We start from the raw sequence: 60,948 nt of genomic DNA, 5'->3' as shown, positions 1-60,948 counted from the left end.
GCAAGACGAATCGTGACACTCCTTTTTGAAATACTAGACTGGGTCCGATACACAAAGGGAAGTAAGCGCTCGTGGATTTGCACGCGGAGTAGTTGAAGCAGTTGGCGCGGAGATTTTGACTGGAAGGTGGTCGCGCAATTTAGTGCTCTGTTGAGTTTTGCATACCTCGGGTGACATTTTCTTCTGGCGAAGTGGTAGAGTCTTCAGTCGGAAGACCATGCTAGTCCGCCGTTGTTTGCAGAAGCACTAGAAACGTTAAATCGGCATTAAGGCTCTCCGGAAAAGAGATCGTGCGGGAGTGAACTCTGCCTGCAGCAGTTTAGCAGATTTTCAGTCAGTGAAGCTGAGGTTGCAGAGAAGGATTTTCTCCAGCAACAAGACACCAAGGTTCGTCGGAAAAAGAAGATGGAACAACGAGGATTTTAATGAAGTGGTCCCCAGTGTCGAGAGCTCTGTTGTTTTAACCCCCACAAGCTCGATCTTCTGATGAAAAAATCCCACTCAAGTTTGAAAAGCGCCAATTCTTTCTAAAGGCCGGCCATGTAATCGTGAGTAAAAAGGTTAATTTTGTTATTTTTATAAATATATGTGAGAGTGATTTTTTCTTATATTTCTTTTACCAAGATAATGTAAAGTACTGGTGTCAACTCTTGTATTGGGTTTACTCAAGAACCACCAGTGAATCAGTGTGAACTTTTAATTTTTTTTTTTTGTGAAGTTTTTCCTTAGTTTTCTTCTGTAATAAAAGAAATAAATAAAATCACGTTTTATCGTTATACCTTTTCTTTAAGGGTTAAAAGTTTGTATAGTTCAACTACAGATGTTGTTCCGTCTACATTTGGCCAATTTTGACTTACCCAAAAATTTAGACGAATCCATGGCACCAGGTCCGTAAGTGCTCGATGTGTGTCCCTTGGTTCCTAACAATAGCCCCACAGCATAATTTCCACTGTAATAGGCTTCTCTGAAGAACTGGGAGGGGAATCTTGTCCCATTCACTTTGCACAGCTTTCCAAAGTCCTTCCACAGTTGTCACACGCCGTTTTCCCAAAGCCCGCTTCAGCAAGCCAAATAGTCCATAGGACTTGCGTCTGGAGATTTAACAGGTACCTCATTGAAAGGTATCACCTGTATACCACTTGCCTCCTCCATCTCCCTGTAGAATGCGAGGGACGATCGTGAAGCATGTGATGAGGCCTTGTCCATGTGAATGCGCACCAGGTTGGCATCATTTCCGTACATTGTTGGAATCTCATGCTCGTAGATCGGTCGCATGATCTGCTCCTGATAATACTGAAGAGTTTATTTTGCAGTTCTTCGCCACCCTACGAATCTTCAGTTTACCTCGGTAACAGTAGCCAGTAATGACCATGAACCCTTTTGGGAAGGATTCTTTACATACACGGACCCACCTTCTGAAGTTCTTTGCGCCTTTCTCTCGGTACATGATGGCTCTCGGTTTACCGTAGTCGGAAAGGTAAATCCATGCTTCATCGAGCGTTACGACGTGCTTCCACCTGTTTTGCCAGATGCCGTTCGTACAGCTTCCGGGCGTTACACTTTCGTTCCTTTTGGTGGGCATCCGTGAGAAGATGGCAGCGAGCTTTCATGACGTTTTCCAACTTGAGTTGATGGTGTAAGGTCCGGCTCACAGTCCCCAAAGACACGTCAAGACGATTAGCCATACACCTTTGTGTTGGCGGATTTTCTTGTATTGCCATTTTGCGCAGTTTCCTCTGCATGGTAGGGGTGGCCTCGGTGCATTCCCGCTTCCTAGGCAACTTCGCTGGTGATCCAAATGGTGGAACTTCGTTGCTCTTGTACTTTTTAATAACATGTTTTATTCCACTTAAAGTGATGTTGCAACCATTCTTCTTGCATTGTTTTCTAATGACAGAAACACTAAACTGGGCGTCATAAAGAGCCGCAACATAGCCTTCCCAAAACTGGCTTAGTTTGGGTGGCATGTTGGTCACAGAGCGGAAACCCGCACACAACACTCAACAATGTTCCTGTTTTGTGCGTTATTTTCGTCCGCGCAGATAAACAACTCCGTTCCCAGACAGTCACTGCACAACACTGCAGGATGCCACGCGCCAGTTCGGGTGAGTCCAATCTGCCCGGGAGGGGGGAGGAACGAAATTGGCCAAACGTAGACGGAACAACCTCTGTATATAGAGGTGCCCAAATATGAATATATATCTGTATCTGAGAAACTATAAGTTGGATTTATAAAACTACTGTACAAGGGTCTAAGTTCCTTTCTTGCTTAAGTTTGTGAAGAAATAAACCTTCATATGTTTTAGTTAATTTTGAGTTGTCAAAGAACTTAACTGGTCAAGTACGTCATAGCCCACTAAGTGCTTGTTCATTTTCCCGAACTCTGAGTAAAATGGAGTCTCATGCCACCGATGGAGAAAAGGTTAGCATTATGGGTAGACTTGAAACACTTAGCTAACTAAGCTATTGGCCATTCTTCTCCGAAGGATGTTTCAAAAGATTAGATGTACATAATATACTACCACAGATCTTAACTATACTTTTTTTTGTTAGTATCTAGGTTTTTTAAAAAAATGTCAATATTTTGACCAATTACATGAGAGATACAGTATTCTATCCTCAATACAAAATCTACATGACAGATGCATATAACCTGCATCTAAATGAAAAAGAAAATACAGAGTAACCTGTGACCAATTTAATCGAGAGTTTGCATCCTTATTTCCAGTTATCAAAATGTTACATTTGCCAAAAAGTTCCCCTCTACTCTTGTTCACTACTTTTACATTTAAAAAATAAACAACCATTTGATATTCAAGAGAAGCCCTTAGCAATTGTATTTACTAGATAATAGATTCAGTTTTTTTAAGATGAGAGCCAATTTTTACAATAGTGTTTGAGAATGATAATCTGTTTGTTCCGGCATAACTCTCGAATGCCTGGAGCAGTTTTAACCAAACTTGGTTAAAACTTACAATCTGGAAAGAAATACTGTGGGGGTAACGCACCCCTAGGGGAGGGGACATGTAAAACTAATCGAAAACTACAGATTTTAGCATTGAATCCATAGTCTTTGGGGTAAGAAGGTAAAGGTGAAGTGCTCCCCTGTGCATAGCACCATGCCATGAAGGTGTATAGGGGGTGTGTGGGTAGTCTTTGGGGTCTCTAAGCTAATTGGTGACATTCACAATGACATTTAAGCTATACTTAGAATTCATTATTTTCCTGTCTAATAGAAGATTGAGATAAATAAATACCCGGGCAATGCTGGGTAATCAGTTAGTGCTCCTATATAAGTGGCATATCTATTCAAATTTTATATTGCGAGTATTGCAATAAGGATGCTACAAAATATAATTTGGTAAAAGTATGTAAGTTTGTGTAACAACATGCTTTTATTGAGAATAATAATTTCCTTTTTAATAGACTAATATGAAGACAGTCTATTTTATTCAGATATATGTAAATGAAATAAATTTTGTGGGTATCACTAATCTATTGGATTATCCACATTGTCATTATCTTATAATAGCCTTGCTCATTATGAACATCCTACGCAAATAAGCATCATTGTTGACAATCTTTTGACACACAAAATTTACCTCAAAACTCGGGGTGGCAGCGCTGGCTCGGTCGGTAACGCGTCTGACTACCATGCTAAAAGGTACCGGGTTCGATCCCCAGCTGGTTGAAATACGGGAACTTTTCTAACGTTGGAAGTGGCCCCGGCACCCACCAAGTGTGGCGCATTACCCCCACACCCCTGCATGGTGTGGTGCTAAGCACAGGGGAGCACTTTACCTTTTACTCTGGGAAGAAACGTAGCTGTAGCCATCTATAGTAGCAACGCTACTAGAAAATACGCTCAGTAGTGCACTACTTCAAACCACTATTTTTTTCTACTTCACCCAACAATCAATAGTGAGAAATATAAATAAAATACAGAAAGTATCACTGTACAACACTAACACAGCATGTACGGAATGTCTAGATATTGCTTGTAGAGGGTTTGCTCCAATTGTGTGTGGCATCGAAAAACTGAATTTTACATTTTGTATAATATACATAGAACAAAACATATTCACGGATGCCTGTTATTTATTTTTGTTGCATAACACTTACAAAGCAATAAGTACACTCACATGTTAAGTATGAAGTTATGGAGATTACTTTTTATTACAATCGAACATAATTTGATTTTTGTTATTTTGTGTTGCTTTTCTGACCCTCATCTAATCACGATGATGCAGATGAATTATGACATGATGAAATTTATGAAGGGACACCTATGCCCAACTGGGATTTGAACCCAGTACCCCTGGCATTGTATCACAATGTGCTAACCAATCCACCATAGAGTTCAGCATATATTACACATGCAACATACATTATGTTGCCTACTTTATATGATACTTTTGCATTGTACATAGAATTTGCAAGTTTTGTTATTAACACCCCCTTGGTTGATTACACTGCACACAAGATTTTTCATTATCTGACCCTCCCCAAAATGGCAAATGTGAATCCATCAGATATGGTTTGCATATGCAAAAATAGTAGACAAAATGCAGATTTACATGATTTTGTAGCATCAAAACAATAACAAAAGCTGTTCACAGGCTGAGATGGTTGTGTTGTACAATACCCTGCATATTATCTAAACTTGCTGTTAAACCTAAATGCCATTATTGACAGACTAAACTGTTCCTATGAACAGTTGTAGTGAAATTCAAAATTTTCAAAAAACATTTGCTCACCCACAAATTACAATGGTGAATAATACAAAACACAATTTTGTAGGTTGAGAAATGGACGATCTTTATTAACATAAAGACAATGAACATTTATCAAAATATATATTTCAATCAATTCACGGTTACAGTTACAGGAAGGAGTTTTGTTACACTTAATCTGTTTTGTGTTTTTTGCCAATGGTACTCAGGCAAGCAAGTTTTTAGTTGCATCGGCATTTTTGCAAGATGACATAACAAAAAAAGTTTCTATATATTTAACGTTTTTTAAATCTTTCGATCCTGTTGTAGCTTTCCACACAGTACGTTATGAGAACTTCATGCAACTAAAAGTGAATTACGTTCAGGTACGTACTTGCTATAGCTTAATAAAATGCAGGAAAAAAAAAAACATTTTTGCTTTGACGATTCTCGTACTGATAATGGTATGATTGCAACATTGGCTTTGAAATAAAAAATAACAGTTCTATTTTTTCAGTCGTATCAGTAAACTATAAAAAAAATGGAAATGAATACATATTCTAAAATTAATACAAAAGTCTGGTCACTAATTCGTGCAGAATGGTTTCTTGTCCCATTCTGTAAAAGTTCCATCACTTGCACTTCACACCAACAGCTTTTCTATTTCCTGCTGAATAGCTTGGATCTGCGGCTTCAGCTGAGAGCCCTCGTTCACAGTCACCGAACAGGATATCACTGGCCTCGATACTCCACAAGCACGGCCCAATGCTTAAAAGAAAAGTAAAAGATCTTGTAAATGTATGGATCAAGTTTAATCATCTCGATAAATAAACAAGAAAGAACATTTTTGTATGCGAGAATTCAAACAGGGTGGCTACTCACCGGAAATTGCATGAATTTTTCTCCGTAGATGTTAAAAATTGCAACTTTCATACTCCAAATTCTGTTGAATTAGAAATGCACTGAGGCAAGTTTTTCCCAGTTTAGCTTTTATTTTTATCGAGAATCAATCCCTTTACTTTGTTAGTGCTCTTTGTAGAACAATCTAACAGGCGGAAGATTATCGCAAGATATCTTGAAGTAGATTGGGTAAATTTGAGTTCAAAATTCTTATACAATTAACCATTTTTCGTAGATTGTAATATATCCCGTAACACTTGTGACTTGTGCTTGTAGATGTATTTAGAGTCTGAGTATGTGGAATGGCAAATGTAAATTCCGAGACTTAAATTAAATATTTTAAATAAATATACCATTTAATGAAGAGAATTAGAATTTTTAGATACTAGGTAAATCAAAAAACTAAAGACAATTTTGTGTTTTCGCAAGAATAAACGAAGACTGGGTGTGTCTGACGTCACCACGTGTATACTTGGAGTGACGTGGAAGTAGGAGTATCCATCACTGCCCCATTCAGTCGAGTGTCGCGGAGCAAAAAGGTCACATGTATGGACGCACCACTCCACGAATGCACCATCGAGAACAGTGTGCCATAGTACGCTTTCTGTGGACAGATGTAGTCAAACAGGCAGACATCCACCGTCGGCTGTTAGCGCAGTATGGAGCAAGCACCATGACTCAACGAAAGGTGTACGAGTAGGTGGACCACTTTAAAGCTGCGTGGTCGTCGGTTCAGGTCAGATGACGAGGTCCAGCAGGCGGTGCAGACGTGGTTTCGTGACCAACCAAAAACCTTCTTCGCGGACGGGATACAGAAGCTGATTGCACGATACCAAAAAGTGCATTGCCGTTCAGGGGGCATATGTGGAAAAGTGATATTTGTAGTTCTTCTTCTTGTGTGGAAATAAAGATGTTATGTGTAAATTGCCTTTACTTTTTGATTTACCCTAATACATTGTAATATTTATATTTTTAATATATTTGTGTGTGTATGCGTGTGGGTGGTGAGAGGCGGTAATGTGTAAGGTTGAAATAGAGAAAACATCAGCTTGTACCCTTGGAAGGTTCGCTTCAAAAACCGGGAATTATACTTGAATTTTATCATGGTCCTAGAGTAGCCACCTTGTAAAAGTGAAATGTTTTAATTTTCCAATCCTGTCAAGCAAACAAAGCACCCTAACTTTTCCAGGACAGTTGAAACCCTTGATCGTTATGAAATACAAAAGTTAGTTTTAACCCATCGCCTTATCTAGTTGTCAAATCAGCGGCCTTCTATATTTGTCCTTGTAGTTCTTCTTTTTGTCAACAGATGGCAGAAGCTGACAGTTACGTTATGCTCGACTTCTTGTTGAATGTATTGCTAACTTTTTCATACTACTGAGCTGTTTTGTTTCTCATATAAACAAAAGGTTGATTGTCCTTTGTTGGAAACATATCGCGCAAGAGGCTTGTGGATGATCAAGTTATCGAAAACCTGCTTTTGGAGATGATTTTTTTTTGATGATGATGGATCGTGAAGGAAGTGGAGTTCTTCATGTTCTCCGAATGATTTACCTAGGAAAATAGCATTTTCAGGTACTCCTGGGTTTGATAATATTGTTATACGATCATTAGGGGTTAGTCCTACAGCTTGTGAAGTTTTCACCAAATTTCTAAAACACGATTTCTGGGAAAATATTTCCAACGAGACAAATTCTTATGCAAAGAGCAAAATAGAAACTCAAGTACACACAGAAACGCAGTCACGTAACAGTAATGAAACAAAATGGTTAGACACAACTCCCGATGAAATTAAAACTTTTATTTGTCTGTGTGTCCTCCAGTCACAAGTGAAAAAAGAAAGTTTGCAGAGTTATTGGAGCACAAGGAAAATAACAGAAACTCCTTTCTTGGCAACTGTTATGCCCTCCATGAGATTTCTTCTCATTATGCGATGTCTGCATTTTGTAAACAATGAGGACATTGACCCCCAAGATAAATTAGGCAACCTTTAGATTACATAAACAAAAAAAAATCTCATGTACACTCCAGAGCAAGACATTGCCATTGATGAGAGCCTTGTAAAATGCAGAGGGAGACTCATTTGTGCAGTTCAACCCAATTAAAAGAGCAAGGTTTGGAATAAAGTATAAATTATGTGAATCTTCTAGTGGATATTGTTACAAATTCAGAATTTATACAGGGGCAAAGGTTAGTGCAGAAAATGTACCTGAACATGAGTGTGTTGTGCTTGAACTGATTGATTCTCTTCTCCACAAAGGATATACATTATATATAGACAATTGGTATACATCCCCAACACTGTGCAATAAACTTCTAAATGCCAACAACAATGTTTTAGGCACAGTCAGAATGTCCAGAAAACAAATGCCTGTCGAACTGAAAGATGTGAAATTGATAAAACCTCTAATAGTACAAACAATAATATTTAATTATTATCATCATGGTTATGATTGTTATACAATATGATTGTTATACAATAACAACTACTCTAAACTAATTTGCATTAATTCGTAGAACATGAGAACATATCCTGGTTCCTGTATTTACATTAACATTTATTTTTATCTTTAGATCCCAGCCAACTTTGGTTATTATGTTTGAATACTGTGTGAACTTTATGTTAATAAAAAAAAATAAACTTTCTGCTTTTTGTAACTTTAAAATACAAATGACAATTTTCAGAGGGTGGTTGAACCCATTCAATATCGGTTTGGCCCTAGTGTCTAAAATTACAAGAAAACTATGACAGGAAGAAAAGGGTCTGATGAAACATTAACGATGTGCATCTGAAATTAGTACTTACCTTGCTTGGAGCGAATAAACACATAAGGAACATTCTTGTCCTCGCAAAGAAGTGGCAAATGCAACAAGATCTCCAGGGGTTCAGCATCGGCCGCCATCACTATGAACTCTGCCAACCCTCTGTTCAGCGTCTTTGTGGCTGCAAGAAAATAGATATCGTCTAATCACCACAGACACAAAATGACATTTAAATATAATAAGATGGAAGTAAATGACTTCTTCAGTACTTGCACCACATTTCTCTTTATCAAAATTATTTCCAAAATCTTAGATCAGCGATTCTCAAAATGGGCTTCGCAGAGCCCTGGGCCTTCACAACAGCTCCGTAGGGGTTCTGAGACACTTTCTGTGAGAAATCAAACTTGCATATTTAACGGACATATTCATAAGAATGGATTTAACCTGTCTGCAAGGAAAGCATGCTACTGTTTTCACAGCATTTGTGCTTTCAAGATAAAGGTGCAGTTTTGGGCTGAATGTTTTCGAAACCGTGAATTTGGCAGCTTTCCTACAGTCAAGAACCTCATGGAAAAGCTCAAAGGGAACATCAGCGAATCTCACCACCTTTTTGTGAAGAATTCACTTTGCATTTGCAAGAAATAATCGATGAACTCTTGAAGTACTTTCCAAATGCAATGCATGAGAATATTGCCAATTATGCATGAGTAAAAGATCTGTTTGTAGTTAAAGTCAAGCCTCGCAGCCTATGTGAATCTGACATCCCACACTTCTGAGAAGAGCATGTTTCATAAACTACCGTTGGGTGAATTTTGGTGCAGTGACATGAGACTGCAACTCTCCTCCATAGGGACTGATTTGAAAGAACTTTGTAACGAGAAGAAACAAGCACATAACATTGAGCTCAGTAATTAAAACACTTTTTCTTACGAATGCTTACCATGCAGTTGTGAGAGCATTTTCCTTGATACCATATCATGAAATAATTGGGTTCTTTTACTAGATGCTAGAACATAAGAAACACTACAGGTGCATGTATAGTATTAGAAACTTCCCGAATGAATCAGAGATCACGATAATCAAGGAACGGCTGTTGGCTGGGAAGAATGGAAGCTGCATAAACTACTTATATTAATTTCACTGGGTAAATAATACTGAGTAAAGCTCTGCTAACTGCTTTCTACAAGCTTCAAACTTACTTCCATAATAATCTCCAGTATTCTAAAACACTTTCTAATACTCTTCTGTAAAACTTACACAAATCATTGACTTTTGAGGACTCCCACTTGCATGACCTTACTTTAAAACTCGCAGGAGGTAACTTTTTATGCCCCAATTATTTTCATTTGAAGGCTCACTACTTGGGTCATCGTGAATAAGTTTTATTGAAAAATATGCACTACACACTTTGGCACATTTATCCCGATATGAATGTAGAATATAGAGAATGTCTCCAATTCCTTCCCTTCGTACTTCTTATACTCACTAAATATGCAGTCCTGGTAACATATCTGGAGTTAAGATTTGGGGGTCATGTGTAGAAATTGTACACTTACATATATGTTACAAAATTACGTTCTTCATTACCACAATCATTCTCCATACATAAACATAGGAACCATGTTTGATATGAACAAGTGACGTTCGGCATTCGTTGCGCTATCTACAGTGTTGCCATACTGTTCCTTTGTTACTTGCAGAGCATTAGTTGTTGCTTTGTTAGGTAGAAGAGCATGTGGAATGCGGACTTTGATTAGAGGTAGGTTTGGCAGGTGTTCGAGTGTTCTTCTAGAAAAATGGGAGTCTTGTGCAGTGCTACGAAACATATATTTTGTTACAAAAAGTGCTCATTGGGAAAAGATTCAACTGATATCGCCACAAAACTTTTTCCAGTAAGGTCAGGGTAAGAAAGCATCTTGAATTTTGTTAATATTTGGTAGATTAACTAATTTTGGCCTTCTGATCAGTACATTATGAACGGGTAGCCACACGAACCATGCACAGGTAGCTCCACGAACTATTTCCGGTAAGGTTAAGTCAGGTTAAGCAAGCTTAATTAAAATTTTGTTCGTAAAACAATGCGATACAGCTTTAAAAAAAAAAATTCAACTTACATCAGCTTTTTTCACGATTTCCAGACGTGACCCCTGCATTTTAACAACAGATTTGTGATTAGAAGGCCAAATTTAGTTAGTATACCAAATATTAACGAAATTGGACATATTCTCTATATTCTACATTCTCTCCTTTATCCCATCGAGAAACTATCTGGATAATACTCCATTACACATGACGCGATGCATATTTTCACTCCACTGAAAATCAGTATGAACACTCGCACCTACGTTAGGACTTGCGCAGAGTAATTTTTTACCATTAAATTATTTTCATGCAGTTTTTATTTAGACACGTTCCTCTTCGGACATGATATTATCTTTATCATTTTCTGTGCTTTGTATTGAGTTGAGAGATCACTCTTTTACGTGTTCCTCTTCTGACGAAGATGTATCTCCGCCAACAATTTCATTGTCTGAAGCTTCGAGACAAGCCTCAATTTCTTGATTCGCCAGCTTTCTTCCTCTGTTCATTTTAACATTCAACAATATGAGAATAAAACAAAAATTACAATTACTGGTGATAGACAAGACTGAGTAAAAACTTTCCACAGTAACAGTTCGTTATATCGGAGACACATGAAAATCAGATATTTTCTGTTTCGCATGGTTCGTACTTACCAATTCAGGGTAGCTACGATTTTTTGATTATGATATTCCCTGACTTTTCCAGGTTTTCCAGACTTGAAATGAAATTTTTCCAGACATATTGGTCGTAATGATTTTTGCTTTTTAACCTCATGTTTTTCAATTAAATATGCAGGCACGTTAATTATTATGAATATGAATATACACAGTTATTAGCTGAAAATTTACCAAGTGATTAATATAATGCTATTCAATGAAAAAATAAATAACTATTGTACTTCCCCATTTACTAATGGCCGTGTGCACGAACGAAGATCAAATTTTAAACTCGGATCGGGAAAGGATCACTGGAAAATTCCATTGCACGAAGACGGTTCAACACTTGATCGCGATCTAGGAACATCAAAACGATATTATCTTCTGATCGGCCATTCGCGACCGTTTTAGTGTCTGATCCTGGTTCACGATACTGACGCTTCGACTGCACGCAGTTGTTTTGTAATATAAAAACAGCGGAAAGTCATTTCGAGGGCGTGCAAACGTTAGAGATGTTGGATGTACAATGCTGATAATTCGAGAAGTCAACTAAAAACTACCAAAATAATAATAATAATTTGTGGTTCTCTGGTGCAAAGTCGTAATGTTTATAAATACTGTACTTTCTATCCCAGAACACAAAACATATATAAATGTCATATATTACGTGCAAGGTAAATTATAACACAGCAATGTTTACGATATTGCTACATGGTGTTGGAAATATGATTGTATAAATTTACGAAAATACTTGTTACTGGCTATTTACACCAGTTTACACGACACGACAATATAAATACATAAGAATTAAGAAATGAAAAATTCAAATACTTACCACAGTACAGTAATAATAGAAATAATAATAACATATCTTTATTTAGCGGGCGAGGTTCAGCATACGCTGTTCTCTCAAAATCGAATGCATTTGGTATGGCATTAAAGTCCCGTAGAAGAAGGTTCCATGCTTTCTCCTTCTCCTTTTGTGTTGTACCGTCAGTTCTTTTTTAATATTATTCTTTTTTTACACTCCACTACATCCTTGTACATATTGAGAAGGTTGATTAGTACATCTCTCAAATTCATAGAAGTTTGCAGCCCGAATTATTTTCTTCTCCTACATGTTGATACTTTAACACATCACATTACTCTATTGGATTCTTGATTGTCATTTGTTTTAGCCAACCAATCAGGTATAGCCTTACAAATTAATCTCGGATCAGTTGAACGGAATCTCCTGAACGTCGTTTTTCGTTGGTGCAATGCAAATCTTTAAACCACGTTCATTTAGAGTGGATTACAATTTATCTCGTTCATCTGAACTTCGAAATAATCGGCGTTGGTGCACGCGGCCATAAGTCATTACAATTAAGGTGGTGTAAAAAATCAATAAAAAATGTGGCATATATCAAAGCTTTACAATGTAACTTGTATACAAGCTCAATTATATCAATACAAATGAGAAACAACACAAAATTAGGTCGTGTACCTTTAGAAAATATGAAATAAGTTCAATGATTATATTTTTTAATTTATTGAAAATAGTACATATTTCGGAAATTCAGAACGTAAATGGGGCCGGTGACCAACCATACACCTAAAAGAAATATATATGCAGGCCATACTTTGGAATCAAATATCTCCATTATTTGAGTTTTCCACATGCTGGAACCAATTTTATATTACGGGAAAATATCGAAATCTGGTAACAGTTCCGAATATTTTTTTTTTTTTCAAAGTTTCCTAGCAGGAAGACTAATTATCATAGAATTTTGGCATTCATTGTGACACGAAATTTGAACCTTCCTTAAAATAATGAGCACTATTTGAATTGGAAAAAAGTTATTTATGTTGAAAAAAACAACTTCAAAATGACCTTACGCAATCATACACGCTTCCCACGGAAAGGTATTCTCCGGTTGACAAGCGACAGTAAGTATCGTAAACTAGTGGGATTGAATGTAAAAATAAATCGGAACCTTAGTACAGGGTCTTTATTTTAATTGTAAGACAACCAAACCTGACCTTCCTAACCTAACCACAAAAGTGTATTTGACAAAATCTTAAGTAATCGCTAAAACTCTGCAGTACGCGTTAACAGACATAAATCGAAATCGAACCATGTAAAAGTTGCATTTGAGGCATGATGAAATCATAATAAAACAAAAGGAACTTGGGCCCATTTTCACCACTTTTCAGCAAAATTTCATTCTACACGCAAAAAATACGTAAAATTACTATCGGCATCAAACCAACGGTAACAGTAGTATAAGCCGGAGACGGATTTCTTAAAATTTACAGGAGAAAAGACGAGAAAGTACTTACGGAATTGCGTTCCTGAGGACTTTCTGAAGCCGGGGAAATAGTTTTTTAGAATCGTGCAACGTATTTTGCCTGTAAATAAGGTATTTTTCGTCAATCATGCATCTCCGTTGTACGATAGCTCGTGCCGCCATTACCGTCTACTACGTGAATCAAATGTTCCGTGCGTTCGGTTATGTAACCCCCTCACAGTGTAGCAACCACGCGGAAGTTTCACAAGATGACGTGTGAGCGTTTTTTTTTTTTCAATGTAAGGTAAGACTCTAGTTTACGTCCTTTTCCTAAGGAATACGTGTCATATATCATTGGAAAGCTTATTTTATAAGGAATTCAACAACGTAAATCCCAAAGCGAGCAAAAATTTCCTGAAGGAGTCAATCGAGAAAAATCGATGTTGTCCGGATATGCGCAATTGAACGTACTGAGGAATTTTTAAGATGATGAAGCACATATTTAGGGGTGAAATGAGTGCTAATGGAACCTAACCTAACAGGCCTAACCTAACCTCGTAGGCATACCTCGACCCCGTGAATGAATAGTGGGGCTATCGTGAACAGAAAGTGTAAAAAGAAAACGGTACTTACCCGAAGAGATGCCGGGTGCCGCACCACGATCGCGCACCGCGAACGCAAAGAAGCAATCACCATGCAGATAAGGACATAGAGTCTAGCCTCAATTTTCGCTTAAAAACCTTTTGTGAATAGTTTGTGAGGCATTTATCGGTTCATAAGTTTTGAAATACTGCACATCAGCTGACGATAGACAACGTGAGTCAAAATTTGCCCGCTGAATTAGCAACGAGCAATAAATGATTATAATGTTAAAAATAACGCTTTTTTAATGGAAAAAAAGTTATCCCCAGCTTGAAAAATCTTCCGCTATGCATATGAGATAAGTAGCAATAACTTTATTTGAAAACAAACGAGTTTAATCTGTCTCCGGCTTATACTACTGTTACCAAACCAACATTCCTAACCTAACAACGATGTGTGACCAGCGTACGTTTAATTCCTCTATTTCGCACCAGTTTTTTAAAAATAAATTCGTTCTACATGCACAAAACACGTGCATATTCGAATAATGACGTCACAGATACTGCATAAAATCACTAATTTATCGGGTGTAACACATCTCTGCAATGTAAAAATTGCGACAACGAGCAAATGAATCAGTTGATCAGGTTGCTTCTGAACGGGTCGCAAACGAAGGACTCAAATTCACAGAACGGGTTCATGGGGGTAACGAAGTACTGAGTCCCTTTGTTTTTACTCGGCATCCGCACCCGTCCAGTGTGATGTCAACCAGAGCCAGTTACGTGAAATTCTGCTCTTCAAGCTTTATTGCAGATCCAAAACCAATGAACTGTACGAACCCCAACCTGCTCCGCTTCACGTATCAAAAGAGAACGGGTTCCGAACGGGTGTGTTCTTGAAGAAAGAAAATTTCCTCACCACACACAAAGCTAAAGCAACATTTTTCCTTAAGAAATTCTGAGGATGGCTGGTGCGTAGGTTTCGTCTTGAGTAGCTTGTTCTCTAAGGAAAAATCTCACGCCTCTCCAAATTCCGGTCTTGAACAGGTTCAGAAGAACGAGTCGCAACATGAACGGATCCAAGATCCGAGAGTGAATAAATATAGAATCGAAATGCGAAGGAACCATAATTTTGTACGTAACAGACTAGAAGTTATAATGACGAGAGGAACAAGTTTCTGAACTGAATCTTTTTGGGGGACTGGAATCACAACAACCGAATTCGGAACTGCAAATGAACCGTTCGTTCATTTTGTAACTGGTTCTCCTGCAACTCCAAAATGCTCGTAAATTCCAGAAAATATGCAAAATTCCCTGACTATTCCCTGACTTTTCCCTGACCAACCAAATTCCCTGACTTTTCCCTGTTTTCCAGGTTTTCCAGTCGCGTAGCAACCCTGCAATTGTGTATTGCGGAACATAGTTCAAGGTGCCATTATGCTTTTTACATGAAAAGAAACACAATTTTTCACATAGAGTAAATTTTTTTTATTCCTTTTTTCGCTTCCGTAACACACAATATGGCGGGCACAGGTTGACTACCGTTGTAGGTATGAAGGGTTTCCAACCTCCTTCACCGATAAATACCTACTATCGTGTTCCTCATGTGTTCAAATTTGTACATTATGCACAGGTAGCTGACCGATAGCCCCACAAACCATTCACGGATAGCCCCACAAACCATTTCCGATAAGGTTAGGTTAGGTTAGGAAAGCACAGTTAAAAAAAGGGGTTGGAAACACAGACAGGGGGTTACGTCATCGAACATATGCAGCATCTGGTTCACGTAGCGAAAGCAATGGCACTTGTGTGTCTGTGAGATATTGCTCTTGAATAATACATGATTTCCCGGTCAAATAGATTACACGATGAAAGAAAATACCTCGACGAACGTTGGAAACCTTACAGAAACTCATTTCTGTAAGTAGTTTCTTCTGTAAAAATGAAGAAACATGTCTCCGATATACCGAACTGTTACCCTTTCCACATATCAACAATGCTATCAAACAACTGTTACTGCTACATATCGTTGGAGGGAAATGAATCACAAGAGAAATCAAATTCAGTGGAGACAATGGTGTCAATAACCACCAACATATGAAAGTGGGTAGGGTAGCAGATCACGCACTCAAGAAATCTCTGGTAATTCCATTAAACAATTTACAATGCTCCATTTTAATTTTCATTATGTGATTGTACAGGGTCACCTTCACACTGATGCTCATCTAGAACAACAACACTGAACAAAGTAAATCAAGATGACACTCATCATTTTCCAGAATCCTGCATACAACACACTTTACAATAGGATACTGCATCGTAACATTCAACTGCCGCTATCCCTTCTTACTGACCCCACTCCTCATGTCACACGGCTTCTTAACAGCTTTGCCTGAGATGTAATATCATAATCTAAATGTATTGTACCCTCTCCTATATTATTTCAGTGTGACGTCCGTAGAAACTACAAAACAGTACCATTGACCAAAACTGACAACAGTCGATAAGATCAAGCAGAAAATTGTAGGATGAGTTCACTTGAAAATAGGAGAGTTTCCACCAGGAGCGTATATTCTAGGCTAGTTAGGCTATCTGCGAAGCCTGGAGTCTACATAATAAAATACAGGAAAAAAATCGATCACAAATTGTAAATAAAATTATTCATATCAGTGAGATGATTCTGGAGTTGGCCACCTGATTTCCTAGAAGTTGGCAACCCAATTTCCTAGGAGTTGGCAACCCGATTTCCTAGGAGTTGGCAACCCGATTTCCTAGGAGTTGGCAACCCGATTTCCTAGGAGTTGGCAACCCGATTTCCTAGGAGTTGGCAACCCGATTTCTTAGGAGTTGGCAACCCGATTTCTTAGGAGTTGGCAACCCGATTTCTTAGGAGTTGGCAACCTGATTTCTTAGGAGTTGGCAACCCGATTTCTTAGGAGTTGGCAACCCGATTTCTTAGGAGTTGGCAACCCAATTTCTTAGGAGTTGGCAACCCAATTTCTTAGGAGTTGACAACCTGATTTCTTAGGAGTTGGCAACCCGATTTCTTAGGAGTTGGCAACCTGATTTCCTAGGAGTTGGTAAACTTATTTCTATTCAAAGCCTAGGACCTTGCGACAGTGAGATAGCACAGACCTTTGACCAGGGACGTAGCTAGGTTGATCAGTTCGGGAGTGCCCAAAACTTAAAATTTTTTTAATATCAAACCATCAAACCATTATAAACTAACAAACTATTAATATACCATATAGACCTACATAAGTATATATAATCTTGTTCGAAGAGAACATTATTTTCTCCTGTAGCCCCAATAAATTTACGGATATAGACTCGCGAAATCCACGGCCATTATTCGGGAATCTAAATGCAGAATGAACTTATTAACTTAATGGAATCTAGACAGTCTTTAAAAATCCATGTATTTTCTCTTATGTCAGATTTTTGAGACACCAAGAACAATGTCATTAGTACTTACTTCTTAGATTTGTAAATTTGCTCGAAGAAAATTGAGAAGTAGAGAAAACCCTCTTCAGTCAGTTTAGATATAAAAAAGTGCTGGTATTAGGTGTACGTACAAGTATGACAACGGTGCGAAAATGAAATGTTTGTGTAATGAGTTCAAGATAGGCATCCCATGTATATTGTTTATACCAGAATCGAATCCGGCGGCCTTTAGTGCAAGGCGACACCCTTAAACACTATTCTATGGGACATGCACGAGTCTTTTGTGGCGTCGTACTGTACACATTGGAGAATGATGACGATATATATCAAATTGTATGCACACATCTAGTTTCTTAAAACAAACAAAATTCCTGCGCACTCAAATTATTGCGCTCTAGTGTTTCAAGGTTTGATCCCTGGTAGAAACTCCAAAATTTCTGTGATGGCCTAACATCGTGAGGACAATTGGGAAGCTACTTGAAATCAATATGTAAGCGAATTCCACTCTCAAAACTAGATGGGACTCGATGTGATGACCACGCGTCACCGAATGGAAAAACACTTCGGAGGCTTTGTCCTTCAAAATTAATTTTACTGAATAACTGTAGTTTTCTTTAGAGGACCTAAACATGGCTTTTTTGCACAGTACAATGTTGTTTTCTTTCAACCTACTTTTATAGTTTTTCATTCAAAGGATTCCACTCCCGAAGCATGAGCATGACGCACTACTAAACAAGAGGTCCAAGGTTCGGACCTTGGACAGGTGTGGTTGCATCATGTCTCGCATTGCTATTTCTTCGGATCATCATTCAGTCTCATCGTCGCATTTAACACAAGAGGTAGAAAAGTGGCGTAAAATAACGAAATAGAAACTATTGATTGATTTGGTTCATTTTACTTTACTTTTCTGACACTTTTGGCTAATCGTGAAGATGAGAATAAGTTAAGATTAATGTGATGAAAGGGCCATCACAAAGAAGACACATATCCAGGCCGGGATTCGAACACAGGACATTCTGCTTCGTAGCGTAACCTGATAACCACTCCACCACAGAGTTGTCGGCCCAAATAGAAATGTAAATTAGAAAATGCCGTCTTGAATTTGCAGGAACCGAGTTCATCAGCAAGGGCAAAAGATGTTCGCTCTCACTAGGATAGGCAAATAACAGAAAATGCTTGATAAATAATTTGGCTCTCCATATTTCATGATGTTATTATGTAAGTAACTATTATTCGCTATATAACTTTGGATTAATTTTATTTGTACGTGTAGTCAACTTTTCCTCCTAAGCAGCAGCCACAGCGTCTGCATTTGCGGGTGGAGGCCAGGGTTGTTAAAGGTCCAGGAATTTTAAATAAATTTAATTCCGGTCCAGGAGAGAAAATCAGCAAGCGTAAATGGGTTCTGGACCGTAATGGAGCTTTTCATTTGTAAAGTTTTCAATTCGGTCCAGGAATATTCTTCCCAGATGAATTTCAATTCGGTCCAGGACCCTTATTTCTTGATGAATTTAAATTACGGTCAACGAACATTTTTTTCCGGATCAGTTTAAATAGGGTCAAAGTTCCGTATTGAAATGAAACAATTCGCAACTTGGTACGAATTTAGATTGTGCGAGAGAAAAGGTTCCAGTCCTATAACGGAATCCTATAGAACAAATTAGGATGTATGCGTTCCCTAATCTTTAACAATCCCAGGGTTGTTAATGGTCCAGGTATTGTAAATAAATTCATTTCCCATCCGGGAGAGAAAATCAGAAAGTGTAAGTGGGTTCTAGGCCTCAATTCGGTCCAGGAACATTCTTTCCGTATGAATTTAAATACGGTGAAGGAACTCTTTTTTTGGTAAAATTTAAACACTGTCCAAGAACCTTTTTTCCCCGGATCAATTAAAATTCGGTGCAGGAATATTTTCCGGATCAATTTAAATACGACCCAGTAACCTTTTTTTAATGGAACAATACACTACTAGGACCGAATTTAAATTGTGCAAGAAGAAAGGTTCCGGTCCTGCAACGGAACCCAATAAAACCCATAAAAGTTATGGGTAGATGGACCTTTGACAACCCTGGCGGAGGCTAAATGAAGAAAAATCACAAAATATGCAGAATTTTGAAACGTATTATTTCTAGAGCATGCACACTACTATAAAATGTTGACTACATACCTCGTTTCCTTTCTTAATTGAAATGTTACTTATTCTTCATCAAATGTGAGATCAACCGCCCTGGGAGTCAAACCCGGTCTTCTGTGTGGTAGTCGGACACCAATTTAGAAAGTCAGTGGTAGTCGGACACCAATTTAGAAAGTCAATGTGTTGGACATTTGGTCAATCAGTCGATCCTACTTCAACTTTTTCGAGAGGAAAACAAGCTGGCAGCTTCACACTCGAAATTTCACTTCGCCTACTCCCGTGGCGGAGTGGTTAGCACATCGTGCTACGATGCCAGGTGTGCCGGGTTTGATTCCGGACTGAGCATGGGTGTTTGTGAGTGTCCATTGATCAATTTAATCATATCATCACTCATCTCCATCTTCGCAATTAGCCAAATGTGGCAGAAGAGCAAAGTAAAATTAACCAAATCAATCGAAATTTCACTCGCAAAGCATGAAAATGAGATCTCAATCACTCCGTGATCCTACCGGAATCTCACGTTTACAGAAGCTAACTATGAAACCACACTTCTTGGATCAAACTGTTCTTCGAACTACCTGACAGTCATCAATTGTCGACCAATCAACATAGTAGGGCGAAAAGAAGCAGATGTTTCTTGAAAATTAGTGGAAAGTTACCAAGGGAGAACATAAAGTTGGTACATTACAAAGGCTTATTATGGCCTTTCCCACGTATATTTAGACAGCCCCCCCACCTTCTCCGATTTGCACCAAAATGGTGCCAAACGTTAGTGCATCGTTTGTGCACGAATGTGCACGCAAAAATTTCGTTTGTGCACAAACGGAAAACACCAATATTAGCAAATCAATTTGGGGGGGCTGTCTAAATGCCAGCCCCCCCACCGTCTCTGATTTTCACTAAAATGGTGCCAAACGTTAGTGCATCGTTTGTGCACGAATGTGCATGCAAAAATTTCGTTTGTGCACAACGGGAAATCCGAGATATTAACACCTTAACTTTTGGGGTCAGCCCCCCCCCCCTTCTCCGATTTTCACCAAAATGGTGCCAAACGTTAGTGCATCGTTTGTGCACGAATGTGCACGCAAAAATTTCGTTTGTGCACAACGGGAAATCCGAGATATTAACACCTTAACTTTTGGGGTCAGCCCCCCCACCTTCTCCGATTTGCACCAAAATGGTGCCAAACGTTAGTGCATCGTTTGTGCACGAATGTGCACGCAAAAATTTCGTTTGTGCACAAACGGAAAACACCAATATTAGCAAATCAATTTGGGGGGGCTGTCTAAATGCCAGCCCCCCCACCATCTCTGATTTTCACTAAAATGGTGCCAAACGTTAGTGCATCGTTTGTGCACGAATGTGCACGCAAAAATTTCGTTTGTGCACAACGGGAAATCCGAGATATTAACACCTTAACTTTTGGGGTCAGCCCCCCCCCCCCTTCTCCGATTTTCACCAAAATGGTGCCAAACGTTAGTGCATCGTTTGTGCACGAATGTGCACGCAAAAATTTCGTTTGTGCACAAACGGAAAACACCAATATTAGCAAATCAATTTGGGGGGGCTGTCTAAATGCCAGCCCCCCCACCGTCTCTGATTTTCACTAAAATGGTGCCAAACGTTAGTGCATCGTTTGTGCACGAATGTGCACGCAAAAATTTCGTTTGTGCACAACGGGAAATCCGAGATATTAACACCTTAACTTTTGGGGTCAGCCCCCCCCCTTCTCCGATTTTCACCAAAATGGTGCCAAACGTTAGTGCATCGTTTGTGCACGAATGTGCACGCAAAAATTTTGTTTGTGCACAACGGGAAATCCGAGATATTAACACCTTAACTTTTGGGGTCAGCCCCCCCACCTTCTCCGATTTGCACCAAAATGGTGCCAAACGTTAGTGCATCGTTTGTGCACGAATGTGCACGCAAAAATTTCGTTTGTGCACAAACGGAAAACACCAATATTAGCAAATCAATTTGGGGGGGCTGTCTAAATGCCAGCCCCCCCACCGTCTCTGATTTTCACTAAAATGGTGCCAAACGTTAGTGCATCGTTTGTGCACAAATGTGCACGCAAAAATTTCGTTTGTGCACAACGGGAAATCCGAGATATTAACACCTTAACTTTTGGGGTCAGCCCCCCCCCCCCTTCTCCGATTTTCACCAAAATGGTGACAAACGTTAGTGCATCGTTTGTGCACGAATGTGCACGCGAAAATTTCGTTTGTGCACAACGGGAAATCCGAGATATTAACACCTTAACTTTTGGGGTCAGCCCCCCCACCTTCTCCGATTTGCACCAAAATGGTGCCAAACGTTAGTGCATCGTTTGTGCACGAATGTGCACGCAAAAATTTCGTTTGTGCACAACGGGAAATCCGAGATATTAACACCTTAACTTTTGGGGTGAGCCCCCCACCTTCTCCGATTTTCACCAAAATGGTGCCAAACGTTAGTGCATTGTTTGTGCACGAATGTGCACGCAAAAATTTCGTTTGTGCACAAACGGAAAACGCCAATATTAGCAAATCAATTTGGGGGGGCTGTCTAAATGCCAGCCCCCCCACCGTCTCTGATTTTCACTAAAATGGTGCCAAACGTTAGTGCATCGTTTGTGCACGAATGTGCACGCAAAAATTTTGTTTGTGCACAACGGGAAATCCGAGATATTAACACCTTAACTTTTGGGGTCAGCCCCCCCCACCTTCTCCGATTTTCACCAAAATGGTGCCAAACGTTAGTGCATCGTTTGTGCACGAATGTGCACGCAAAAATTTCGTTTGTGCACAACGGGAAATCTGAGATATTAACACCTTAACTTTTGGGGTGAGCCCCCCCCACCTTCTCCGATTTTCACCAAAATGGTGCCAAACGTTAGTGCATCGTTTGTGCACGAATGTGCACGCAAAAATTTCGTTTGTGCACAAGGGGAAATCCGAGATATTAACACCTTAACTTTTGGGGTCAGCCCCCCCACCTTCACCGATTTTCACCAAAATGGTGCCAAACGTTAGTGCATCGTTTGTGCACGAATGTGCACGCAAAAATTTCGTTTGTGCACAACGGGAAATCCGAGATATTAACACCTTAACTTTTGGGATCAGCCCCCCCACCTTCTCCGATTTTCACTAAAATGGTGCCAAACGTTAGTGCATCGTTTGTGCACGAATGTGCACGCAAAAATTTCGTTTGTTCACAAGGGGAAATCCGAGATATTAACACCTTAACTTTTGGGGTCAGCCTCCCACCTTCTCCGATTTTCACCAAAATGGTGCCAAACGTTCGTGCATCGTTTGTGAATTTGCGTACATCTATTCTATCTCATGTGTGCGATATGGAATACATGTGCAATGGGATTCATATGTATTACCGTGAAAATTGTCCATCACCATTTTGGTTTAATTTATTCGAGGCAATAAGAGCTTCAAGAAGTTTAAAAAAAGTCCAAACAAACTGTTGACAACTTCTGCACGAGCACACACAATAATTCATTGCTTAAAATCACATAAGATATAAGATAAAAATTAATGAAGATGGTTATGGACAATTTGCACGGTTATATGTATTACCGTGAAAATTGTCCATCACCATTTTGGTTTAATTTATTCGAGGCAAAGGCGCGGCGGAGAATCGAAATTCGGATTCCGAAACCACCCCACTTCAACCAGACGTTGATGTCCATCAACCCCAAGACGCTGACGCTGCTCCACGACCAACATCCACTCCTCATGTGCCTAGAAGATCGACCAGGATTAAGGTACCCCCTGACAGATACGGGTACCCTTGTTAATTTTTTTTTTTGTAACTCTGGGAGGAATGTAGTGCTGCCTCCTAGAGGAAGAAGAAACAAGCTACTGTTGCTAGACAAGAGTGTGCAAACAGAACCTGGAATGGTGAACGTAGTTTCGTTATAATGTATAGTATTACTTTGTTTGTGAGTTTGTGTAATAAATGCAGTTAATCTTGTTAACATATGTGTTTCCATCGCACAACATTATGGCGCAGTAATGTTGTGCGATGGAAAACACATATAGTAACAAGATTAACTGAATTTATTAAGGAACTCACAAAACAACGTAACACTTTACATTATAACGAAACTACGTTCACCATCCCAGGTTCTGTTTGCACAGACTCATGTCTAGCAACAGTAGCTTGTTTCTTCTTCCTCTAGGAGGCAGCACTACATTCCTCCCAGAGTTACAAAAAAAATTAACAAGGGTACCCGTATCTGTCAGGGGGTACCTTAATCCTGGTCGATCTTCTAGGCACATGAGGAGTGGATATTGGTCGTGGAGCAGCGTCAGCGTCTTGGGGTTGATGGTCATCAACGTCTGGTTGAGGTGAGGTAATTTTGGAATCTGAATTTCGATTCTCCGCCGCGCCTTCTGGTCCGGGTGGACTATCATCATCCCAGGTTTCTGGATGGTTTTGTTGTCTGTGTGTCCTGTGACGAATCCAATGTACCACTCTTTGAGATCCATCTGTAAAGCGCACTTTGTAAAGGTGAGTGCCACCCAACCTTTCTACAATATCTGCCTCGTTGAAGTTAGGTGACAAGTGCTTCGGTGATTGAACCCATACGGTTTCGGTAGATGAAAATGTCCTGTATGGTTTGCTGTGGTTGCTCCTAGGTTTCAAGAAAGGAGGAGCTTCTGTCCTCTCGTCATCTCGATTATGATCACCACGTATACAGTTCCACCATGTTCTTGGACTGAAGGTGAGGACTGAGGCTGCAGGAAGACTACGTTCCTCTCCCAACCGGGAATTCCTCAAAAACAGCAGGTACTCTGCTAACTTTGCATCGAACTGTAAAGAAGTCAGATGTGGGTGTTCATGCAACACCTTAAACATGCCAGTCTTCACTGTGCGTACGTACCTCTCTGCAAGTTCGTTGCCAGGACAGTGGTACCGCGGTATTGTGATGTGTTCGATCCCGAACTGCTGGCAAAAAGAACGGAACGTGATGTTGCTGAAAGTTGGACCATTGTCGGAAACTATTGTCTGTGGAATTCCGAGAGTCGAGCATGACTGAAGAATCCAGCGTATGGTCTCTGGTGTATCTAACGACGATACTGGCCAGACATCTATCCAGTCACTGGAAGCATCCACAAGCAACAGGAACTTTCTCCCAGCCAAGAAGAAATGGTCTACGTGGAGTCTTTGTCCTACGGATCTAGCTTCCGGCCACCTATTACCTGAACCTTTCTTGACTTTCGGACTTGAGGATTGACAAGATTCCTCTTCAACTAATCCTTCCTTGTTAAAAGACAATCCGCTATCCGATGTAGGTGTAGCATCTTCACTTAACGTCACGTGTATGGTGTTCGAGATCGGCTTCGTTACGTCTATATCAGTGTTAGAAGTAAAGGCTTGATCAGAATTCGACTGTGAGTGTTGAAGTTCCTCAATATCTGTAGGTATCACTACCATAGAACTTGCCGGCTCTGAGCATAACAGTAGAGTTCTCCAATCCCGAGTAACGATATCTAACCAGGTACGACCTATGAGTGGATAATTTAGATGTTCCTTGCACAAAATAACAGGAAGTGAGTAAGTCGATCCAGAGTGTGTAAGTTCCAGTTCAGCTTGTCCTTGCACTGAAAGAGCATGTTTCCCTACGCCATATATTTTTATAGAGGAATGGTTAATATCAGTCGTTGGAAACCAATTCCTGAATGAATCTGCTTGGAACAGAGTTACGGCAGACCCTGTATCGAGCTCACATTGAACAAACTTGCCGTTAATAACTAAATCCTTTAGCATTGGATTCTTTGATAAAGGGTCATTGGACGTAGGTGACCCGATGATGTGTGAGTCACAACTGTTTGAGACGACACTAGGTAACCATGTTGTTTGCTCATCAAGTGAACTTTGAGATGTTGACATCTGTAAATTTGTGTGTTTAGTAGTTTGCCCTACGTTATTACTATTAGGTTTCCGTTTAAACTTCCCTCTCTTCCTACACCGCTTTTGCCAGTGACCACGTTTCCTACAGAATGAACAAACAGAATCCTTGGCTGGACAGTTGTCTTTAGAATCATGTTTGTACGTACAGTTAGGACAGCTGTAATCAGTATATTTCATTCCGTGAATCGTTGGATTAGGCGAACTATAAGTATGTTGTTTTGTATGTTTGTCCCCTTGCACTGGTCTTCTTGGAAATTGGGTTGAGGTGCGTGAAACTGCTGACTCTTGTTTTACACTTTCTGATCGTATTAACAATCGGGTTTCTTTCTCTAACATTTCATTTTGTAATGTCAGTTCCTGACATTGCTGAAAGGTTAATGACTGTACTGAAAGTAAGTACTGTGGCCGCGGTGGCTCAGTCGGTAACGCGTCTGACTACCATGCTCAAGGTCCCGGGTTCGATCCCCGGCCGGTTCAAATCCGGGAACTTTTCTAACGGTGAAAGCGGCCCCGGCGCCCACCCAGCGTCGAATAACATGGGTACCTGGGGGAAACCCTGGGGGGTAAAGGCGGTCAGGGGCGTGATGCTGATCACATCACCCCCACTCACGACCGGATCAAGAAAGTGTGGGGCGTTACCCCCACACCCCCTATACGCCTTCATGGCATGGTGCTATGCACAGGGGAACACTTTACCTTTACCTTTACTGAAAGTAACTTTCTTCTAGTAACTTCAGATCGTATGCCCAATACTATCTGTTCAACTAAAGCTTCGTACAGATAATTGCCGTAGTTACATTTTATGGCTTGTTGCTTCAGCCTTATGAAATAAGCAGAAACGGTTTCACCTTCCTCTTGCACACAACGTCGAAACTTATAACGTTCAACAAACTTATTAGTTACAGGTTTGTAGTGTAACAAAAGACTCTCCTTTAGACGAAAATACGACAGATTCTGTACAAGGTCTGGTGCGACTACATTTTTCAAGACTTTAAATGCTTTTGCACCTATAAAGGCGATGAGTATAGGAACTCTCTGATCATCACTGAACTTTTGAATGATACACAACTGTTCGAAACGTAAGAGATAATCTTCAATGTCCTCTGAATCTTCGTCGAAAGTGTTAAATGTCATATTTGTGTACATATTTGTGACTGTAAATCCAAACGTTTAACTCAACAAATATGAAAAGTGAGTTTTCACTTATAATTATACTTGATCTGCATCGGATCACAATGTATCTATGAACGTGACAAAGCCTTTGTACGTTTCATGATTATTACTTGTTTCCACGATAGAAGAAATCTTGATATATATATTTACATCACACTATTTTTGTAAGACTAAACAATGTAGACGGTAATCCTTACCGTGTTATGTCAAATTGCGTCAAAGCAACACGTTTATGATTGCTACAACAGCTTGTTGTACGAATGAGGACAGTCAGTCCGAGATGAATAAACTTACGGAAATGTAAGGTTCTTGCAAATCCTGCAATCCATGAAGAGTAAAGTTCTTTTATACCGAGTGCGCCATAATGTTGTGCGATGGAAAACACATATAGTAACAAGATTAACTGAATTTATTAAGGAACTCACAAAACAACGTAACACTTTACATTATAACGAAACTACGTTCACCATCCCAGGTTCTGTTTGCACAGACTTATGTCTAGCAACAGTAGCTTGTTTCTTCTTCCTCTAGGAGGCAGCACTACAATGTGCAATGGGATTCATATGTATTACCGTGAAAATTGTCCATCACCATTTTGGTTTAATTTATTCGAGGCAATAAGAGCTTCAAGAAGTTTAAAAAAAGTCCAAACAAACTGTTGACAACTTCTGCACGAGCACACACAATAATTCATTGCTTAAAATCACATAAGATATAAGATAAAAATTAATGAAGATGGTTATGGACAATTTGCACGGTTATATTCTTGGTACACTGTACCACGATATCTTTTCTCTTACGCCGGGCCCAGTGTTGGAGTGGTTAGAACATGGATAGACTACAGGGGTCTACGGTTCGAATCCTGGCTTGGGCATGGGCTTTTGGGAGTGTCCATTTATCAGTTTCATCATATCATCACTCATCCCCTTCTATTAGCCGAAAGTGTCTTAAGAGAGAAGTAAAATACACTAAATCAGTTTTTCCTTTACGGAAAAAATATGAAAAATCAATTTCAATAATGACGTCTATCCATGTGTACACCTACATATCCATACTTCCAGCAAGTAATACATTTTCCTGCTTGATTGAACCTGTACTCATATCAGTTAGCATGCTAGATCACTCTAGATGAAACTGATAATCCTAGAATTCTTCTACTTGTTTAGTAGCATAAATATTGCATCTACTCACAGGTATATGCGTATGCTGTTATAAAAAAAATATATCAAATCTAGTGTGATATATTGACATTACTTAGTTTGCAAACTGCAAGTATAATATGAAATAATTTTATAATGATGATGACTGGAAGAATGATATGAAAGATTTCTTAATGAGATACACTAACAAAAAACGAGAAATTCACTGCATCATAGTAATAAATTTTATTCGTCTTTAACAACAATAATAAATGTTCAATTCACTTAAAATTGTAATATTGAATTGTGTTTTATACATAATATGTGCCTATGTTTCAATTAGCACATTTTCCTTAACTACTTGATTCATATTTTTATATACCAGATTTAATTTGTAAATACAATACACTTATAATTTACATTAAAACTTTTTATTGATTACTATTTCTGAAGAATTTAGTTCAAAATAAAAAAAAATTATATGCATCAAGAAAATGAAAATATGCAAGTTTCTATCCTTGTTTCTCTATCTTCAGATTATATGCTATAAACAAGAACTTGGCAATTCACAGCTGTTGATCTCTTGAAGTAAGTCTTCTCCTGGCGTAATCATCATATAACTAAATAGCTATTCTAAGGAGAGAATTCAGTATGATCCATAGTGACCAACACATTGATCACGTTCGACCGTGATCCACACCCCCTATACGTCTTCACGGCGTCGTGAAAAACACAGGAGGGGGCACTTTACTTTTATTTCACTTTTTTGCCACGTGCTTTGTCCAGAATATCATATTTATTGCAATATACTGTACTGGCTAAATAAATAATTATTGACAATAAGCACAGGCACTGTAAAAAGTGAGAAATAAACATGTGACACGTGCATCCCCCTCCACTTCCCTCGTACGCTAGAAAAGACTAAACACGCACAAGTGATAATATGGGTACACCCGTGATAAATGGCTGACTCCATAAGTGTCTGCTTAATCGCAGAGAAAGACATACGACGTCATGCAAAACTAAAAGTTGACGCCACAGGCATTCGTAAAATTACAACATGAAACACACTCCACCTTTTCTAATAGCGGTGGTGCAGGGAGGAGGGGTGGAGGATCTGCGCGTGTAACAGTTCAAGTAATCACGTTGTTTAATTTTTAACTTTGCCCATAATAATCGTCACCAATTCTTAATTTATCCAGTACGCTACTGCGACGATGCACGGTATTTCTAACGAAGCATGTGGCAACATGGCATTTTCTGCTTCCATTAAAACTCGTACAAATATACAACCTCCACGGTGAACCAAAGTTGAAAATTCAATCACTTTAGAAGAGTGGTGGAGACTGGATTCCAAAACCGGGATACAAGATGACAAAACTGGGGGGCAAAGACAGTATATTTCCCTTTTTAGATAAGGTTTAACATAGTGCGGGGGCAAAGGTGGCAAAATGTGGCGGAAGTCAATTGCACCCCTCAACCCCCTAATCGCCGCCACTGCTTTAGACTGAAAACAATATATTTCCGAACGACACGTTTTCCGTCCTTACATTTTTCGCTTTCTGCACCGGACTTATGAATCACCGCGTGTATCAAGAACTGATACCGTAGTGTGGAGTTATTAGGCATACAGGTGTCTTACGACACAGCTGTTTCAGGAGCAAAAGGAACAAGATTTTCCTTTCATCTACTTTGCAAATTATTAAAATAATGCGCAAAAGAAAATCAAGTGGCTCTAAGACAAAGGGATCGACACTATCTTATATAAATTATCTTTTTACTCGGTCTGAGCTCACCTTACATCGACAACCGTCCCATTCGTCCCCTGTAGCTGCAAAACAGATCGCATAGAACAAATAAACAATATAGGTTAACTTACAAATCAGAGTTATAAAGAATATTAAAAAGAAGAAAAAAAAGGTAAAGTGCCGCCTTGTGCTTAGCACCACGCCATGAAGGCGTAGCTATAGGGGGTAACACCTCACTTTCTTGACCGGTAGTGACTAGGGATGATGTGATCAGCATCACGCCCCTGACCGCTATACCCCCTGGTACCTAAGTCATTCGATGCTGGGTGGTCGCCGGGGCGGCTTCCAACGTTAGAAACGTTTCGAGATTTGAACCGACCGGGGATCGAAACCGGGACCTTTAGCTTGGTAGAATAAAGAATATTAACCAGGAGGAATTCAAATAAGTCATTTATCCCTCGCCCCCACAAACACAAAGGTGGGGGGGCTGACCGCAAAAGTTAAGGTGTTAATATCTCGGATTTCCCGTTGTGCACAAACGAAATTTTTGCGTGCACATTCGTGCACAAACGATGCACTAACGTTTCGCACCATTTTAGTGCAAATCGGAGACGGTGGGGGGGCTGACCCCAAAAGTTAAGGTGTTAATATCTCGGATTTCCCCTTGTGCACAAACGAAATTTTTGCGTGCACATTCGTGCACAAACGATGCACTAACGTTTGGCACCATTTTAGTGCAAATCAGAGAAGGTGGGGGGGCTGACCCCAAAAGTTAAGGTGTTAATATCTCGGATTTCCCCTTGTGCACAAACGAAATTTTTGCGTGCACATTCGTGCACAAACGATGCACTAACGTTTGGCACCATTTTAGTGAAAATCGGAGAAGGTGGGGGGGCTGACCCCAAAAGTTAAGGTGTTAATATCTCGGATTTCCCGTTGTGCACAAACGAAATTTTTGCGTGCACATTCGTGCACAAACAATGCACTAACGTTTGGCACCATTTTGGTGAAAATCGGAGAAGGTGGGGGGGCTGACCCCAAAAGTTAAGGTGTTAATATCTCGGATTTCCCGTTGTGCACAAACAAAATTTTTGCGTGCACATTCGTGCACAAACGATGCACTAACGTTTGGCACCATTTTAGTGAAAATCGGAGAAGGTGGGGGGGCTGACCCCAAAAGTTAAGGTGTTAATATCTCGGATTTCCCCTTGTGCACAAACGAAATTTTTGCGTGCACATTCGTGCACAAACGATGCACTAACGTTTGGCACCATTTTAGTGAAAATCGGAGAAGGTGGGGGGGCTGACCCCAAAAGTTAAGGTGTTAATATCTCGGATTTCCCCTTGTCCACAAACGAAATTTTTGCGTGCACATTCGTGCACAAACGATGCACTAACGTTTGGCACCATTTTAGTGAAAATCGGAGAAGGTGGGGGGGCTGACCCCAAAAGTTAAGGTGTTAATATCTCGGATTTCCCGTTGTGCACAAACGAAATTTTTGCGTGCACATTCGTGCACAAACGATGCACTAACGTTTGGCACCATTTTAGTGAAAATCGGAGAAGGTGGGGGGGCTGACCCCAAAAGTTAAGGTGTTAATATCTCGGATTTCCCCTTGTGCACAAACGAAATTTTTGCGTGCACATTCGTGCACAAACGATGCACTGACGTTTGGCACCATTTTAGTGAAAATCGGAGAAGGTGGGGGGGCTGACCCCAAAAGTTAAGGTGTTAATATCTCGGATTTCCCCTTGTGCACAAACGAAATTTTTGCGTGCACATTCGTGCACAAACGATGCACTAACGTTTGGCACCATTTTAGTGAAAATCAGAGATGGTGGGGGGGCTGGCATTTAGACAGCCCCCCCAAATTGACTTGCTAATTTTGGTGTTTTCCGTTTGTGCACAAACGAAATTTTTGCGTGCACATTCGTGCACAAACGATGCACTAACGTTTGGCACCATTTTGGTGCAAATCGGAGAAGGTGGGGGGGCTGTCTAAATATACGTGCCTTTCCCTTCATCGCAGGTTATGAGCACAAGGGTTGAGTGTGGGAACCTGAAGGAACCGCGACATCTTTGTCATTCATCTCCCGCCAGAAAAGGGACAAACAGTAGAATTTTGTCTCTTGCAATTTGAAAAGCCTATGTCCATGCTGAACCATAAAGTAATTAACCCAGAAAGTCCTAGCTACCTGCAGTGCGTTTCGGCGCGGCCGATAACCAGAGCCAGATGAAGAGAAGATTTTGTGGGAAGGGGTGACCTGGCTTAGGCCCCCTGGTGAGCATGAAGGTAAAGTGTGTTTTTAAAAGGTCCCCGACTTCCCAAAAAGGGACAGCCCATAAAATCACTGCATTTCCTACCAATGCATCCGTTTGTGTTCAACCAAAGTGTATGTCACCGTAGGATCCAAGCGCTAAGAGTTCTGTCGGTTGCGGGACTTCTTGAGTCTTTTGTCAACATGGTGCCAATCAGAGTTTCTTTCTGCCAAGGTCGTTGCACCTATGAATCGGCTCTTCAGCTTGAGTGTCAAAAGACATGTTGTACGGAGGAAAGTTGCATCGGAAAAATTACCTTGAAACCTGTAAAACATCCACAGATATTTATTCGGGGGTGGTCCCTTTGACAAAACATCATTATTCTAAAAAATCTTTGAACGGACTGTGTAAAACATTGCAATACTCCAAAAACTGAACCTGCTCTGCAACACAAGGAAAATGCCTCATTTAGCAATCAATGTGCCTTTGTTAAGTTGGTTCGTTCAGTATGGCACTACATTTTAAATAATGCTGATGGAATAAATCAATAAAGTTTGTTAAATGACAACGACTCCTTACCACAAGAATATAATTATTCTTTACGGATATCCCCTATAACGGTTGGGGGTTCGACGTGCTGATCTCACGTCACCCCATTACTGGTTAAATATCTCCACCTCTAAAATTTTAGGTAGGATTGTGGGAGGGACTGGCAGTCGGGAGATAGACCAAGGCCCTTCCAGGGCTGTCGAACCACGGGTTATTATATATTTATGGATGCTTAAATATATGTGCAACCTCACATGTCTTTCCAGTGACTTATTGCAAGGGTTTGTTATTGTACTTGACTCAATAAAATAAGCTTACTGTGTGAGGCAGTTTCATACGAACCAAAAATACCCAAAATAATAATAATAATAATAATTTACTTTAAAATTACAAAAATGTATTTACTTGTTCTTGTTTAAATTTTCGATTCTTCGAAAAGTTAGTTAAGGAGTTGAGTTGGTGTTTTTAAGTCCACTTTCTGCACAGTAAAGCTAATCGGGACTGGACCTACAGTTTAAAGTAAGATCCGGACCACTATGTACCTCCACCCATGTATCGAACCCGGGACCCCTCGATTACAAGGCAACAACGCTATCACTGCGCAATCGGGGAGGCATCGTTGTTAAGGAGGATTCACGATATCGAGAAAAATATGTGACTCGAGAAATCGTACAGTTTGTGAAGATATTTACTTTTAACACATTGCGTGTGTTAGACTGTTTCAATAGTAGAATAGATATTTGGTGCGAATAATACTACTTAACCGGAGATATGAGGCATCCTGTCATCATTATACTTATTTACCGTGTATTGCGCTCTGATTCGGGACCAGTTGTAACTGTTTGCATATATGTGGTTTGCCGTTGCACAAGCGGTCATTCTTCAATCTACTCAAGCTCAAAACATTGTTTGGACGCAACGTAAACACTCAACGCCCAACCCTGCCTGTTGTTGACCTGCGACTGCTAGGGGTGGAAAAACCGCTCCCTCAAAATTCCGAGAAACAACGAAGTTCTAGGTTCCTACACTGACATCCACTATAGCTAGAACCAGGAAAACGAGAAAGATATGTGGTTTTGGGTTCGTGTCACTTAAATTAAGAACAGTGTTTCTAACTGAAAGAGAAAATTACTGAAAAACTATTTTGCAATATTTGTCATGAAAGTAAAATTTTCAGCAAATGTAGAACAGTTTGCCGGGGCCACTTGAACGTTTCGGGGGGCCAGTGCCCCCCCTCCCCCCCCGTAACGACGTCCCTGCCTTTGACTCAGTATACGCCACTGGTTCCCACGTATCATTAAGAGTTGAACATTTGGAACTGTTATCTCTGCACATACTAAACATGAATTTTCTTCACAATCCTGCCCTCAAAAAAAGATAATTTACCTTCATTGGCCCCTTTCTTCATCTGCTTATAGTTGCTCGCTTGCTGGACTAGATTCAATATCTTAGTAGTGAGAGCAGCATCGGCAAGAGGATAGGCCTTGGGGTTTACTTCATCAGTCTGGAAAAATAAATTCATCATTACAAAAAATGTAATTTTCTTAGCTTCTCAGTTAAGAATATGCACACTCCCAAAAAATAAATGCAATAGAAGCTAAAGTTATTGAGAATATTTTGTAACTTCAGCCTCCCCCTAAAATTGGCTCAAAAGGAACAAATAAACGATACACATGGGCCGACATGGCCATGTCCACAATACTCACGACGATCAAGCGGTTGGTCATTCGGATCATAAAATTTACTTCAATATCAAAGTACTTTCATTAAATTATAGATTTTCATCCAGATTTAGGCCTACCACATAAAGTGGTAGTGTCAGTCACCTTGTAATAAAGGGTTCCTGGGTTCGATACCAGGTGGAGGCACATAGTGGTTTAGATCCCACTTCAACACTAGAAGGACGGGACCCGTCTTTTTGACGGGTGACACTATTTTTATTGTAATTTTGAGAATGTTAATTTTACTCCACAACTTCCATGTTCTGTGACTTTTAACTAACACTTGTGCTTTACACCTGTGTAAAAAGTTAACTTTTATCTCACATGTGAAGGTTACTACATTGGATTACTACTACAAGTACAATCACCAGTCATTTTGATGGGTACAGTTCCTAGCTAGAAAAATCTGTTAGCAATAAAGTAATCTACTATCCGTGACAAAAATATTGAGCCCACGGTTGGCATGCTTGTAAAATGTACTCTGTTGGAGGAAAAAAGTCAAATATACCTCATTGGAAAGCTACAAATGTCTGTCTTTAGACAAAAGCAAGACAAAGTGATTTTAACTCTGTCTGTTTTCTATTCATACAAAAATGTTCGTAAAAGTGTAGTTTTTCGGGTGTTCTTTACATAAGTCGAATTCAATTGTATGTAGCTTCGTGTAAAACAGTAGTTTTTTTGTTTTTTTGTGATTGAACCTTGTTTGTGTGGAAATATCTCAGCCAAATATAATGGTACTATCATCTGTGGAACAGTCACAATTAATGATTAATTATGATGTTGCAATCTCGGTAATTGTCAGCCCAATGGTCATGAAATGCATATGAAAATGATGGCCGTGGAATAAAAATTAATCATATTTCATTCTTTCACATTGTGCGAATTGAAAACAACACAGAGAATTGTTTTTTTTTTGGCAACCGGATCCCGCGTTGCTAAGAATGCATGTAGAGCGTTGCCAAGCCTCACTGCTTGCCCTTTAAACTTCGCATCCAAGGCAGCTTTGACACGGGAAATGAGCCGAAACAATGTGTTGAGCAAAGGAAAGCACTGTAGAGATGCTGAATTTTTTTTTTTTGCCACTTGTGTGTTTACATTCCTGCCTGAACTCCCACATAGCCACAATAATTCTTACGTGCATTCTATCCAGGCAGTCGGTCCACAGACAAAGGTAATTTGTCTGTGGTCTGTCTCTTACAAGTTCGCGTGTTTGCTCGTACGTTCTGTATTGAGTGATGGCGGTTCTGTGAAGTTATTTTTTTCTTGCATGAAAAGACTGCAATATCATAGTGGGGCAAAAGAAATTATAGTAAGTGCCAAGAGATATTTCGACCAGGGGAAACGAATAGGCACATCTCACGACATAAACCAAGGTGTCAAGTGCATGGTGGAGTGTTTGGGGGTTACGTCAGCACAGTGAAAAAGGTATGTAAATAAAAAGGGAACAGCAAAAATTTGCATTGACCCAATATTTTATGTTATTATGTTGGGGAGGGGGGGGTTATGAGTGTCTCTTCATCAATTTCACGTCATCACTCATTGTTGCGATTAGCCATAAGTGGCAGAAAAGCAACGCTAAGTAACAAAAATCGAATATACACTCCCTCTTTCTGGCACATGAATCACTATTATCAAAAGGTAGACTTGGGAAAATAAAAATTTAAGCAGTTCATAGCAACAGATCCAAGAAAGACATCCAAACACATTAGGCACCTTTAATACAAGACTACTCAAACTGTCGCAACTGTTCTACATACTGAAAATTATTTCCAGAAGTCTGAATCTGGACGGGAATTTTCCCTCCCAATCCTGATACAACATTATACGGAATCCAATACACCCTAATAAAAAACAAAAATCAATATGTGTGTTTGTTATGTTGCTAGAGTAACACATGATATAATTGTAGATTAGTGAGAATTACAGGTAGGAATGTGTAGGAAGGGGGGTGGAGCAAAGCAGGCTATCAAGGGAGACAGTTGTCCCCCTCTAGCTATGGGCCTGCACGGATACCAGTGTGAGTGAACCTTATTACATCTTTGCTCATTGTTGTTCGTCTTAAGGGACAAACAAGTTGAATGTTACTTCAGATCGGTCAACGAATTATCTAGGGTAAAAAATTGTCACCCTCTATTTGGATCAATGTAGTGTCTAATATGTCGGCGGAACGTGGCTTACTGGATCATGATGTAGCTACCTCATTATCTCAGTGATTTGTCAGATGTCGAATCTGAGGGAGAGGACAATACTTATGAATATGATGAGTGCAGAGTAGATAATGGCAATGCCGGAATAGATGTTCATTACTTACAAACTTGTCTACAATTATTCTTCAGATGAAGATGTGCAAGATGATGACAATACATGTGAGTGTTGGTAGATTGATGTTTCCTCCTTTATCGATTTTGTTTATGTTACTTAACTTTCGTGCCACTTTTGGGTAATTGCGAAGATTGATATGAGTGATGATATGATGAAATTGATGAATGGAGACTCACAAACATCCATACCCAGACTGGGATATTGTAAGCCCATAGTGTAATATTACTCATGAATGACGTATTGAGACTCAATAGACAGGTGACTCAGGAAGGTTATGCCATTGCTGGGCTTCTGCGCTGGGCGAGCGAGAAGTTTAGCGTGGCAGATCCTTGCCGACTGAGAGAGACTTTGGACGAACTGGACACAGGCTGGACAGGCTGAGTATACTGCATTACCGTCTATCAACCTTTTGGGGCCTGCATGGCCGGGTGTAATTTACCTAAAGATAATAGTTATTTTGAGTTCTTAACAGTGCAAGAAAAGGAATTTGTTTTGTTTTAATTGTTTTAGGTGGATTGCTCCGGGTCATATTGGCTGTGGGGGTTTCGGGCAGGGCTGCGGTTGGCTCAGACTCGTGTAGCCCTTACTTACTGACTGGTGACAATCAAATGGGACGAACTGTACTATACGGCTGTTCGTAAACTCCAGCCAACTCAGCGCAGATCTTACGAGTGGATTAAGCAGACGTCACACAAAACGTCATGTCGACGTCACTAGCCAAGCTGTTCCACGCTGCAGTTTACGAACAGCATGGATTATGGTATGGTGGATCGTCTCGTCTGCTTGACTCTTGAGCATGTTTAAAAGCAGTTGACTTTCTTTGGAAGTAGTATTAGGTGTAAATGGCACTAAATCTCACTTCTATATAAAGCTCGGCTACATTAATATAAATTAATAGAATATTTTGACAAGATTTAGAAATTGACACAAAAAATAACCGAAAAAAAATTATCATACGTATGCCTACACATCAAAAATAATTATTTTGTAGTATTTTATTGGTTGGTGAATTTAGTTTAGTATACCGTGTGTTAACACCAACTAATAACGTTGAATTATGGTAAATGAAATGGTTTCAAAAATAGTTATTTCATTACAGTTCAGATCAAAAACTACTTTTTCATTGTTTTATACTTTTTCCTCTTCGGATACCAGTTTTTGCATATTTTCCCCATATATATACATCTACGGAAAGAATGATAAGATAATATTAACTACATCTTTTCCTTCGGCTGCCTTTCTGACTTACGAAGGCATCAAATAAATGATTGCCGGCCATTGAAAGCTGTCGCCTCGTGCTTTCTGCTAGTTTTCGTCTGCAGTCAGCCAACTCAGTCACATCGAGGACGGCTTACGAATCTTACGAGCCAAGTGAGCCGGATACGTCACTGTGACGTCAGGGAGCCGGAAGTGGGCGGAGCTAGCCGTACTTGGATTGAGTTTAAGAACAGATGTAGCCAGCTTCGGCTGACTTGGCTGGAGTTTACGAACAGCCGTTATTTGAACTGGGAGTTAATCCTTAGAAATTACTGTTGAGTTAACTAAATTTGGAAAGTATAAGTAATAATATTATTTGTAATAAAGAATATGTGTTAAAGAATATTAAGTTTAAATTGTATAATTTAAGTACCTAATATATGATCATTACGTTCCACTGCGCCGATAAGACAATCCTCGTCTCACTTCTGTAGTATAAAAGGGGAAACAAGAGACGTAGAGGATTATAATACGAACCCAAGATCTTGGTGTCGCAGCGCAATGTGCTAACCACCACATCACTCGGGTCCACGTTTCCTCCTTTCCAAGTGTGTGTTTGTGTATTTTTAATGTTTGTGATAGAATAGCATAATCATATTTTTGAAAAGCTCCCATCAATGAAAAAGCATACGTAATCTAAACGGTAAGGAAAAATTATTCTACAAACACAAAAGCTTAAAAATATATACATAAAAAAAATGAAATAAATACATGAAATACACATACACACCATGATGTTGACAGGCGATTTATTTATGTACAGAATATACTTAATTATAATTTTGACAATGTTAAATTAACTCCACGTCTTCCATGATTTAACTGAATATAAATAACATAGTACTTCTGACCAGACAATTTGATCCTTTTGAGCCACCCTATTAGCCACTGGGCAAGAGTCCAGTTTACGTCCTTTTCATAAGGAATACGTGTCATATATCGTTGGAAAGGTTATTGTATAAGGAATTCAACAAACTAAATCCCAAGGCGAGGAAAAATTTCCTGGAGGAGAAAATCGAGAAAAACCGATGTTGTCCGGATATGTGTGATTGAACGTACTGAGGACATTTTTCGATGATGAAGCGCACATTTAGGGGTGAAATGAGTGCTAATGGAACCTAACATAACAGGCATACCTCCTTACCATGAATGGTTAGTGACACAGTGTAAAAAGAAAAACTTACTTCACCTACGGATGCCGGAGCGCCGGCTGTCTGCTGGCACGGTTTTGTAAACGGGCAAGAAGGAGTGTGGAAGAAGGATGTAAACTAGACTCTAGCCAGTCACTGCATTTGGCAGAATTTGTAATGAATGTTTATAATGATGTGAAAATGAAACAAATAGAAACACAGTTGTTTCATGCTCAGAATAAAAGAAGTGAAAACTATTGGGAGTAAATGTACAATACCGGAAGTATTTCAGATTGCTTTAAATTCGGCATACTCACTAATTTTGGTGTTGTAATCACGAATCTGCAGTTGGCGGTCACGTCTAGAAAATGCGAAATAAGTGAGTCCGTGATCGAAGTAAACACCGGTGATTTATGAAGGAAAGAACAATATTTTACAATGATCGCGCACTTTCGACGTGGCTTGCGGCCACGTCTCGTGCGCTCGCCGACGTGGTTCGCTTATTTGGAAAGTTTTTAACGTAAATTTATGTGTGTATGCGCTGTAATATGTACAAAATATTATTGGTTTCTTTCTTAATAATAAGCTGGGTAAGTAATAACAGTTTCAGGATAGTTAGTTAGATGTTTTATGTAAACGAATTCAATTGGACACTAAATTGGAAAAGTAACATTGTACTTCTGTAGTCAGTTTTACATTTTTAAACATAATTGAAATAAAGAAATGTTTTCCTTCATTCTTCGCAAATTTCTATCTCTCCTCTGCAATGAATTCTGATGCTCACATTTTAAAATTCGAAAACTCTAATACTGTGCACAAAGTGGACTTAAAACACCAAATCAATCAATCAATCAATCAATCGAAAACTCTAGCATAATTCCCTTACAGTAGCATTCGGGGTGAAAATAAACTTTCTTTAAGTTCCCTAGCAACGTCCGTTTCCATGGTGAACAACAAGCACGGCAAGCTCTAAGGAATTGCATGTCATTATACCCCCTAAACATTTAGTTGAAACAAGCACGAGCAGATATTTACGCATTGACTATAACAATATATACGTAATTGTATCTGGGCTGAAACTCCTTATGATGTAGATGTCAACCTTGTTTCAGGCACCTTTTCAAAACCAGGAGTTGATTCATCTGTGTGTTACTTATCTGAGAAATATAATGTATCTCGACAATTAAGAATTGAAGGAAACAATGTGTGCAAAAGAAATGCCCGTGGCAACGGTTGCTAAGGACGTGAAAAAAGGGCATTTTCACCCTTAAGGAAGGGCCGATTGAGCGATTTTTGAATTTTCTCGGTCTTTTGGGACGATTTCATGGGGGGTCGTAATCGGGCGTTTTTCGCCTCCGGGGCTTCCTTCATGGAGAACATTTATGTCAGTGAGTGAGTGGTGGGATTGGGGCTATATATATATTGGACTCGCGTACTTTCGACGTGGCCTTTGGCCACGTCTTGTACACTCGCATGCATGATCTTCGGCTAGGTTGTGGGCGTAATCATGTTATAGATGGGATAAAATGTATGCATGTTTTATTGGATGAAGCCAAACAAGTGTATAAGTTTGCTAATTTGAAAAATGTATAGAAAGTAACGTTATGTCTGCATGGGCTCTAATAAGGTACAAATATTCAAAATATTATTGTCTATTTTCCTAATGATAAACTGAGTAAGTAATAACAGTTTCAAGATAATTAGTTGGATGTGTTGCATAAACGAATTCAATAGCGACATTAAATTGGAAATGCAATATTTACGTCTTTTGTCATTTTCACATTTGTAAACGTAATAGAATAATAATTGTTTTCCGTCATTCCCATCAAATTCCTACCTCTCCTCTGTAATACCTTCTAACGCTCATGTTTTGAAATACGAAAAGTCTAGCATAATTCCCTTACAGTAGTTTCCGGGGTGAAAATAAATGTTCTTTAAGTTCCCTAGCAACGTCCGTTTCCATGGACAACAACAAGCACGGCAAACTCTCTAAGTAATTGTTTGTTATTATATCTCTAAACATTTAGTTAAAACAACCACGATGTAGATAATATTTTCGCATTGAGTTTACCTACGTAATTGTATCTGGGCTGAAACTCCTTATTATGTAGATGTCACTCTTGTTTGAGCCACCTTTTCAAAGCCAGGAGTTGATTCATCTGTGTGCTATTGATCTGTGAGAAATATAATGTATCTCGACAATTAAGAATTAAAGGAAACAATGTGTGCTGCAAAAAATGCCCGTGGCAACGGTTGCTAAGGACGTGAAAAGAGGAGCATTTTCACCCTTAAGGAAGGGCCGATTGAGCGATTTCTTAATTTTCTGGGCTTTTTGGGACAATTTCATGGGGGTTGTAATCGGGCATTTTTCGCCTCCGGGGCTTCCATCATGGAGAACATTTATGTCAGTGAGTGGTGGGATTGGGGCTATATATATATTGGATTACCCTGACTGGTTCATGGGGCAAACATGTTTTCCACATTTACTGAAGATGCCATATTCTCACATGTAAAGCAACGCTCCATGGAACGGGTCTCACCTATTGCACAACATTTGAGCAATCTTCCAATGTTAGTATGCTTTGTTTTACGAACTAAATTCTAACTATGCTTGCCTAACCTAACATAACCGAAAATGGTTCGTGGTGATATCAGCAAATGCATTGACAATATTCAAGCAGGAAAGACGCCATTTTTCTGAAATGAAAGTTCGAGTACAGTTGCCACACTTGCTGCAGTCAAAAAACTAGACTTCCAGTGCAAACAACATTGAGTTCTTCACTAAACTTAGTTTTCAACAATTTGCTTTACAGACACGTGGGCTTGCACTTCACACTTACCATGATTATTTTTTGGGATTGAGGTTTGGTATCACACAAAAATCCGTAGACTCCTCTACCTCTCTGCGACTCTTATCGCTTCACTGAGGACAGGAGTGAAGGTAAGATTTTTCTCCTTAGTGAAAACTGTCCACTAAATTATTTTGACGAACTTGTAAAGCTCGACAAACAAACTTGGATATACGTTTAGAAACCGCCGACAAACGAACCACACGAGGGACACAGACTATATTGTATATACCACAGATTAAATATATATAATCTGTGTTACCACTTTAGCCAAGAATCTAATCATTGACTAACTGAAAACCATACGCAACTAATAATCATTACATATATTATATAAAATATTTGTGGATTATCATTTCTTCTAGTATAATGTATAAAACTATCATCTTTATTTATGAAACGGAATACGATATCGGTCATTTATTTCATTATTTATCAAAAATAGAAAACTTTCTGACTCACAATTCGTCCACGAGCGCTTTGTGCAATCTCGAGACTGTCCGCTAAACTTCCGGTTTGGCCGGTCCAGTTATTTACGGGCGGGTGTCACGTATTGCACAACACTTGAGCGACCTTGTGTTTTGACGTCGCGGGAGTAAACATTGTTAGGTAAATGTCTGTTATATCGGAGACACATTTCTAACGCATATTTTCAATTTCAAATGGTTCGTACTTACCAATTGTGTATTGCGGAACCTATTTCAAGGTGCCATTATGCTTTTTACACGAAAATAACTTCGATTTTTCACATTACGAGTAATTATTTTGGGTCCTTTCTTCCGTTGCAGAACATAGAATATATCGCGCACAACTGTGGATCATCACGCGTCGTGCTTGTGTTTTGTCGATTTGTAGTGGACATGCAGTGTTGCAACCTTCTTGGAGTAAACATTTTTATTTTACGCTAGATGTGAGGTTTAGTTCTCGTAGCCTAAATAATAATAATTTTTTCATTGTATTTATGTCAACGGAACCTAACCTAACCTCGTACGCATTCCTCGTCTGACAGAACGAAAGGTTGCTAAAGTGTTGTTCAATAACGGATACCCGTTATTCACAGCGGCATACGAAGAAGAAATGAGCACTTATTTTGATCAGGAGTTGTGTAACAATACAATAGTCAAGAAAGGTATTTGGTCAAGTTTTAACATGAAAGAGTAGACTTGCTGAAAACTTTGGACAGATTCGTACCAGTCTGTTATAGGAAAAACACATTTAATTTGTCCATATAGTCTTTTTTTACATTCATACGTACCTATTATGCATTGCGAAACATTATTTAAGGTGGGATTTTGCTTTTTTCACTGAAATTATTGTAATTTTTCACATTACGTGTATTTATTGTTCGTTACTTTTTCGCTTCTGTTACACGCAATATGGCTGGCAAATCTTGACTAGCATTGTCTATCATCTGTGGGTATGCAGTGTTTCAAACCATCTTAACTGAAAAATTCCTACTTTTGTGTTATTTTTTTTTTCAGAGTTCCAAAACGTAATCAATTTTTATTATTTCTACTATTCAAGTTTTATCATTTCCAGAGTTCCAGCAAAAAATCCTGGCAACGTCCATGGTTGGAATAATATCGAACTGAAATTTATTTATGTTATTATTATTTACAATAAAAATAATAGGGCCTATACTTTGTTTTTGTAACTTGAAATGAATGATGCCAACTTCTAGGAGCTGGTCAACGGGTTCGAACCCCTGACCTTCCCGATGCTTATTTGCATTACATACATTTATTTTCAGCTACGCAAGAAAAAACGCCGGTTTATACCATCGTGCAAAAAGACACTGACACTTTTCTCCAGGTAAACTTATTGCATCAGAACTACCAGCACTACTAATAATAACTGAAAATTAGGAATGATTGCTACTGAGAAAAATCTTTCAACAGAATACTATTAAATTATCTTGAATAAGCTGTCGATGAAAGTAAACACCATGTCAAATTTCTTTTGTAAAACTTAACTTGCTGCTTTCGCTCCTCTTATCTCTGCTCCATCCAATATCAGTTGTGCAAAATATGGAGCTACCGTGAATGCATCTGCGCATGTTAGATTGCCAGAATTGGCTTTCATACATCTCTCGCATGTCATAATCGAAACTTTAATTTTGAAACTCGCAGAGAATCCTCTTTAATATTCAGCCATTCACACCAAAGCGATTGGCGACACCTGCTGCTTGAGGGTTTTACCAATCGAACACAGGGTTGTAAAGCCTGTCATGCCGCTGTGGTGTGAAACATTGCTGCTGATTGGCTATTTCTAAGTGGCATGTGTTGTTTGGGTCTGAAATTTCCCTAAAGGAAATCATTCACTGCGACTGCACATATGCGAACAACAGACCGAGGCTACTCGATGCATGGTATCCCCTTCAACCCATAGCGACAGGAAGAGCTGCATATGCTCAAGGGCTGGGGGATTTTTTTAATATGCATTGTGTCGCCTCGGTCTGTTCGCAGACACGCTGTGAATGTTTTCTTTTAGACTAAAGTGGTCCTTGTCGCATGTCTCTTGGAGAGAATGCTCAGTGATCAATGCAACCTTTCAAACTAAAGTGACATGATAAACTGAGCATGTGGAACACAGACTGGGTGTTATCAGTGGTGTGCATCGTGTCGCTTTGGCCTCTTGCTTGTGCATGCACGATGGTAAATGCTTGTTGATATACTGAATGGGTCTGTGTGAAGCCCCGCTGACGCCCGTCACGTGGATCTGAAGCATCCCTAAGAAATGTGTGCTTCACACAAAACCATACACAGATATACAATCAACATTCTTGTAAGAAATGCAAGATGCACAGACTACTTGTATTCTCATTTCTTCTTTCTATGTACTTCAGAAACCTATGGAATGATACTTGACTCCATAAAGTTATTCCCGATCGAGCTGTGTAACCATATGCTACACAGCTGGCACCTATTTTCCTTGTGAAAGAATTGCATATCCACTTCGCTGTTTTGTGTGAACGTCCATAGTACTGTCACCCTAACCAGATGTTCTCGAGGGGAACCAGAGGAGTGTGCATGCTCTGCAGTAGCTCCACTTTTAACACCATCAATATATCATGCACTGCATATAAAAAGGCATGATTGATTACTGAAAGTCAAGTAGTAACTCCATTATATTATTTATATGATTTAAGAGTCAGGCAGTCATTCAGCCACCCATGGGTGCACTGAAGGGGGACAGGTCATGGTTGTCAGAACCCCCTGCCCCCTTGGGCCATCATGTTAGACAGGTTTTTTTTCTTTTTTTTATGCTGCTTCTACAATGGAAAATTTCACATCCTTGCATCTTTTTCAAATAACAGGAATCACCGTTTGGAACGGCACAGCAGCATTTGTCAATCGCTGCACCCTTCCAATTCATGTACCAAAATTGTTTCTTGAAAATAAGAACCACACCAGTTTTTTAAATATTTTTTTCAATTATTTTAACCCACCTCATAGGAAATTTGTTTTTGCATTCCAACTCTGTTGCCTCTACCGAAACTAGTTTCAATCAAAAGAGGCAGTTATCTTATGATGTAATACAAAAACTTGCAACATGCTGAAAATGTTTTAAAATTTGATAAACAGTACAAAGTTGTAGTTTTAATTTATATATACACACACTATATTGCCAATAATGACCGGACACTCCATTAACTGTAAGGAGAATTGCCCATGCCTTATCAATACACATCATGAACAACTAGAATGACTCGTGAAGGACCGAGAGCAGTGGCGTACGCAAGGGGGGGGGTTACCGGGTTTAAACCCCCCCCTTGAGCTCTTGAAATATTATGGAAAATGCTGTAGAAAAAATTAAAAATGGCTAATTTATCACAGTCAAAGATCTGCGACAGCAATAATAATAATAATAATAATTTGGATTATTATTCGCATGCAGCATGAAGAAAAACACAACATTCGAAACACAATCTAAGCGGCCGCAAAGTTCAATTTTGCAATTTTCTTTTGCAAAAAGTCGCGCAGTGACTCTTGCGAGAATTGTGAAAATTCCTTGCTTCGTCCTTATTGCAAACGTTCTTCCCGGTACTGATTTCACATCCCCTTGTGAACTCTCAAGTGATGCTGAGTCTACATCCACATCATTAAATAATGTCGAAGAAGTCTTTTGTGAATCACCTAGAAGGGATACATGTGTTGGAATGTCTATAAACTTACTTTACAACGAAAACATAGACTCAGTGGAATTTAGCAACATGTATTCTCGCGCTTCATCATCACCCTGGGTGAGTTCCATAGGTAAAGGTAATGTAAATTCCCCCGTGTATATACCACCGTGCCATGAAGTCACACATAGTGGTGTGGTGGGCCCCAAAGATTCTTGATCTCGAACTATTTTGCAGGTGATGTGATCAGCACCATGCTCCGGCAGCCTTCATCCCCCAAGGTTGCTCTCAGATACCCATAGGCTGGATGCGGAGACAAGGCTGGATAAATTCCAACCAATTCCGGGAATCGAACCCGGATATCCCACGAAGTTGTCAGACTAGACCAGCGCGGCTCCTTGAATGAGTTTCATATTTCGATTATTTCAATAAATTTAATATATTTGCTTGTTTTTATGGATTTTCTTCACACTTAAAATGTCTCACTTATCATATACAAATAACCGTTGACTAGACAATTATTTTGAAACAAAAGAATTGTAATTTTGTTCTATTTCTTTCATAAATAGCAGCTGCATTAGTAGTAATTAAACTAATTAATTAATTATAAGAATTATTAATTAATTTATTATTATTATTATTAATTAAAGTATAATAAAACAATGGTAATGTGAATTTGTAGAAAGTTTTCGAGATAACACCCCCCTTGATGAAATCCTGCGTACGCTACTGACCGAGAGTGCACTGGACATGTATACTGCTGCCAGCACCTCTTGCCGGATTGTACGAGTACTGGTGTCACTCCTTCAAGCCATTCAAATTTATGTGGTCACAGTGTTCAATGAAGCCTGCCGGTTAGACTTAGAGCATTAGCCGATTCCTATTCGTCAATTTTTGTGGCATCCCAGGTCATAGTTGTGGTTTTATCACACCCTCACATTTATATTTATTCACATCACAGACTGTTGCACGTGGTATCTGGAACATCTCCGAAATCTCACAGACGGAATGGCCAAATTGGTGGGTGCCTTTAATCTTACCCTGTTTAGCCTCACGCAGCTTGCCATCATAGGCAATACTTTTTGTATAATTTCTGCTTTCTATTAAAGTTAATTACTTAGATTTCATACTTACATTTTCTTCTTTTACTTTCACTGTGAATGTATTGTTACTGGTGTAGATCTGTTAATGGTCTCTTGAAGGAAAAAGCATGTAATACAAACACAGTGGCACAACCACATGGTTGGCATTGCCCCTTCCCCTTACCCAACCTTGGACAGAATTAAATTCTAGGGAGGGAAAACATTGACAGCCAAAGGCATCTGCAAGGGGGGGGGGGCAGAGAGGAAATTGCCCCTTTCTATTTCAGATTTTATGCAAATGAAAATACATTTCGGAAAATATTCTTTCTCGCAATGCCTGCTTTTCTCAGGCTCATCAAGTTCAGATCCGTAGCTAAGGAGGGGTGGGAGTCAGCCCTGGGTGCCGCACAATCTAAATGAAAATGCCATAGCGACCAGTGAAATTTTTGGCACCCCATTCAATCAATAGTTTTTTCAGTTTGCAAAGAATTGGATCTAAAAATTTTCTGTAATGTAATGTATTTCGATAATATATGTGTTGTAGCTATATATGTGCATTGAATAAACTTTTAATATGTTAGCATGTTTTTTTCTTATTTTAAGTCTCTCCATGTTGCATGTGTGTGAAACATATGTTGTACATGAAAGTTATATTGTTGTGTAATCCTGTACGAAACAGCCCATGAAAGGCCTTGGCTTACCTACAGACTGCCCGTCTCCCTCCCATGCTTTCATTTGTCACCTCTTAGCGTGGAGATCTTCAAACCGGTAATGGAAAAGCTGGGTGGTCAGCCCAACGTATCCCCAGCCGCTTACTCATTCGAAGCTACCCAATTTCCTCACGATGGTGGGTCGCCACCGGCTGAAAATTCCCGGGGACTGAACCCAGGATCAAACCCATGCCAACCCACAGCTGCTGTCCAAAGCAAGGTGCCTTAGACTGCACAACCACGGAGGAGGGCTATATTGTTGTGTGCAAAATGAATTATTTTCGGAATGCATTTATCACGCACTTTCTTTCTTTCAAAAATTTAGTTTGTGTGCATGTTTCCATTATTAGCTAATGTGAAACTGAACGTGTTGAAAAAAACATTTCAGATAGTTTGTTCTAAACAAATGCTTTAGCACCGACCCCTTTTTGCATAATTTACAAGGATAACAACATTTTTGATACTACTACTAATAATAATAATACCGTTATTATTATTGGTACATTTATCCTGGTACTTGCCCCTCCCAGATAAAAATTCATGGTTGCACCTCTGTACACACAAATATACATAAAAGCAGACATTATCCTTTCTTCTTTGTGCAAGTTTTCGATTTTTTCCTTAGTAGATTATATTTTGAGGTCAAAATAAATTGCTTATCTTTGTTTTAACAGAACCTCTCCCACTGCAGAAAACTTAGGTGGGGGAATCCCCACCCCTGCTCCAAACATAACAATGAAGTCCAGTTATCGTAGGTTGCGGATATAGACCTCCTAGCGGATCGGTTGGAAAAGCGTGCGCAATCTTGCAAAGGATGATCAGTAGCTTACCACCGAGCCATCTATCAATATTCCTTGGAGATATGAATGTAAATTTGCTGAAAGATGACAAAGACTCAGATACGTTAATGGAAACGTTATCAGTCCTAGGACACAAACAACTCGTTACTCTGCCTACAAGAATTACGTGGACATCCGAATCGTTAATCGACCACATTTATTCCTCGAACCCTCACTTGCACACAGTCACACGAACTGTCTATGAGGACATGAGTGACCATTTTCTCGTTTACACCACACTCAAAATTAATATAACGCGCACGCCAAGGAAGCTAATTACTACCCGTAAAATTCATAAAATATACGAACCTAATTTTTTCACCTTCGCGTCGTCTCTTCCGTTCTACGCAAGTACATCTCCAGACTTAACCGTGGACGACAAGGTCAGTCATCTGCAGTCTCTCATTTCGACTGCACTCGGCGAATTTGCTCCCTTGAAAACTCTCAGGGTGAGAGAAAGCAGGAAGCCCTGGATCACCACTCAAATTATTAAATTAATTTCACAGAAGAACCGCTTTTTCAAGAAAGCGGTGGATCCTTCTTGTGACTATACGTGGGAGCAATACAAATCTTTTAGAAATCATTGCACAACAATTACTAGGCAGGCAAAAGTAAATTACTACAGAGATATGGTGAACCAGACCACTAGCAATAACAACTGCAAGTGGAAGGTTATCAATGAGATCACGGGTAGAGAATCAAAAACTACAATTAATCATTTACTAGTCGACAATGTCCTCTTAACGAGCCCGTCCGACATAGCTCATTATTTAAATATTCATTTTTCTAATATATGCAAAGCATCGGCGCACGTTAATCCTCGCAATTCGAACATAAATATTCTAAGAGAAGACCCAAATTCAGCTGTTGTCCAACAAATTGAAGAGTTCTCATTAAAATCTGTTACGGTCGATGAAGTTTTGGTAATTCTTAATAAATTAAACGTAAAAAAGGCAGGAGGTTCGGACGGCATTCCCAACAGCGTTCTGGTGGTGTTGGCCCCACTTATAGCGGAGCCCCTCGCCGACATAATAAACACGTCCTTCAAACGTGGCCAATTTCCAACGAGCTGGAAGCACTCCATAATAACTCCAATTCACAAATCTGGATCTCCTACCCTAGCGTGTAACTACAGGCCGATTTCCTTAACCCCAACATTAAGCCGAGTTATGGAAAAAGTAATAGAGAAGCAACTGACAATTTTCCTGGAAGCCAACAATCTGATGTCTGATCGACAGTATGGATTCAGGAAGGATGTATCCTCGGAATTATTATTACTTAGTTTAATTAATGAATGGCGCGAGACACTGGACAAAAAAAGCAATTCCCTAGTTGGATTAATTTCCCTGGACGTATGCAAAGCCTTCGATACCGTTGATCACAATTTGCTAATAGAAAAATTAAAGAACAGATTTGGTTTCAATAGCAAAACAATTCTCTGGATGGAAAGTTTTCTCGCAAATAGAAAAATCTCAACGAAAGTAGGATGTTCACTTTCCACCGAGCAGTCGGTGTCTGCAGGCATTCCACAAGGCTCTATACTTGGCCCAAAATTATTCAACCTATTTATTGACGATATCACACTAATAAATTCTGATTTGTCGATTACTCTGTACGCAGATGACTGCCTTCTCGTCCATGTTGGAGATACGTACCAGGATGTAAAGGAGAAAATGGAAAACTCATTCCCCAAAGTATTAACGTGGTACAACATGAACAACCTGAAACTTAACGTTGCAAAGACGAAGGCCATGGTGCTTCACACCGGTAAGGGAATCCCTGCTAACACGATAGATATTACCCTTAATGACGCCAGAGTACCTTTGAGCAATCATTTAAAATATCTCGGAATCATTATCGACCCTCAGCTAAATTTTAATTATCAAATAAATAACTATATTCGTAGAATTTATCACCATATTTACATATTTCGAAAAATTCGTAAATATCTCAATAGAAATCTGAGTAGACATTTCTACCTTTCATTTATTCGTCCCGTATTCGAGTATGGTGCTAGTCTTATTTTTGGCGGTAACATAACTCATCTGAAGAAACTTGAAACTATCCAAAACAATTGCTTAAGAATCATACACATGCACCCCCAAGAATATAATTCCCAACAATTGCGCAAGATTTACAATATACCTACAGTCACTTCGAGAATACATTACATCTACTTGAATAAGGTATTCCATAGCATACATAAGAAATCATCTCCATTGCATCATAGGATTAAGCTCCGTTCTGAGTTCAGCACCCGAAACACCAGATCGTCCTTACATAGAGACCTAGTAATCCCCAAACCCAACAAAAGCAGATTTGGTCAGAAGTCTTTCTCGTACTTAGCAGCGGTAACCTGGAATTCACTCCCGACGAAGATCAAACTCAGTACCAGCAAAGCGCAGTTCTGTCGTCTTCTATGTCCACATGTCTATCAATTCTAACTCCAGTAATATTATTTTCAGTGCTTACCCCCCCCCCTCCTCACCCACACACATATATTTTAAAATTTTCATCCTTGTACTTCGAACAGCAATTCCATACACACTCATATCCAAACCCACACACCTTTACACTTTCTTTTCTTCTAAATGTGTATAACTCTCAAACTTTCTTTATTTCATTGCTACTATAGAACACTATATATACTAATGTAAATTCATCACATTTTCCTTAGATGTATCTTTGCATTTTTTTTATTTTTTTTTTTTACTATATAGGGCATCAAGTCACTATTTGTATTAATTTTGTTCAAAATGAAATGTTGTATGGCTTAATTGTAACCCTATGGAAATAATAAATAATAAATAAATAAATAATAAATACAGCCCACCCATGATACTTGATTTGAGTCTTCCACATCCACCAAATTTGCCTGACCTTCCACTGGACTGCTACCTTTTCTCTTTTCCCAATTTGTGGATGGGAGGAGATTAAGGGAGAGCATGGATTTCTGGAAGGGGTGCCATGCTCCCCCCTCCCCCTGGAAGATGAAGGTTTACCTAAAAATATATACATTTCACACATAATTTCATTTCAAACATAGTAATCTGTTATTATAAGAATGTTGAAGAAACGTGATCATTTCAGACTGAAGTTTTTTGAGGGGGCATCACTATTATGGGGTAAAACGTGCATCCTTTGTCCATCCTGGAAAAAATTACCTTGCTTGGCCCACCCTGGGGAAAATCCTGAGGACGTCCATGAAGGAGAGTGCTCATCCTTCTTCCTCCCACTCCCTTTCTTTTTCCTTCCTTCATTCTTGTTACTTCTTTGAACTGGTATGCACGAACCTAAAGACCTTACCTTCAAGGTGGTTTGATTTAAATCAGTTTTTTTTTAATTACTGATTTAAATCACTTGAAAGAAAGGTACTATTATAGTATGGGGGAGACACCTATAAATCATATATTTCGGACTTCTTTACATTGCTAACGTACTATTTTGGAATGTGGAACATTTCCTAAGGTGAAATAATGCATTTCTAACTAAGATAATGTCTATTTCTTACATTTATGAGTATTTACTGTTACTTGTTATTTCGATTCTGTAACATATTATGGCAGGCGATAGCATATTGGTTCAGGGCACGTTGTGAGTGTGTTTTGTAGATCTATGCAGTGTTGCAACCTCGATCACCGGAAAATACCTACTTTCGTGCCCGATTTCAAATTATGCTAATACCTCACAAACCATTGACGTTAGCCCCACAAACCATTTTCCGTAAGGTTAGGCAAGCATAGTTACAAAAAAAAAAATAAATAAATAAATAAAAATACTCGACACGTCATGTTCTAGTGAAAACACGGCAAGTTTGAAACACTGACTATGAGGTTTACGTCATCTTACACACGGAACATTGTGCTCTTTTGCAGAAAGCAGATGGCGGCAGCAGAAACAGCGTGTCGGACAGAGATTTTCGCAGAAAACAACATGTATTCGCATTAAAATGGATCTAAACTACATTCACGAACTTCCACAATGCTACAGAAAATGATTTCCGTAAGTACTTTAACTTGTAAATTTGAAGAAATCCATCTCCCCTATACTATAATGTTACCGAAAGAAATAACTTGCAGATTAATGTACATAAGGAATTTGTAAATATTAGAATTACTTTTGGTAAAAGTACATTAATCTCATTGAATGATGTTTATTAGGCTCCAAGAAAAGAGATGAAGGGAAAAACAAAATATATGTACTGATGGGGTGAAGCTCATACGGAAGGAAATGTAATATGTAAACTGTACACTCAAATTTCTTGATTTAAAATTCGATAATTTTTATTGCCAAAAATAGGTGGTGGTCAACCTTTTTCAGTACTGGACCCACCTTGAAGGGTATTCCAATTCATGGGGCCCATAAGCAAGGGTGCTGGCAAAATTAACAGTTGGGCTGAAAAGTTCGTAGGCTAACATAGTAAAAAATATTTTTTTGACAAAATTCAATTTTATTATTCAATATAGTTGCCTTCCAGGGCGATACAACGATTATAGCGGTCATACAATTTTTCGATGCCATTTTTATAGTACGATTTCTCTCTAGCCTCAAAATAGGCCTCAGTTTCGGCGATTACCTCTTCATCAGTGCTAAATTTCTTTCCAGCGAGCATTCTTTTAAGGTCTGCAAACAGGAAAAGTCACTGGGGGCCAGATCTGGAGAATATGGTGGATGGGGAAGCAATTCGTAGTCTAATTCATATAATTTTGCCATCGTTTTCATTGATTTGTGACACGGTGCATTGTCTTGATGAAACAGCACTTTTTTCTTCTTCAAATGGGGCCGTTTTTTCGTGATTTCATCCTTTAAACGCTCCAACAACACTATGTAATAATCGCTGTTGATGGTCTGGCCCTTTTTGAGGTAATCGATGAATATAATACCATGCGCATCCCAGAATACTGATGCCATAACCTTGCCAGCCGACTGTTGCGTCTTTCCACACTTTGGATTCGGTTATCACGTGCAGTCCACTCCGCTGACTGTCGATTGGACTCTGGAGTGTAGTTATGGAGCCATGTTTCATCCATTGTAATATATCGACGGAAAAATTCATGTTTATTACGGTTGAATATCGCTAAACATTGCTCCGAATCATCAAAACGTTGTTGCTTTTGATCGATTGTGAGCACGCACGGCACCCATTTTGCACACAGCTTTCGCATGTTCAAATATTCATGCACAATATGTCCAACACGTTCCTTTGATATTTTTAAAGTCTCAGCTATCTCGATCAACTTCACTTTACGATCATTTAAAATTATTTTGTGGACTTTTTTGATGTTTTCGTCGGTAACAGCCTCTTTGGGGCGTCCACTGCGTGCTTCGTCTTCGATGCTCATTTCGCCTCGTTTAAATTTAGCAAACCAATTCTCAACGGTTGATTTTCCTGGTGCAGAGTCCGAATAATGTTTATCAAGCCAAGCCTTGGCTTCAACAGTATTTTTTTTCGCCAAAAAGCAATGCTTTATTAACACACGAAATTCTTTTTTATCCATTTGTCCACAATAACAAAAGCTGCTTCACTCACAAAGCTATATCTCACGAACTAATTATCCGGCAGCTGTGAAATTTATACACGTATCTTTTGAAGCTTAGTACTAAGTAAAAATCACATGGATTTAATTCTAGTAACGCCATCTATGAGTCAGCCTACGAACTTTTCAGCCCAACTGTTACTTGTAGAAGTGTGCCCCCAGTTTATAATCATATTTTTGCTAACACCAAGTACTTTATGAAGCCCTCTTTTACGCTTGTTTAAACAAATTACACATACTTCATTCTAGAAAAGTAAATATGTCATTTCAAAGACTAATTTACTCTAACATGTAACTAAACACATATGCTGAAATTGAGAGATGATGCTGGTAAAAAGCAATGGTAGAACTTGAATAACAGAAATGTATGTGTCCCCCAATTGACATTCATCAGAGAATGAAAGCTTTTTATGGCAATGAATGTGTAACGTCAGTACTGTATGATGTTGGGCTGTTCATGCTCACGGGGTTTTCATTGTGAGCATGAACAGCCCAACATTATACACTACTGATGTTACACATTCATTGCCATAAAAAGCCTTCATTCTCTGATGGATGTCAATTGGGGGACACATTTTCTGCAGTTAGAAACTCGGTCACCACACGCAGTTTCAGGTGCACAGACATAGTATGGTTACATGCTGCCATTTTCCTCGCTCTAGTTCAGCAACCCATGGTGATAGAAGTTTGAAACTTGGAATGGAGATGGGGGAAAGTCTAAAGAGTACGATGCATGGTTGCTCAAAATCCAAAATGTCTTTACAGTCACAAAAAAATAGGAGCCATTACTTTTCGGCCTGCCCTCGTATATTTACATAAATTTTTTATTTGCGTTAGGCTAATCATCAAAAATCATGATTTTTTATCCACCCTAACTCTACTGGAATTCAAGCACTTCCAAATAAGAATAGTGCACATGCTTTGAAAAGCAGAAAGTTTAGAAAAATTATACCCTATTTTCCTGAATATCATAAATGGTTAACTGTCAATGAAATATTTAAGATTATTTATTGAAACAATGTATATGCTGACACATGGTACTTAAGTAAAAGTGGTTTGAATTTTAATGTAACAACATTTATTATTGTACTGCATTTAACATGTTTACAATTACATTTATCGTCAATTTTTAAAGATAAAGATAAAAGTTTTACACTACAAAAATACTCCTTTGCAATCAATAAAAAGACTGCTAATTTGTAGTAAAACACACATTTTCTTTTATAAATACTACATAAACAGAAATACATGTTTATAGGCAATTCCAGAAGAATGTCAACCTCAATGGTAAAAATTACATATCACTGAAGAGCAATGTGTTGTTTATTGTTTTAAAGAACATCTTAATATTCTGAACAAACAGTGGATGTATTTCTAAACTTTAGAATTTGTCTAAGAAGTTCTCACTAAAAGTTTTCTGAAGAGAAATCTCTTTCTGCTAAAGATGTACCTGCATGCCTTACAATGCCATTACCAGAAACTTTTTTATGTTTGTTACAACCGTGCGTATATGTTCATGTCTGTGGAGAAATAGTTGCTAACTTTCTCCAATTCCATATTCTCAACAAGATTACAATTGAGTCTGTTACTTTTTTAAAATTATTTTGCCATAATTAGTGGGCAGCGGAGTTGGATAATATTTTATTTTCTCTGATGTATCTTAACAAATAAGTATAAAAAATATTTAATAGCCAAATCTAATAGTAATAATAAAAATTAGATTAACAGACTGATATGACTTTCTAACAGTGTGACTGATTTTATACAGGTTTTGATTCAGTAGAGTAAAGATGTGTGTAAAGTGGCAACACTGCATGCACTGACTCGCAGTGACAGCCCGCAGTTTCCAAGGTTCAACGGACATTGTTGTGTGCCATGTTGACACGTTCCACATAAATCTTTACTACATTGAATAAAAATCTGCATAAAATCGGTTTCGCAACGTGAATTGACAATGATAATGAATTTTAAAAATATATGGAAAGAGCTTCAAAACATCAGAACATCAGGTTCATTGGTTGCCAATTGTGTCAATCTGTTTCCTTCACATTTATTTTTATTTAGTGCTAGCAGAATACATCGAAGACATTTTAGTATGCAAGATGGAAGACTACTTGTAAAATTAGCGAGTCATTTAGTAAAAGCATGCAAAAAGGATACAGGAAATAGGTGATGCACCACTGTTAAGTTAGGGAACCTAGGATTCAGAAACCAGAGTGAAGAGATGGGTGTTGAAACATACAGAGCTTCAGTGCATACGGTCATTCACAGGAATGAAAAATAAGTGATATGTATGGGCAGGTAGTTACACTGCTAGCTCACAATGAGTAGCAACATTTCTTGACATAGATTAACATGCTCGACATTTGGAAACTAGTGTCATAGCACTGACAAACAGGTGTCCAGTGGGGTCTCGTAAATAAGTGATTTGAGATATCCACAAATAAAAAATTAAGTAGATTCAGGTTGGGTGACCTTGTAGGCCAGGGAATACAGCCTACTCATCCACTCCAGCGAGCAGGTAAGGTAGCATTCAGATGGTTTCGGACATTCACACTGCAGTGAGGCGGTGCTTGTATCTCTGTAATCTGGCTTCTAGGAACCTAGATTCCCTATCTAAAACTGTTCAGTGGTGCATCGCCTATTTCTTTTTTGCATGCTTTTACTGAATCACCCTGTATGTTTCATGAATCATACACATACAAATAAAATATGAAACTGCTTCTAAAGTGTCAACCTATTATCTCCGAAATCACAAGGCATGCTGGGAAAGTAAAGACACAATGCATACATATCTTAGGGAAAATATGTAAGAAATAAGTGGACAACACTGACAGTAACCTTGATCCATACTCTTTCCAGTAACGTTCATTCCGCAGTGCTACACTGAGTCTCATGTCAGTCGCATGTGTTGAAAATGGCTGCAGTGATAAAGAATCCCGCCAAATGCAAAGTGCAAGCTGTAATATGGATTCTCCAAGCAAAAGGCAAATGTCCAGCAGACATTCATCGTCAAATTGTGACAGTTTATGGAAATATTATGAATCGTGAAAATGTGACAAGTGTCGTGCCTTTGCAGGAGGTAGGACAGATATCCATGACGAACACAGGAGAGGGAGACTGTCTGTGATGTCTGACGACCTTCTTAAAGGAACTGAAGAAGAAGTGTGTATGAATAGGCGTGTGACAACAAGAGAATTGTGTCACGAAACACAATTCATGAAGCTGTGACTGTCACATTACAATACAGAAAATTGTGTGCACACTGGGTTCGCAAAATGTTGATGGATGAACACAAAACAAAAAGAATGGATTACGCACTTGAAATCCTCATGTGCTATGCAGACAAAGGAGATGCGTTCCTTGACACCATTGTTATGGGAGATTAAACATGGGTCTACCACCCCACACCTGAATCCAAGCAACAGTCACTGCAATGGCGTCATACCCATTCCCAAAAGGCTAAAAAATCAAAATGTCAATTTTAACGTGCAATCTTATGCCATCCATTTTTAACGACCAAAACTGCATCCTGCTGGTGGAGTTCATGCATCCTGGAAAAACAGTTACTGCTGATGCATACTGCAACAAGTTGCAACGGCTTTGACGTGCAATACAGAACAAAAGGATGGGCATGCTCTCACATGGAGTCTGCCCTGCTTCATGACAACATTAGGACCCACACAGCAAATGCCACCAACGTGTTAGCTGATGCAAGATTCCAGTGGGAAGTTCTCGATCATCCACCTTACATCCCAGATCTTTTGCTCAGTGATTTTCATTCGTTTCTTTATTGGAAGAAACACCTCACTAGACAACAACAAGGAGGAAGTAATGACGTGGTTCAACGGACTTCTACGATACTGGGATCCACAAGTTTATACCCAGACTTAATGCGTGTTTGGACAACGGCGGCAGTTACATTGAGAAACAGGATATGTACAGACAACGAAGTTAGTAAAAAGGTGTGTTTTATACAGTGTATATTAATACACTTGTAGGTTTAATTGTATCTTCTGCAAATATGCTGTATAAAGAAACAAACTGCTGGAGTCGAAAGTGAGGTGAGTGTACCAGTTCTTCAATTGTAGAGATAGTTACATTAACATAAACCTTATGTACATCCTTATTGGCATTTGTATCTTTACTTTCCAGACTGCCTCATACATGATAGGTGTGTCACCTACCTGACTTTCTATTTTGTTCATCACAAGTTGTACACTAAAAGGACGGCTGCAAGGACTAGTTGGCATATATGAACATACATTTGATATATTTATAAAAGTAAGTTACTCTCATAAAATAACTATTTCAAATACTATTCAGACATACAGGGCCAGCCCTAGGTGGAGCATACAATATTCATGGGAACTACAATCAAAATTTATCAGATTTTGTTTGTAATCTGAAGTCTTATACAGGTTGCGGAAACTGAGCTTGACAGTTTTTAATTACAAATAAAAACAAAAGCCTTTCATGCAACGAAGTCTATTTAATACATGCTGCACTACATCTGAAAGCATTTTAGGAAAATAATACGAGTGGCAGTTTCATGCAATTTCTTGACAAGGACAGTTCATTTTTCGAATAGCACATGTGTGAGGTGTCGCAACTGAATTTCACTGTTTAAATCAACACTGAACAGAAGTTGCGCAAATTAACAACATTCAGCCTTTCATTATCTCAAAGCATGTCAATCAGCATGCCTTCCGTTGTACTTTAACATTCACAGTAATCTGCATCTTCCCAGTTGGAATACCATTTTGCTGTGGGTAAGGAACTTCAAGATGGTATCGCAATGAACAGAACACCTGGTGGACATCGTAAGTTCGCATTTCCGAGAACATCAAACAAGTTCGGGTCTCTGTTTTGTCAGACCGCAGGTGATGAGCGAGTATTGTAAAATGACTTAAATTTTCACCAACTTATGCAAAGCTTCGGAGAATATCTACGCGAATGTATTCGCAATAACAGCGGCCACCTCACAGGTGTGCTATTCCAAAAAAGAACTGTTCTTGTTAAGAAACTGCCACTCGTGCCATTTTTTCTAAAATGCTTTGAGCAGTGTCATGCCCAAGGAGGGGTTCATGGGGGTCAATCCCCCCCCCCCTTTGGCCCAGAATTCCTAAAAAAAATATCATCAAAGGCATGAAAAGATGGCAAAATGGGGCCTGACTACTAAAAAAAAGTACATGTAATCCCTCCCTTTCGAAAATCCTGGGCACGCCACTGGCTTTGAGATGTAGCACAACATGTATTAAATTGACTTCGTTGCATGAAATAGTCTTGTTTTTATTTATAATTAAAAACTGTCAGGTTCTGTTGGTGCAACCTGCATAATCATAATACAGTATAAAAATTATTACATTTAATTTGCATATATACACATATATATTTCATCTAAAAGCAATATGCCGAACATGTTGACAGCCAAAACTGAGAATTATATAAAGTTAATAATAAAGTTATTGTACTCCTGGTGCAACCTTCATTATATATTTAATTAGAAAACTAGATGTGTTCAATATCAAACTCTTACTACATCTATAAAGGTGGCAATATTTAATCATAGATACTTACATTCACTGGATTTTGACGCTGTAGTGAATTCACATTGTATCATATCAAATAATATTTTCATATTTCATTCTACAAGTAAACAAACAAACACATTATTTATTTTTCATACAAATATTTGAACACAATTTTCCTTTAGTAGGCTACTTAATTTAGAATATCATTGATTGATTTTGTCTTTTAAGTCCATTTTATGCACACTAAGGCTAATTGGGACTCAACCTACAGTTTAAAGTGGGATCTGCTTCCCCCGGGTATTAAACCAGAGACCCATTGATTACAAGGTGACGACGATACCACAGCACTATCGAGGAGGCCCTTGTTTAGAATATGATTTCAGTAATTTTCAATATATTTAGGAATGTCAAAATAACCCACAAATCCAGGCTATATCACATTAGCAGCGACCGGATTTATATTTAAATACATATTTATGTATGATGCAGAAATCAGTTATATTTTGTATTTGCAGATCGTGGTATGTAGACTTGAAAAAATCAGTTTTTATTTTCCATATTTGTACATATATTAGGTTTTTGGCTCATATGTTACATATTTTAGTTACTTTTTTCCCATAGTTCAGAACATTTCTCAACCTATACTCCATATTCGCGCAATAACTACATGTTCCCATGTGACCACAAGGGTTTGGGTGAATTTCTTGCGAATAACTGACGAAGTCCGAAGCGACGTTAAACAAAGGAAAGTTTAAGACTTTTTTAAACCCCCCTCCCTTTGTATTAATTACAAGTTTTCTGTCATCCGAACAATATATATATTTAATTGACAACTCCGAATCCTTTGCTTTTGTTATTGTAAAACACTTGAAATTCCTGTTTATTTACAATTGTTGTCAACAATTGTATGAGGGCTCAAGCATAGACTCCTGTTTGTTACAAACGTTATTTTGACTACGTTGGAAGATAGTTCCAAGTTGAGCAGCCAATTGTTACTAGTTACGTGTCCGACAGCAGCAACGATTTTGTGGCACACACAAATATACAGGGATTCGCTTCTGGTATCTCTTCGACACTTGCGGTAATAGTTACAATGCCAAGACCGTATTTTATGCAGCCCATGTTGTGTCTTACATTATTAAAAAGGTAAATGTTTACAATTTTAAGTCCATATTTACATAGTCAGCACATTTTTACTACATATAAATCAGTTCTCTGCACATTAGTTGGGAAATACCAGCATCCCATACACTCAAAAATGTACACAAACAATTATAATCTAGAGCGAAGTCCCCTGAAACATGGGGCTTCGAGCGACGCCACCACCTAGGGCCAACTCTGCAGACACAATATAGAACACATGAGATAAACCATTTCTCAGTCTTAAAATAATAACATTAAGAGTGTTTGCAATCATAGAACCTGCAAGAGAGATGGTGGACGTAATTCTTAGGCTAATAGCATTCTGTAGAACTGTCACAGTTTAAGTTTCAAAAAAAATATACAAATGTTATATATTGACG

The 60,948-nt window shown here is 38.9% G+C and overlaps 1 protein-coding gene across 1 annotated transcript; it reads right to left on the bottom strand.

Moving 5' to 3' along the window:
* Positions 1–4,839: 4,839 nt before the first annotated feature.
* On the bottom strand, positions 4,840–41,764 carry hoip (NHP2-like protein 1 hoip). The gene is made up of 4 exons (XM_083136321.1): positions 41,592–41,764; positions 33,708–33,825; positions 8,419–8,556; positions 4,840–5,480 (listed from the first exon to the last, which is right to left on the bottom strand). The coding sequence occupies exons 1-4, from the start codon at positions 41,592–41,594 to the stop codon at positions 5,356–5,358; spliced, it is 384 nt and encodes a 127-aa protein (XP_082992447.1). The 5' UTR covers positions 41,595–41,764; the 3' UTR covers positions 4,840–5,355.
* Positions 41,765–60,948: the final 19,184 nt, after the last annotated feature.

The sequence above is a fragment of the Lepisma saccharinum genome, chromosome 15 (genome assembly GCF_977018435.1).
Source record: "Lepisma saccharinum chromosome 15, izLepSacc3.1, whole genome shotgun sequence".
Classification (NCBI taxonomy): Eukaryota; Metazoa; Arthropoda; class Insecta; order Zygentoma; family Lepismatidae; genus Lepisma; species Lepisma saccharinum.
This window is presented reverse-complemented; position numbering and strand designations above follow the sequence as displayed.

What these genes read in the sequence shown, in the direction of transcription:
- hoip (XM_083136321.1), bottom strand. An exon ending in GAAGAAAGGGGCCAATGAAG is followed by an intron (nt 8,557 to 33,707) that starts GTAAATTATCTT and finishes ATTTTCTTGCAG; the next exon opens with CCACAAAGACGCTGAACAGA. An exon ending in GTTTATTCGCTCCAAGCAAG is followed by an intron (nt 5,481 to 8,418) that starts GTAAGTACTAAT and finishes TTTTCTTTTAAG; the next exon opens with CATTGGGCCGTGCTTGTGGA.